The 54,682-nt window shown below is 45.4% G+C and overlaps 2 protein-coding genes across 4 annotated transcripts; both read right to left on the reverse strand.

Moving 5' to 3' along the window:
• Nucleotides 1-1,983: 1,983 nt before the first annotated feature.
• Nucleotides 1,984-38,258, reverse strand: LOC134353918 (pseudouridylate synthase RPUSD4, mitochondrial-like). 3 transcript variants are annotated; one of them, XM_063062452.1, is made up of 7 exons: nt 38,150-38,258; nt 12,874-13,069; nt 12,354-12,555; nt 6,731-6,824; nt 5,061-5,211; nt 2,615-2,712; nt 1,984-2,488 (listed from the first exon to the last, which is right to left on the reverse strand). In XM_063062452.1, exons 1-7 carry the CDS (start codon nt 38,180-38,182, stop codon nt 2,261-2,263), a joined length of 1,002 nt encoding a protein of 333 aa, XP_062918522.1. In that variant the 5' UTR covers nt 38,183-38,258; the 3' UTR covers nt 1,984-2,260. The 3 variants fall into 3 exon arrangements, with proteins under 3 accessions (XP_062918522.1, XP_062918521.1, XP_062918520.1); XM_063062451.1 differs by lacking the exon at nt 38,150-38,258 and adding an exon at nt 14,607-14,790 and having other exon boundaries at nt 12,898-13,069; XM_063062450.1 differs by lacking the exon at nt 38,150-38,258 and adding an exon at nt 14,607-14,790.
• A 1,073-nt stretch (nt 38,259-39,331) lies between these two features.
• Nucleotides 39,332-54,379, reverse strand: pus3 (pseudouridylate synthase 3). Its single transcript, XM_063062445.1, has 4 exons — nt 53,654-54,379; nt 48,666-49,192; nt 47,975-48,165; nt 39,332-39,729 (listed from the first exon to the last, which is right to left on the reverse strand). Exons 1-4 carry the CDS (start codon nt 54,116-54,118, stop codon nt 39,344-39,346), a joined length of 1,569 nt encoding a protein of 522 aa, XP_062918515.1. The 5' UTR covers nt 54,119-54,379; the 3' UTR covers nt 39,332-39,343.
• Between the last annotated feature and the right edge of the window lie 303 nt (nt 54,380-54,682).

The raw sequence follows: 54,682 nt of genomic DNA on the forward strand, positions 1-54,682 counted from the left end.
TCCCGGCTACCACTGCATTCTCCACGAATCGGTACACTCTCTGTCCGCGGCCCAAGGGTTGGGGTGGTGTGACACGGGAGTGTCATCTCATTGTCGATCAGGGCAGGCAGCTCATCTTCTCCTATGACTGCCTGCCTCGATGTCGAAGGTCGAGGTTCATCGTCTGCTGTGGCTGATATGGAAGGCTTGCTTGACTGCTGAGCCTTGAGCATTTTTCTATTGCACAGTTCTTTGTAAGGACTCAAAACATCCTGCAAATATCCCCTAAACCTACGTACCCTTTCAAAATTAAAGTCGTACTTTATCGTTGCAGCAAAAATCTCACACAGTTGCTTCACGTTCAGTTCCTGGACGACTTCACTTTCACTACTGCATTTGGTTTTGATTGTTATCCTTTCCTCTTCCAATTGCATCAGCTCTTTATCAGTTCTTGGTCATGGGATGCTAAAACCTCTTCAACATCATCTTCGTCAGCTTCCACAAGCCAAACTCACTTTGTCCTTGCTTTGTTCACCACGATCAAAATGCTTAATCATGTCTAGTTTTACGCTAAGTGTAACACCCTTACGAACTCTTTCAGGCTTTTCCGACACCTTAGAACTCATCTTGCTAATGGCTGCTCAATGCAACGTGTTTAAGCAATGCCAGCAAGAATCCGGGGGAGGGTGGCTGCTCGGGGTGCGCGCTGCCATTTATCGCGCGCCGCCTTTCTTCGTAAAAGTGAAAACACCTTCTGAAAGCGAAGAGGGTACTAATGTAGGTCTTCCGTAACAGTGAGGTTTCGTAAAGCGAACGTTGGAAAAGCGGGGGGACACCTGTATATGCAGCTTAGTGCACTAGTCACACCATGCTCAACCTTTTGATTCTTGACTTTGTCTGAGGTCTTACCAACAACTGTCTCCACAAACTGTTCTGGTACTCTGCTTCCCATCCCCTTGAAGCTCTAGTTTAAACCCCACTGTGCAGCATTAGCGAACCTTGCCGCTACGATATTAGTCCCCTTCCAGTTTAGGTACAAACTATTCCTTCTGTACAGGACCCACCTTCCCTGGAAGAGAGCCCAATGATCCAAAATAATATTCCCTCCTTCCTTTACAAACTCCTGAGCCACATGTTAAACTGTATAATTTTCCTAGTTCTGGCCTCACTAGCACATGGCACGGGTAGCAATCCTGAGATTACAACTCTGCAGGTCCTGCCCTTTAACTTAGCACCTAACTCCCTAAATGCCCTATGCAGAACTTCTGTTCCTCTGGCATTTCCCCAACTCTCCATACTGACTGTGCAAGACCTTTTCCCTCTTTCTGTCTATGTAACTGGCACCAATATGTACCACGACCTCTGGCTGCTCATCCTCCCTGTTGAGAACCTTTTGAAGCCGCTCTGAGACATCCTGGACCCTAGCACCTGGGTGGAATGCACCATCTTCCTGATGAAGGGTCTCGGCCCGAAACATCGACTGTACTCTTTTCCATAGATGCTACCTGGTCTGCTGAGTTCCTCCAGCATTTTGTGTGTGTTGCTTGGATTTCCAGCATCTGCAGATTTTCTCTGGTTTGAGGCTGACAGGTGACCTGACACAGATTTATAAAACGAGAGCTGCAGAGGATAGGTGGTACAATCTTGCTATCTATGAGGTCAAGGAGTCTTAAACTGGAGAGCAGAGGTTTAAGATGAACGGGGAAACATTTAAAGGGACAGGCTGCCTACACGGAGGTAGTGATTAGAAGGAATTGTCAGAAATGGGAGAAGCAACTACAATTAAGACATGGATTGGTATTAAGACATAAACAGGTACACAAATAGAAAAGGTTCAGAGCAATATGGGCCAAACATGGGCAAATGGGATCAGCTCAGGAAGGCATCTTGGCTGGCAGCAATGAGCTGGGTCAAAGGGCCTGTTTCTGAGCTGTGTGACTCAGTGCCACTGGTAACATACTCTCACCCAGACCCAAAGAAACAGAACCTTCAATGTATGTGAAGTTCACAGTTTTATTCAGGAGAGTGAAAAGATCAGGTGAGAAGAGGGGTTGAGGAAGGAGGGGTAGGGTGTAAGGGGAAGGGCACGGAAGGGGGAGACGGTCTGGAAAGAAGAGAGGAGAAAAGGCAGGAGGGGTGGGGAGGAAGGTAAAAAGGGATGGGTGGAGAAGAGGAGTGGGTAGGGAGAGGGGAAGAGCTGAGAGGGGGAGCTGGACAAGAGGGGAGTGAGCAGTCAAGTCCTGAGGCGAGTCCTTCTTCTTCTCTCCACACCGTCCTGCTCTCAGTCATTCACTGGTGGGACGTCCTTGCTGGTAGTGGGGAGATGGAGCCTGAGCTTGCGGAGGGAGTGCAGGATGTGGGGAGGGAGGGTGGAGAGGAGGGTAGGGGTCGGGGGGATGGAGGGGGACGATGGTGGGAGGGTGAGCTCCCGGCAGTGTAGGTGCAGACCCAGGTGACGTGAAGCTGGTTGGGTCAAGCCCAGGAGGGTGAGTACTGAGCGAGGTAGCTTCTGTGTGGAGACAAGAGAGAATGAGTTAGTGTCGTGTGAGAGGGGGAAGACCCCCAGCCCTCTAACGCCTCCCACTCCCTCCTGCCTCTTTTCCCCTCCCACCTCACTCTATCCCTCCACACATACCTGTGGCTCCAGGCTGCTCCACTTGGAATACTTGTGGTCACCGAGGACAGGGCAGCCGAGACCCAGGGCCATGTGTACCCGCACCTGGTGCTTCACAGCTAAGGAGAGAGAGGAAGTGGTCAGTGGGCAGAGACACACTGTGGAGAGGACTCACCAAGGTCCTTACTTCCACCTCGACTCCCTCCCCATAACTCTCTGCCTCCTTCCCCTGCACCCCATCTAATCCCCGCGATCCCCACCTCCGTCTCCATGACCCCGTCCCACCCATGCGCCCCTCCCCATCTCCACGAACCCATCCCTCCAATGCACCCCCCCAGTCTCCATGACCCTATCGCTTCTGAGCCCCTCCCGTCTCCATAATCCCGTCCCTCCATTGCGTCACTCCCTCTCTGCGACCCTCTCTCCCTCCTCTATACCCCTACCCATTTCTGTGACACCCTCCCTTTCCTACACCCGAAGCCGTACGTTATTTTCTCTCCCCCTCTCCTGGTCCATGAGGGTGATTGATCTAGTGACTGCTACAGCAAGGAATGAGGTCCTTTGGCTCACCTCAATCATACCAATCAAAATCTTGCCGGCTTTGCCCTTTGGAAGGGGAACACACTGACCCCAGTCTCCCTCTGTCCAAGTCTGTTTCTCCCCAGTCAACCTTTGCAGGTTCTTGTCTATCACTTTTAAAATTAGCCCTAATTGAGAACTTTAACTTTCAGGCCAAAACTCTAATTTTTCCCAAGCTATTTTTAAAGATAATCAAAATTGGATCTATGCTGTTTTGGGAAAGCAGTACTGTGCAAGACAAAATATAACTACAAGCTACAATATAAATAAATATTGATACAGAAGAGTAGTGAGATAGTGAACAACAGACACTGAATGCTGGGGGAACAGCAAGTCAGGCACCATCAAGAGAAATCAACAAAAGTCAACATTTCAGGCCAAGACCCTTCCTCAGGACTGGGATAGTGAGATAGTGTTCACAGGTTAATGGACCATCCTAAAATCTGATGGTTGAAGGGAAGGAGCTGTTCTCAAAACGTTAAGAGTGGGTCTTCAGTAACCAGGAGAGGGCATGCCCTGGATGGCAAACATCCTTCACGATGATGCTGCCTTGTTGAAGCATTGTGTCTTGAAGATGAATTCAAGATGATGGGGTAGGTTGTGCCTGGGATGTAACTGTCTGAGCCTGCAGCCTTTTGCAATCCTATGCATTAGGACCTTCCATACCACATGGTCCCAAAGTGCTCCTCCACCAACATCTTAGTCACCAGCCCCGCTTCATTTCCCAAGGGAAAGTCCAGTTTTCCTCCTCTAGTTGAGCTATCTATGCATTGTTTGGGAAACATTCCCTGGACACACTGAGCAGCTTCTGCCCTATCCATGTAGTCCCAGTTCATTACAGAGTCGCTAAACCTTCTTAATATTCATACCCCATTATTCCTACACTATCCGCAATTTCACTGCATGTGTGATCGTGCTCTCGCTCACAGAGGTGACCACAGAGCAGTTCAGCAGAGGAACAGGTCCTGCAGCAGACAACGTCCACACCGACCAGGGTGCCAAATTAAACTCTGACCTAGCTCCCTGAGCGTGGTCCATATCTCTCCGTTCCCTGACTGGTCAAGCACCTACCTAAATGCTTCTTAAATGCTGTCATACCTGCTTCTGCCACCACCGCCCCTGAAAGCCTGTTCCAGAAACCCACCACTCTGTGTTAAATATACTTACCTCACACATCTCTCTTAAACATCTACCTTAACTATATGCCCTCTCATTTTTGACATTTCTGAACCCATCTATGCCACTCATAATTCTATAAACTGAGGAAAAAAAACTTGCCCCATGCATCTTCCTTAAGCAGCTCCTCTCTTGCCTTAAACATACACTCCCTTTTATTTGACATTTCTTAACCTTTCTATGCTTCTTGTAATTTTATAAACTAATCTGTGTTTAAAAGCACATACCCCGCCCAGCTCCTTAAAGTTTTCCGTACTATTAGATATTAGACTATTAGGGAAAAAGGCTGTCTACTCTATTCCTCTCATAATCTTATAAACCTCTAATAGGGCTTCCTTCAGCTTCTACAGAAAAGAACCGAGGTGTATTCAAGCTCGTGCCCTCTAATCCAGGCAGCTCCCTGGTACCTTTGTGTGAAGTTAAAATAACTGACCTTGGAAACCTCCTTTAAAGCAGAATCAGAATCAGGTTTAATATCACCGGCATATGTTGTGAAATTTGTTAATTTAAACCCTGAATGAATCCCTTCTAATTCCCAAATCCAATCTCCGCAGCCTCACAGGACATTTCCCTTGGGAATATTATATCCAAGCCCTGTCCTGGCCTTCCTTGCCTCTCCTTCCATCCTCCTCAGGTGACAGAGATACAACAGACAGCACCCCCACTGATTAACACTACATGACGACCTGCCACGAGTGTTGTTAGGACTTACCTGTGATTGGCTGAACCTCCACCAATGCTGTGGGACCGGAGGTATCCAGCACTCGGTAGCGCGTCACTGCGCTGTGTGCCGACCGGTTCTGCCTCACCCTCACCACACTCCCTGCAGCATCACCCATTCGAAAGAGGGGAGCTAGGGCCATCTATGGGACAGAGAGAAGGAATGTCACTCTGTGTCTGACACTGGGGGAGAATGATGGGACGGTGCAGAGGGAGCTTCATTCTGTGCCTGAACCTGGGAGTGTGGAATGGGGGGGAAGGAGACAGGAAAAGGAGAGTTGGAAGGGAAGAGTTAGATGTGAGAATGACTGAGGGGGTAGAGGTATAGATAGGGAGAGGAAGAGGGGCAGAAAGAGGGAGAAGTAGGTGCAGGGGAGGGAGAGAGAGAGGATGAATGGGAGACGGGGGAGATGGGGGTGGGAGGAGAGTGGGGCAGGGTAGAAGGGAGGTTAGAATGAAGAGGAAAAGTGGGAGGGAGAAAGTTTCACAGGCTTTGAGAGAGGGAGGCAGGGGAGAAGGGGGGCAGGAGAAAGAGAAATGGGGAGGGCGAAGGAGGGACAGAGAATAGTAGGGAAAGGGAGCTGAGAGAAAGGGGAGGAAAGGAGTGGAGAAGGAAGATGGGGACCAAGAATGGATGGAGGAAGCACGAGGGCAAGGCTCGCCATTCACAGGCAGTGTGCTCTGAGGCAGGGGCAGAATACTACCAACACAGGGGGTGGGCAGACCCTCCTGTGAGGGCTTTCTGCAGACAGAGGCTCCAACAGGTCAACACGGGACAGGAACTGCTCACGGATCAGAGAATGGGAATAAACTGACCTTACTGTGGCTGGGAGAGGGTGTCCCAGGCGTCAGTGCTCGAGTCTTACCTTCCAAAGCCGCTGAGAATGCTGAACCCAATGGGAGATTTCCATAACGTTGCCCCTCCTTCTCCTACATTCCACGGACTAAGGCCCTAGCCTGGCCAACCTCTCCCTATAACTCAGGCCCTCTTGACCTTGCAACATCCCAATAAACCTTTTCTGCACGCCTCCCAGCCTAAGCAAGTCTCTCCAACAACAGGAGTGACTATAACTGAACACAATACTCCAAGTGTAGCCTCACCAATGACTTATACAATTGCAACATAACATCCCAACTCCTAAACTCACTGTCCTGACTGAAGAAGGCCCACATGCTTCACCACCCTGTCAGCCTGTGTCACTGCCTTCAACTAACTTTGCACCTATCCTCTGAGGTCCCTTCAACTCCCCCTCCCTCATGCCCTGCTGTTCACAGTACAAATGTTTTGCTGGGTTGACCTTCCAAAATGTGTCACAGAGGGTGCACAGGTCTGTTGTACTGGGCGAAAAGGCAAAGCACAGATTGGGACTCTATACCCTGGAGATCCAGGAAGGGAGAGAAGATCCCATTGGAGGACAAGGTTGGGTGCAGGGAGGGTATTTCCACAGTGTGGGGGATGAGCATTGTAAGAAAAACAGGGCAGCCTGCATGCCAGGGGTGGGGGAGAAGATTGACAATGGAAACATCAGGCGAGGGGCTGGAGGGCATCTTGGTGCTCTAAGTCCCTCGCCTGGAGATCAGGACATAATAAGACATTTTCCCGGGCCAAGTGGCAAAGTGCTGGAGAAGAGGGTGCTCATTCGAGGGCTCCCATTCTCTGACCTTGAAGTGCTTCCTGGGCCGTGATGCCTCTCGTTCCACCAGGGGGATGTCAATGACTCCTTCCGAAGGCACGGGGACTCCCACTGTGACCACCCTGAGATAGAGAGAGAGGGCAGGTCAACACTCAGAGAGGTACAGTACAGGAACAGACACAATATCAGGCTGTACTACTTAAACAAATGACACCTTATCTTCTCTGCCTACACAATGCACATATCCCTCTATCCCCTGTACATCCATGTGTGTAAGAGCCTCTTCAAACACCTCTACCACTACTACCCCTGGAAACACATTCCAGGCACCCACCACTCTGTAAAAAAAAACTTCCCCCCGCTCCCCCATACATCTCCTCTGAACTTCCTCCCTCTCCTTTCTGACATTTCATCCCTGGGTAAAGATACCAGCTTGTCTAATCTTTCTTTGCCTCTCCTAACCTTATAAACCTCCATGAGGCTTCCCCTCAGCCACTGCCGCTCCAGAGAAAATAACCCAAGCTTGTCTACGCTTTCGTTATAGTGCATGCCCTGTAATCCAGGCAGCATCCTGGTGAACCTCTTCTGCACCCTCTCCAAAGTCTCCACATCCTTCCTGTAACAGGGTGATCAGAACTGAATGCAATACTCCAGGTATAGCCTGACCAAAGTTTTATACAGGTGCAACTTCCTGATTCTTGTACTCAAGGCACCGACTAACGACGACGAGCATGCTGTACAGCACCTTTACCACTCGCTCCACTTGCATGGCCAGTTTCTGGGAGCTGTGGACTTGGATCCCAAAATCACTCTGTACATCAACAATGTTAAAGGTCTTGTCATTAACAGAGTACTGACTCCTTACGTTTGACCTCCCAAAGTGGAACACCTCACACTTACCTGGAACAAACTCCATCTGCTATTTCTCTGCTCACATCTACAACTGATGTATATCCCACTGTGTCCTCTGACAAATTTCACTGTCCATAACACCACCAATCTTTGTGTTGTCTGCAAACCTACTAACCCACTCTCTTACACTTTCATCCAGGTCATTTATATATTTCACCGACAGCAGGCCCCAACTGTGGAAGTTGCAGCAAGGCAAGGGTTAGGATAGAGTAAAGGCACAGACAGTGTGCAGACATTGTACAGTTACCTAGCCGAACGCAGCTATCAAGTTAAACTTAGACCTAGCTCTCCTTTGCACAGCTTCTTTCTTCAAACATGGGAACAGGGGACACCAGATACATCCCAGAATCAGAATCAGGTTTAATACCACTGGCACATGTTGTGAAATTTGTAGTTTTGCAGCAGCAGTACAATGCAATACATAATAATTTTAAAAATTGGAATCAAAAAATATATACATACACACACACACATATATAATTTATATATATAGAAAATAAAAGTGTGTCATGTACATGGGTTCATTGTCCATGCAGAGATCTGATGGCAGAGAAGAAGCTCTTCCTAAAACATTAAGTGTGCCTTCAAATTCCTGTACCTTCTCATTGATGGTAGCAATGAAAAGAGGGCTGGATGCTGGCTTTTTGAGACATTACCTTTTGAAGGTGTCCTTGATGCTGGGGAGGCTAGTGGCTTTGATGAAGCTGGCTGAGGTTACAACTTCCAACAGCTTTTCCTGATCCTGTGCAGAGGCCCCTCCATACCAGAAGTTGATGCAACCAATTAGAATGCTCTCCACATCTGCAGAAAGTTGAGAGACTTTGGTGACATGCCAAGTCTTCCCAAACTCCTAATGATATATATCTGCATCAGACAGTAATTGCATTAACATGCCGGGCCCAGGAAAGACCTTTAGAGATGTTTTCACCTGGGAAATTGAACTGCTCACCCTTTCCACTGCTGATCCTTCAATGAGGATTAGTGTGTATTCCCTGAAGTCCATTATCAATTCCTTGGGCTTAGTAACGTTGACTGCCAGGTTGTTGTTGCAACACCACTCAACCAGCTGACCTCGCTCCTGTACACCACCTTGTCACCATCTGGAATTCTGCCAACAACAGTTGTGTCATCAGCACATCTATAAATGGCGTTTAAGCTGCGCCCAGCCACATAGTCACGGCTGTAGATTGAGCAGTGGGCTAAGCACGCATCCTTGAGGTGTGCCAGTGCTAGGGAGAAGGAAATGTTATTACCAATCCATACTGACTGTGTTCGTCCTGTGAGGAAGTCCAGGATCCAGTTGCAGAGGGAGATACAAAGGCCCAGGTTTTGGAGCATGTTGATTAGAACTGAGGATATGATTGTGTTGAACACTGAGCTGTAACCAATAAACAACTGCCTGACATAATAATTGCTACTGTGCAGATGATCCAAGGCTAAGTGGAGAGCCAGTGAGGTTGCATCCTTTACAGCCTTATTGAGAGACAGACAAATTTCAGCAGGTCCAGTTCCTTGCTTATCCAGACAAGGATGCCAACAGTCTGTGGTGGCCAGTGTGATCATGTTTGCTGTTGTGTGCTGGGGCAGCAGGCTGAGGGTAGCAGACACCAACAGAATCAACAAACTCATTCGTAAGGCCAGTGATGTTGTGGGGATGGAACTGGACTCTCTGACGGTGGTGTTTGAAAAGAGGATGCTGTCCAAGTTGCACGCCATCTTGGACAATGTCTCCCATCCACTACATAATGTACTGGTTGGGCACAGGAGTACATTCAGCCAGAGACTCCTTCCACCGAGATGCAACACAGAGCGTCATAGGAGGTCATTCCTGCCTGTGGCCATCAAACTTTACAACTCCTCCCTTGGAGGGTCAGACACCGAGTCAATAGGCTGGTCCTGGACTTATTTCCTGGCATAATTTACATATTACTATTTAACTATTTATGGTTTTATTACTATTTAATTATTTATGGTGCAACTATAAGGAAAACCAATTTCCCCCGGGATCAATAAAGTATGACTATGACTATTTTTCACTACTGAACTGTTATTTTAGATCATAAGGAGCAGAATTAGACCATACGGCCCTTCGAGTCTGCACCAACATTTCATCATGACTGATTCATTTCCCTCTCAACTCCATTCTCCTACCTCCTCCCAATATCCTTTCACACCCTGACTAATCAGAAAACTTAGCAACCTCCACCTTAAATACACCCAATGATATGACCTCCACAACCACTCGTGGCAACAAATTCCAGTTTCACCACTCTCTGGCTAAAAAAATTCCTCATGTCTGTTTTAAATGGGCGTCCCTCTATTTTGAGGCTGTGCCCTCTGGTCCTAGACACCCCAACAAAGGAAATATCTTTTTCACATCCACCCATAGGTTTCAATGAGATTGCCCCTCCTCCTCCTTCTAAATTCCAGTGAGAACAGGCTCAGAGCCTCCGGGCCGCTGCTCATATAACTCTTTCATTCCCAGAATCATTCTCATGAACCACCTCTGAACCCTCTCCAATGTCAGCACATCCTTACTTATTTTCCGCACTGTCTTGAGGTAAATTAGGGTAGAGAAGACCAGGCCTGTCAAGGTGGCCCTGAGAACCTATCCATCCTAATTTGACCCAAGACGGCAAGCTGGATACATTCGGATTCTGTAATCTAGATACACTAGTGTTGCTATTTAGAGGTACTGTGTGAAACAGGCTCTTCTGGTCCAATATGCTGCACTCTCCAGCAACATGTTTATGTAACTTTAACCTAATCACAGGACAATTTACTATGACTGGTATGTTTTTGGAATGTGGGAGGAAACCCACATGTTCACAGCGGGGATGGGCAAATTCCTTATAGAAGGTGCCAAAACTGAACTCCAAACTCCAATACCCCCCAAGTTGTCACAGCACTGTGCTAGCCTCAACGCACCATGGAGCCCCACTACCATGGAGATCGTACAGAAATTTATGAAATTATTATTGTGTGCAGAAGGGTCAGTTTGTGTGCCACACTGTTCTGTGTGTACACTGAGACAGGTGTGTGTGTGTGTGTGTGTGTGTGTGTGTGTGTATGTGTGTGTGTGTATATACACATTGATGCTTCCCACATAAACTCACTCTGACATGCACATACACACTCTCACACACTCACGCGCAGACTTTCACACCGCATGGCGCTCCCTCTGAACAGTACCATCACACTAGGGAGTTGTCTATCCCAGCACGTGAAGACAGACTCCGACGGATTGAGCGGAAGAGACCAATGGAAGGTCCAATGGTCAAGAAGGCGGTCTCTGCAAGCATTGTGGAACGCGTAGAGCACAAGACACAGAAGACGTCCTGGTCATCCACTGCACCTCGTCCCATCTCCAGTCATCTGGACTGTTGTCTTGCCACTGGATCCAGATGGGAATTGGGGAGAGTGAGGCTGACGCTGCGCAACTCTCCCTCACCTAAATCCAAATCACGCGCTAGTCTCGACAGCATTATCATCATCATAATGGTGTCGAGGTCCTCATCGATGACGATGGACGAATAACCAACCATCATACACTCCCACCTTATCTACGCCCCTCAGCCTGCTTCACTCCAGGAAAAACGGTTCCAGCCCTGTTCAGTCTCTTCTTACAACTCAAGTGCTCCAGTTCCAAGAACGTCCTGGTGAATGTACCCTCTGGCTTAATTCCATCCTTCTGACAGGTGGGCATCCAGAAGTGCACACAATACTCCAGGTGCAGTCTCACCAATGTCTTCTTTCACAACATCTCAACTCCTGTGCTCACTGTCCTGTCCGAAGAAGGCCAGCGTGCCAAACACCACCTTCACCACCCTGTCTACCTATATCTCCTCTTTCAGGGAACCATGTAACTGTAGCAATACACACAAGGAGGAGCTCAGCAGGTCAGGCAGCACCTCCGGTTGGGAATAAACAGTCACTGTTTTGAGCCGAAACCGTTCATCGGAACCATGCAACTGGACCCGTGTTCTCCAACACTGCCCAGGCCTCCACAATTATTTAACACAGTTGTAATTGCCCCATGACAGGAAGGGCACGAGGAGACGCTTGGACTGTTTTCTTTGAAGCGACGGAGGTTCAGGGGAGACTTGATAGAGGTTTTAAGTTTATGAGAAGCATAGATAAAGTAGACAGCCAGTATCCGTTACCCATGATCGAAATCTCGAATACTAGATGAAATCCATTTATGGTATGAGGGGATAGGTTTCTTCAACACAGACAGCAGAGGGTGCCCAGAATACGCACCCAGGGGTGGTGGTGGCAGCAGCAGATATGAGAGAGGTGTTCAAGAGGATAGATAAGCAAACAAATGTACAGAGAAAAGGACACTGCAGGCTGAAAGGATTAATTGAGTTCGGTGTTTAATTACTAGTTTAATGAGTTCTGCACATCATTGTGGGCCGAAAGGTTTATGTGAACACTGACACAGACGTGTGTGACAGTGCAAGTGCGAGTGTGTGTGTGTGTGTCTGAGTGAGAGAGAGAGAGAAAGAGAGAGAAGACGTCAGAACACACATTAATGTCTCCTACAGAGACGAACACACACATTTTCAGACCCTCACTCTCATATGCACGGACACCAATATACAAACACTTAGATATACACACACACTCACACAACGACACACATGGACACAGCTGTGCAGATGCGTGCACAAACCCACACACACAAAGCAAACACAACCCCCTTGCTCAGGACAGGCACTGTGATGAGGAACACCTACCAGAACTTCCTGGTGACCTGCTGAGTCTGGAACAGCTGTTGGACCCTGAGGGCTGAGGATTGGTCACAGGCCAGAAGCAGGACGCCGCTGGTGTCCTTGTCCAACCAGTGGCAGAGGTGCAGAGGCTCCGCACGCATCCCGTGCAGCATCTTCGAGAGGACGGGCAGCACGTCATGGACACTGGGGCCCCCCCTTGGACAAGCTTCACACAGGGGAGGGGGGTGGAGAGGTAAGGAGAGGACGAGATTAAGATTGTGTCTATATAGTAAAGCTCCTTCCACACTGTCCCATCACACACTCCTGGGATCAGACACACTGTAAAGTTCCCTCATGTTGTCCTATCACACACTCCAGGGGTCAAACATACCATCCTGGGATCAGACACAGACTGAGGCTTCCTTCACACTGTCCTATCGCACGCTCCCAGGGTCAGACACAAAGTGAAGCTCACTCCACACCGTCCCACCACGCACTCCCTCTCCCATTTCCAGGACATAGGTGTGTTCGGATTCCCACCCACTTTGTGCTAGAACCCACGATGCACCTTCCATTGGGACCCCGTAGGGTTTGCTGACGACCACCAGCTCTGGGCTCTGGAAGATCAGTCCCTTCTTCAGTACCTTCGCCAGCACATTGGGATGGGCCTGTTGCAGAGAACGGGTCATACGCCTCAGCTTTTGGACCCGCTGGGAGTGCAGCGTCTGCCCCTCCCCGCCCTGTCAGAAGGAGAGTACCAGAGTCACAGATGAGCACCACACAAGAACAGCCCCTTCAGCCCAACAACTTGTGCCGACCCAATCGACACCAGTTCCAGCTACCATATTTGGTCGGTATCCCTCTACAAATAATGCCAATTAAATGCCTCACGCAGGGGCTGCCCCCTGGCAGATATTACTTTACTTTACTCTATACTTTATTGTCGCCAAACAATTGATACTAGAACGTACAATCATCACAGCGATATTTGATTCTGCGCTCCCCGGTCCCTGGATTACAAATATTAAATATTAAAAATAGTAAAAATTAGTAAATATTAAAAATTTAAACTATAAATCATAAACAGAAAATAGAAAAATGGAAAGTAAGATAGTGCAAAAAAACCCAGAGGCAGGTCCGGATATTTGGAGGGTACGGCCCAGATCCGGGTCTGGATCCGTTCAGCAGTCTTATCACAGTTGGAAAGAAGCTGTTCCCAAATTTGGCCGTACGAGTCTTCAAGCTCCTGAGCCTTCTCCTGGAGGGAAGAGGGACGAAAAGTGTGTTGGCTGGGTGGGTCGTGTCCTTGATTATCCTGGCAGCACTGCTCCGACAGCGTGCGGTGTAAAGTGAGTCCAAGGACGGAAGATTGGTTTGTGTGATGTGCTGCGCCGTGTTCACGATCTTCTGCAGCTTCTTTCGGTCTTGGACGGGACAACTTCCATACCAGGTTGTGAGGCACCCTAGAGGAATGCTTTCTATGGTGCATCTATAAAAATTAGTGAGGGTTTTAGGGGACAGGCCAAATTTCTTTAGTTTTCTCAGGAAGTAAAGGCACTGATGGGCCTTCTTGGCAGTGAACTCTGCTTGGTTGGACCAAGTCAGGTCATTTGTGATATTGACCCCGAGGAACTTAAAGCTTTTGGCCTGTTCCACTGGCGCACCACCGATGTAAATTGGGTCATGCGGTCCGCTACTCCTTCTGAAGTCAACCACCAATTCCTTCATCTTGCTGACGTTGAGGGATAGGTTATTGTCTGCGCACCATGCCACCAGGTTCTTAATTTCCTCTCTGTACTCAAACTCATCATTACCTGAGATACAGCCTAGAATTGTTATTAACCACACTTGTTATGAAATCTCCCTCCCTTCACCTCAAACCTCTCCTATCCGTGTCCTATGTAGGTGCATTTTCTAGGCAGATAGTGCTGAACAATCCCTTCTATCCCATCGACCAACCCACCAATTTAACACTAGCCTAATCACAGGCCAATTTACAATGACCAATTAACCGGTACGTCCTTGGACTGTGGGAGGCAACCGGAGCACCCGGAGGAAACCAGCGCGGTCGCGGGGAGAACGGATGGGAGGCTTGGGAGTTTAAAGATAGGAAGGACTGAGGGGTGGCAAGGAAGGCAGGAATGGGTGGATGGAGGGGGCAATGGAAGTGGACGGGGTGCCCTACGCCATTGACCCGAGCAGTGACGTCACGCAAACTCGCTTCGCAACGACGTCAGCCTTACTCCCCCCCCGCGCATGACGTCACGGCGCGGTTACCTGGGCCTCCTGCCCGGCTTCCCGCCGTACCCGGGCCGCGAGCTCCGCCGCCGTCAGCCGGCCGGCGCCCGTGCTCCCGACCGCCAACCCCCGTCGGCACACGGGTGTGTCCCCTAACCCCGCACTGACTGGCGGCAGTAACCGCGTGAGACGCCGCGCCATTGCTAACTGTCGCCAGGCGTGCGCTTCCGGAAGTCCGGAACTAGGCCCCGCCCCGTTTTCCCGGTCCCCAATCCCTGTCGCCTCATGTACGCCCCCTTACTGATCGAAAGTCTCGGGGTCTCATAACATCGGTACGACAGTCTAAGCCCCAGAACTTGAGGTGTCAATAAGTAACAGCTTATATTATAAACTTCCAATTGATACTATTGAAATATTATTCTTGCATTGCAATGGATGGAAGATGTACAGCCTAACTCTTATCTTCCTAAGGTGGGTGCCTCCAATGGTCGGACAGATGCCCTGTTGGAAGTTACACAAATATTATTATGTTGCTTATTTAGGAGTGTATGACTGCTTTTTGTGGATCCCAGCTCTGGTAGGGATGGAAATAAATGAAGCAGTCGATTGGCTGGGTGAACAATCTTAAGAAAATCAGTTCTGGTGATATTGATATTTCGCTAAGGAGGAAGCAAAGCTTTTAATTAAGGACCGTGTTCTCTCTATCTTGGATGTACTTGTGAGATACGCAATTGAAGGGGAGACATTTATATGGAATTCAGAAAAGGTTACTTCACTTCAGAGGACAGGAGAGGAGGGAGGAAGTTATAATTAGACTTGGCCATACTGGTTTAAATGCCACATTGATTGGACTTGGTAAACATACTTCAGGTGAATGTAAACAGTGTCAACTTCCAGAGACATTCCCACAGTGTTAACAGAATGTCAGGCATATTAGTGGGAGAGAAGGCAGACCCTAGGAAGTGATATTGTTAGTTTAATGGAGTATGGTCACGAAGCACAAGAGAACATAGAACAGTACAATACAGGAATGGGCCATTCGGCCCACAGTGTTGTGCCAAACCAGCTAAAAAGCAAATCAAAGACACCCAAACACTATTCCCTACCTCCTACACAATGTTTATATCCCTCCAGCTTCCTTACATCTATGTGCCTATCTAAATGTCTCTTAAAAACCTATAATGTATTTGCCTCTAACACTCTACCAGGCGGGGCATTTCAGGCATCTCTAACTCTTTGAGGAAAAAAATACCCCTCACGTCCCCCTTGAACCTACCCCCTCACACCTTCAATGCATGCCCTCTGGTATTTGACATTTCAACCCTGGGAGACAGATACTCTCTATCTATGCCTCTCATAATCCTCTATCAGATCTCCCCTCAGCCTATGACTCTCCAGAGGAAACAAGGCACATTTGTCCAGTCTCTCATGATAGCACACACCCTCTAAACAGGTAGCATCCTGATAAACCTCTTCTGCACCCTCTCTCCAAAGTCTCAACATCCTTCCCGTAGCAGGGCGACCAGAACTTAATGCAATACTTCAGATGTGGCCTCACCAGAGTCTTATGAAGTTGTAACGTAATCTCTTGACTTTTGAACTCAATGCCTCAACTAATAAAAGTAAGTATTCCATAAGCCTTCTTAACCACCTTATCAACCTCTGTAGCCACTTTCAAGGAGCTTTGAACTTGAATCTGAAGATCTCTCTGCTCAGCAATACTGTTCAGGACCTTGCCCTTAACAGTGTACTGTCTCCTTGCATTTGCCCGGCCAAGGTACAACACCTCACATTTATCTGGGTCTAACTCCATCTGCCATTTCTCAGTCCATATCTGCACAGGACCGAAAGAAGCTGCAGAAGGTTGTAAATCTAGTCAGCTCCATCTTGGGCACTAGCCTACAAAGTACCCAGGACATCTTTAGGGAGCAGTGTCGCAGAAAGGCAGTGTCCATTATTAAAGACCTCCAGCACCCAGGGCATGCCCTTTCCTCACTGTTACCATCAGGTAGGAGGTACAGAAGCCTGAAGGCACACACTCAGCGATTCAGGAACAGCTTCTTCCCCTCTGCCATCCGATTCCTGAATGGACTTTGAAGCTTTGGACTCTACCTCACTTTTTTAATATAGTATTTCTGTTTTTGCACATTTTTAATAATCTATTCAATATACATAATTGATTTACTTGTTTATTTATTATGTTTTATTTTTTTTTTCTCTCTCTCTCTGCTAGATTATGCATTGCATTGAACTGCTGCCGCTAAGTTAACAAATTTCACGTCACATGCCGGTGATAATAAACCTGATTCTGATCTGCAACTGATCTATATTGTGCTGTATTCTTTGCCAGTTTTCTACTCTATCCTTATCTCCACCAATCTTGCTATCATCCACAAATTTACTAACCATCCCATTTACATTTTCATCCAGGTCATTTATATACATCACAAACAGCAGAGGTCCAAGCACAAATCCCTGTGGAACACCACTAATTACAGACCTCCAGCTCAAATAAGTCCCTTCAACTACTACCCTCTGCCTTCTATGCACACGGCAATTCTGAATCCAAACAGCCAATTCACCATGGTCCCCATGCATCTTAACCTCCTGGATGAACCTGGAAGGGACTTTGTCAAACACCTTACTAAAATCCATATAGACAACATCTACTGCCTACTTCTTTGGTCTCTCTCTCTCTCTCTCTCTTCACTTTGTCAAAAAGCACGATCAATTTGGTGAAACACATGTTTACCGCACAGAAAGCTATGCTGACTCTCCTTACTTAGGCTACCAGTTTCCAAATGCTCATATAACCTATCCCTAAGAATTTTCTTAACCAATTTCCCTACGACTGACTTGAGATTGACTAGTCTATAGTTCCCAGGATTTTCCCTTGATCCCATCTTAAACAGAGGTACATTAGCCATTGGCCAGACCTCTGGGACCTTGCCTGTACCTACAGAGCACACAAAGATACTGGTCAAGGGACCAGCATTCTCGTCTCTTGCCTCCTATAATAACCCGGTGGAAATCCCACCTTAATACTCATTCAGAGACCCAACACCTCCTCCTCCTTGAACTTGAAATGCCCTAATGTATTTATACACTCAGCACTGATCTCCTGGTCCTCCATATCCTTTTCCTTGGTAAATACTGAAGCAAAGTACTCATTAAGTACCTCACTCACATTCTCCACATCCGAGCAAATGTTCCCCCTTTATCCTTGAATGGTCTCACCTTCTCCCTAGTTATCCTCTTGCTCTTGATATCTGTATAGAATGCTTTGGGATTCGCTGTAATCCTACTTGCCAAGGACTTTCCATGGCCACTCTTGGCTTTAGTTCCCTTTAGTTCTTTTCTGGCTCCTTTATACACATGTGCTTCATTGGTCACAACTTCTGAAGCTTTACATACTTTTCCTTTTTGACTAAATTCATCACTTTTCTGGACATCAAAGGTTCTCGTATCTTTCCATCCCTGTCCTTCCTTCTAACAGGAACATATCTTTCCTGTACTCTGCAATTGATCTTAAAACACCCTCCACATATCTGAAAACACACATAAAAGTTACTGGTGAACACAGCAGGCCAGGCAGCATCTCGAGGAAGAGGTACATTTGACGTTTCGGGCCGAGACCCTTCATCAGGACTAACTGAAAGAAGAGCTAGTAAGAGATTTGAAGGTGGGAGGGGGAGGGGGAGATCCAAAATGATAGGAGAAGACAGGAGGGGGAGGGATGGAGCCAAGAGCTGGACAGGTGATTGGCAAAAGGGATATGAGAGGATCATGGGACAGGAGGCCCAGGGAGAAAGACAAAGGGGGGGGAGCCCAGAGTATGGGCAAGGGGTATAGTGAGAGGGACAAAGGGAGAAAAAGGAGAGAGAGAAAAAATATTCCTGGATTTCAGTGCTTTAAAAGGGATTGGGGGGGGAAAGGGGATGAGGGGTGGCATTACTGGTCATGGATACTATTACAGCTACAGAAAGGGTGGGTAATGTAGCAGGATCCTCTTTTGAGTCAATATGGGTGGAAGTCAGGAACAGGAAAGGGGCAGTTACTCTATTGGGAGTATTCTATAGGCCCCCTGGTAGCAGCAGAGATACCGAGGAGCAGATTGGGAGGCAGATTTTGGAAAGGTGCAAAAATAACAGGGTTGTTATCATGGGTGACTTTAATTTCCCTAATATTGATTGGCACCTGATTAGTTCCAAGGGTTTAGATGGGGCAGTTTGTTAAGTGCGTCCAGGATGGATTCCTGTCACAGTATGTGGACAGGCCAACTATGGGAATGCCATACTAGATCTAGTACTAGGTAATGAACCGGGTCAGGTCACAGATCTCTCAGTGGGTGAGCATCTGGGGGACAGTGACCACCGCTCCCTGGCCTTTAGCATCATCATGGAAAAGGATAGAATCAGAGAGGACAGGAAAATGTTTAATTGGGGAAGGGCAAATTATGAGGCTATAAGGCTAGAACTTGCGGGTGTGAATTGGGATGACGTTTTTGCAGGAAATGTACTATGGACATCTCTCACAGGATGTTAGGGATAAATTTGTTTGGGTGAGGAAGATAAAGAATGGTAGGGTGAAGGAACCATGGGTGACAAGTGAGGTGGAAAATCTAGTCAGGTGGAAGAAGGTAGCATACACGAGGTTTAGTAAGCAAGGATCAGATGTGTCTATTGAGGAATGTAGGGAAGCAAGAAGGGAGATTCAGAAGGGGCTGAGAAGATCAAGAAGGGGGCATGAGAAGGCCTTGGCGAGTAGGGTAAAGGAAAACCCCAAGGCATTCTTCAATTATGTGAAGAACAAAAGGATGACAGGAGTGAAGGTAGGACAGATCAGAGATAAAGGTGGGAAGATGTGCCTGGAGGCTGCCGCGAAGTGAGCGAGGTCCTCAATGAATACTTCTGTTCAGTATTCACCAATGAGAGGGAACTTGATGATGGTGAGGACAATATGAGTGAGGTTGATGTTCTGGAGCATGTTGAGAATAAGGGAGATGAGGTGTTGGAGTTGTTAAAATACATTAGGATGGATAAGTCCCCGGGGCCTGACGGAATATTACCCAGGCTGTTCCACGAGGCGAGGGAAGAGATTGCTGAGCCTCTGGCTAGGATCTTTATGTCCTCTTTGTCCATGGGAATAGTACCGGAGGATTGGAGGGAGGCGAATGTTGTCCCCTTGTTCAAAAAAGGTAGTAGGGATAGTCTGGGTAATTATAGACCAGTGAACCTTACGTCTGTGGTGGGAAAGCTGCTGGAAAAGATTCTTAGAGATAGAATCTATGGGCATTTAGAGAATCATGGTCTGATCAGGGACGGTCAGCATGGCTTTGTGAAGGGCAGATCACGTCTAACAAGCCTGATCGAGTTCTTTGAGAAGGTGACCAGGCATATAGATGAGGGTAGTGCAGTGGATGTGATCTGTATGGATTTTAATAAGGCATTTGACAAGGTTCCACACGGTAGGCTTATTCAGAAAGTCAGAAGGCATGGGATCCAGGGAAGTTTGGCCAGGTGGATTCAGAATTGGCTTGCCTACAGAAGGCAGAGGGTCGTGGTGGAGGGAGTACATTCAGATTGGAGGGTTGTGACTAGTGGTGTCCCATCTGATCTGGGACCTCTACTTTTCGTGATTTTTATTAACGACCTGGATGTGGGGGTAGAAGGGTGGGTTGGCAAGTTTGCAGACGACACAAAGGTTGGTGGTGTTGTAGATAGTGTAGAGGATTGTCGAAGATTGTAAAGAGACATTGATAGGATGCAGAAGTGGGCTGAGAAGTGGCAGATGGAGTTCAACCCGGAGAAGTGTGAGAGTGTGAGGTGGTACACTTTGGAAGGACAAACTCCAAGGTAGAGTACAAAATAAATGGCAGGGTACTTAGTAGTGTGGAGGAGCAGAGGGATCTGGGGGTACATGTCCACAGATCCCTGAAAGTTGCCTCACAGGTAGATAGGGTAGTTAAGAAAGCTTATGGGGTGTTAGCTTTCATAAGTCGAGGGATAGAGTTTAAGAGTCGTGATGTAAGGATGCAGCTCTATAAAACTCCGGTTAGGCCACACTTGGAGTACTGTGTCCATTTCTGGTCGCCTCACTATAGGAAGGATGTGGAAGCATTGGAAAGGGTACAGAGGAGATTTACCAGGATGCTGCCTGGTTTAGAGAGTATGCATTATGTTCAGAGATTAAGGGAGCTAGGGCTTTACTCTTTGGAGAGAAGGAGGATGAGAGGAGATGTGATAGAGGTGTACAAGATAATAAGAGGAATAGATAGAGTGGATAGCCAGCACCTCTTCCCCAGGGCACCACTGCTCAATACGAGAGGACATGGCTTTAAGGTAAGGGGTGGGAAGTTCAAGGGGGATATTAGAGGAAGGTATTTTACTCAGAGACTGGTTGGTGTGTGGAATGCACTGCCTGTGTCAGTGGTGGAGGCAGATACACTCTTGAAGTTCAAAAGACTACTAGACAGGTATGTGGAGGAATTTAAGTTGGGGGGTTATATGGGAGGCAGGGTTTGAGGGTCAGCACATTGTGGGCCGAAGGGCCTTTAATGTGCTGTACTGTTCTATGTTCTAAAAAGTGTGTGTGTATATAAATAAATAACGGATGGCGTACGTGGGAGAGGTGAGGTATTAGCGGAAGTTTGAGAAGTCAATGTTCATGCCATCAGGTTGGAGGCTACCCAGACAGAATATAAGGTGTTGTTCCTCCAACCTGAGAGTGGCTTCATCTTTACAGTAGAGGAGGCCATGGATAGACATATCAGAATGGGAATGGGATGGGGAATTAAAATGTGTGGCCACTGGGAGATCCTGCTTTCTTTGGCGGACAGAGCGTAGGTGCTCCACATATCTGATGTGGATTTGCCAGAGAAAGGGTGTTCCCAATAAACTTTTAGTTCCTGCCTAATGTCCTTGTAATTTGCCTTACTCCTGTTAAACAATCTCCCTCAATGGACTCTCTACTCAATGGACTCAGTGTGTGACCCTGTGACCCCTCCATTATGTCTGCTGTGAGTGCAGCTGTTATATTGTCCCTGAGTAATAGTGCAATCCCACCCCTTACCCCCTCCTCTATCTTTTTTAAAACTTCAAACACCTGGTACATTAATCACCCATTCCTGCCTCTCTCTCAACCAAGTTTTTGTAATGGCTACATCATAGTCCCATGTACTAATCCATGCTCTGTTCATTACCCTTACCCATAATACTCCAAGCATTAAAATATAGACACACTTCAAACTATCCAACCCATCATAACTGTTATTTTGATTTTGCTTTTCAACACTTTTCCCTGACATCTACCTTCCGGTCCAAACCTTCCCTCACCGATCTGGGCTCTAATTCTCAGCCCAAAGCAAAACTAGTTTAAACTCTCCTGGGTCACATCCGCAAACCTCCCGGGCAGGATACTGGTTGCCCTCCAAATCAAGTGCAACCCGTCCCTCTTATACCGGTCACCCCTTCCCACAAAATGTTCCGATGATCCAAAGCACTTGAAACCCTGCCATGCTAACACCCCATTCCTACCTGCACTAGCCCATAGCACAGGGAGTAATCCAGAGATTATAACCTTGGAGGTCCTTTTTTTCAGCCTCTTTCCTAACCCTATATACTTACTGCCTAGCACCTCTTCCCCTTTATGCCTATGTCATTGGTTCTGATATGCACCATGACCTCTGGCTGTTTCCCCTCCTCTTTGAGAATATTTTTGGGGCTTTGACCAGTGATCAATCAGCGTTTGGGATTGAGTAGCAGGAACAAATTAAAGGAAGGCAGGGACAAGCACAGCTGCCTTTGTTGGAGTGGATACAGTTAGTGATCTTCAGCCTTTAGCTCTTCAAGGCTTCAGTCAGAGACAGCAAAAAAGAAATGCTTTCCGAAAAGTTTTTACTCCCCCCCCCCCCCCGCCTTTTGTTTTATCTGCTCAGTTAGGACAGTAGAGATGCCAGGCAGGACAGTTGAATTCTCCTCTTGTGGGATATGGGAAGGCAGGGTGACGTCCAGTGTCCCTGACAACTACACCTGCGAGAAGTGCATCCAGCTGCAGCCTCTAACAATGGGCATTAAGGAGCTGGATGAACTCTTGATCATTTGGCAAGCTGAAGGGGTGATAGGTAGTAGAAAGGTAGTTACACCCAAGCTGCAGAACACAGGAAGGGTGACAGTCAGGAAGGGAAAGGGGTTAAGGAGCCAGTGCAGAATACTCCTGTGGCGATCCCACTCAACAGGTATACCACTTTGGATGCTGTTGAGGAGGGATGACCTAGCAGTGGATAGTCACAGCAGTCAGGTCTCTGGCACTGATTTCTGGCTCTGTGACTCAGAAGTGAAGGGGAGGTGGGTGAGAAGAGGCATGCAGTGGTGATAGGGGGTCCAGGACATCTCGGATCAAGTTCTATGTGTTCTCAAGAGGGAGGGTGAACAGCCAAAGGTCGTGGTCCATGGGTGGGACGAGAATGAGGTTCTGCATAGGGAGTTCAGGGAATTAGGTGCTAAGTAAAAGGGCAGGACCTCCAGGGTTGTGATCTCAGGATTACTACCCCGTGCCACGTGCTAAAGTAGAACTAGGAAGATTTACAGTTTAACACGTGGCTAAGGGATTAAATCTAGAGTTGCATGGGGATGGGAAACAGAGTGCCAGAACAATTAGTGGAGACGTTGTGGAAACCTCATACAAAGTCAGGAATCCAAAGGCTGAGCATAGTGGGACTAATATTCTGAACTGCGTATATTTCAATGCAAGAAGCATCGTAGGAAAAACAGACGAGTTCAGGGCATGGAGCAACACCTGGAATTATGATATTGTAGCCATTAGTGAGACTTGGTTGCAGGAGAGGCAGGACTGGCAGCTCAATATTATGGGATTCAATTGTTTTAGACGTGACAGAGCGGGAGGGATTAGAGAAGGGATGGCATTACTAATAACGGAAAATGTCATGCCATCAGAACAGACGGGAGAACTCATCCAGTGAGATGTCATGGGTGGAAGTGAGAAATAAGAAAGGTATGACCATGTTAATGGGGTTATATTCCAGACCACCAAATAGTCCGAGCGATTTAGAAGAATAAGTTTGTAAAGAGGTCGCAGACTGTTGCACAAAGAATAAGGTTGTTATAGTAAGTCATTTTAACTTTCCACATGTTGACTGGGAATCCCATACTGTAAAAGAATTAAACGCAAACAACAGGAATTCTGCAGATGCTGGAAATTCAAGCAACATACATCAAAGTTGCTGGTGAACGCAGCAGGCCAAGCAGCATCTATAGGAAGAGGCGCAGTCGACGTTTCAGGCCGAGACCAGGGTCTCGGCCTGAAACGTCGACTGCGCCTCTTCCTATAGATGCTGCTTGGCCTGCTGTGTTCACCAGCAACTTTGATGTATGTTGCTGTAAAAGAATTAGATGGGGTAGAGTTTGTCAAATGTATTCAGGAAAGTTTCCTCCATCAGTACATAGAAGTCCCAGTGAGAGAGAGTGCGATACTTGATCTTCTATTAGGAAATGAGACAGGGCAGGTGACAGAAGTTTGTGTAGGGGAACAATTTGCATCCAGTAACCACAATGCCATTAGTTTCAAAGTCAATATGCAAAAAGCTAGGTCTGGTCGACAGGTTAAGACTCTAAATTGGAGAAAGGCCAATTTTGATGGTATCAGAAATGATATGGCAAGTGTGGGTTGGGACAGACTATTTCCTGGCAAAGGTATACTTTGTAAGTGGGAGGCCATCAAAATTGAAACTTTTTATCTTCAGTAGAGGAAGCGCCTCTACTTCCTCAAGAGTCTGTGGAGGTTTGGCATGTCATTGAAAACCTTGGCAAACTTTTATAGATTTGTGGTGGAAAAGAGTTGGCTGGCTGCATTATAGCTGGTATGGGAACACCAATACCTTTGAGTGGAAAATCCTACAGAAGGTAGTGGATTTGGCTGAGTGTATCACAGGTAAAACCCTTCCAAACATTGAGCACATCTACATGAAACGTTACTGTAGATGTAACAGCATCCATCCTCAAAGATCCTCACCACCCAGGCCATGCTCTTTTCTCACTGCTGCCATTAGGTACAAGGTACAGGACTTAGGACTCGCACCACTAGGTTCAAGAACAGTTACTACCCCTCAACCGTCAGGCTCTTGAACAAAAAGGATAGCTACATTCATTTAGGGCCTGTGCTATATCGTTAGTTCATGTTCTTTATTTGTTGCCATGTATTTATACCCGCATGTACAGTTTGTTTAGTTACTGTTCTATAAATCTATTAAGTATGTCCGCAGAAAAAGAATCTTGGGGTTGTATGTGATGACATCTATATACTCTGATAATAAACTTTACTTTGAAGTTTGTTGGAATAAAAGGTAAAGGTAACAAGTGTGGGGAACCTTGATTTTCAAGAGATATCAAGGTCCTGGTTAAGAGAGAAAAAGAGGAGCATAGTAGGTACAGGCAGGTAGGAACAAATGAGGTGCTAATGGAGTATAAGAAATGCAAGAGAACAAATTAAGAAATAAATCAGGAAGGATAAAAGAAGGCACGAAGTTTCTCTGGCAGAGAACATGAAGGAGTATCCTAAGGATTCTATAGGTATAATGAGCAAAAGGATTGCTAGGGACAAAATTAGTCCTCTGGAAGACCAGAATGGTAATCCAAGTGTGAACCCAAAACAGATGATGGAGATATTGATTTTTTTTTTGCATTTGTATTTACTCAGGAGATGGATACAGAGTCTATAGAAGTGAGGCAAAGCAGCATCAATTCATGGATTCTGTACAGATTACAGAGGATGCAGTGTTTGCTATCCTGAGGCAAATCAGAGTGGATACATCTCCAGGGCTTGAAAAGGCATTCCCTTGGACCTTCCAGGAGGCAAGTGCAGACATTACTGGGGCCCTAGTAGAGATATTTTAATCATCCTTAGCGACAGGAGAAGTACCAGAGGATTGGAGGATAGCCAATGTTGTTCCACTGTTTAAAAAAGGTTCTAAAAATAAACCAGGTGATAACACTAGAAATCAAATTGACTTTATTACTATAAACCAAAGATTTAGAAACTCAATGACTCAATGCAAAACATATCCAGGTATAGACTGTAATAGTGACCATAACCCAGTAGTACGTCATGTAAAAATAAAACTTAAAAAACTAAAGAAGCAAAAATCTGAACTATCCCTTGACTACTTGCAATTAATTAAATAAAACTTAAGACAAAAATTTACAATTGAAGTAAGGAATAGATTTCAAAGTTTAGAAATAGAATCTGTTGAAGATGATAGCAATAATGTAGAAATGAAGTTTAACTCTCTTAAGGATGTCTTGGTAGCATCAGCAAAGTCAGTGAGTCCTAAAAAAAGAAAAAAGCACAAAGAATAAATGCATGATAGATGAAATCAAAAATCTAATGGAAGAAAGGAGACAGAAGAAAGCAAATCCTATAGAATATAAATCCTTAGATAAAAAAGTTAAAAGCTTATGTCAAAAAGCCAAAGAAGAATGGTTAAACCAGGAATGTGAGCAAATAGAAAGAATCCCTATTACTGATCCAAAAAGGCTACATCAACAAATCAAAATTATCTCTGGTAAAAAGCTCCTCTGTTCTGCAGGTGGATGTTTGAAAGCAAAGGACGGTACCATTATCATGGAAAAAGATGAGATTATGAACAGATGGACAGAGTATATTCAGGAATTGTTTGAAGACGATCGAGGTGAAAAACCAGAAATTAAGAAAAACACTGAAGGTCCAAGTATTTTAAAATCTGAAGTTCGTAATGCAATAAATAAGATGAAGAAAGGAAAGGCAGCAGGTCCTGATGAATTAGTAATAGAACAAATTATCGCCCTTGAAGATTATGGAACTGTAAAACTTACTGATATAATCAATGGCATTTACGAGACTGGAATAATACCAGAAGAGATGAAAAAAATCAGTATTTATTACTCTTCCAAAGAAACTCAGAGCAATAGAATGTGAATTACATAGGACCATAAGTTTAATGAGTCATATCACCAAGATACTTTTAAGAATTTTGATGACAAGAGCTAAAAGTAAGATACAAGCTGAAATAGGTAAAGAACAATGTGGTTTTGTAAAAGACAAAGGTAGAAGAAATGCAATATTGATGTTAAGAATACTATCAGAACGAACTATTCAAGTGCAAAAAGATTTGTTTGTTTTATCAACTACACAAAAGCATTTGATAAAGTGAAGCACAATAAGTTATTTGAAATATTACAGAAAACTCTAGATCTAGATTCGAGAGACCTCTGCCTAATCAGAAATCTGTACTGGGAACAAACTGCCGCTGTAAGAATAGATGGAGAAGTGAGTCAGTTTACGAAAATCAAGAGAAGCGTTAGACAAAGGTGTGTTTTCTCCCCTAATTTGTTTAATGTGTACAGTGAAACAATATTACAAATAATAAGAGACATCTTAGGAATCAAAGTTGGCGGTGAAAACATCAATAATTTCAGATATGCGGATGACACTGTGTTAATTGCAAGTACGGAGGAAGAACTACAAAACTTAATTGATACAGTTGTTGAAGAAAGTGCAAAAATGGGTCTATCTATCAATTGCAAAAAGACAGAATGTATGGTGGTATCCAAAAAGGAGAATCTTATGTGCAGGCTGACATAAGCCAACGGGGAAGACATAAAACAATTACATAACTTATTCTACTTAGGAAGCTGGGTGACATCAGATGGCAGGTGCGACACGGGCATCAAAAGAAGAATAGGAATGGCGAAAGACACCTTTACGAGAATGAAGAGTATACTGACCAATACTAAACTAGGCATGACAACCCGCCTCAGAGTACTGAAATGTTACGTTTATCCAGCTATGTTATATGGCTCAGAATGTTGGACAATATCCAGTAACATGAGGAAACAAATTGAAGCAGCAGAGATTGGTTTTTGAGGAGGATGCAAAGAATATCATGGACAAAACAAATATCTAACAAGGATGTCATGAACAGAGCAAACACAAAAAGAGAAATAATGTATGAGATTACGAAAAGGCAACATAACTTCATTGGACATGTGATAAGGAAAGAGGAGTTAGAATGCACAGTAATTATCGGAAAGATTGAAGGGAAGAAAGGAAGAGGAAGACAAAGACAAATGATCATGGACACAGCAGCCAGAGAACTGGAAATGAATACCAATGAATTGATCCACTTGACCCTAAACAGGAGTGTGTGGAGTGTGGCAGTCAAAGCTCAAACTGGGCATGGCACCTGATGATGGTGATGATGAAACATAAACCAGGAAACAATAGGCCAGTGAGTCTGACATCTGTGGGAAAGTCACCAGGAAAATGGATGAAGGCAAGGCAGTAGATGTCTGTATGGACAAGGCATTTGACAAGGTCCTGCATGGGAGGTTGGTCAAAAAGGTTCAGTCACTCAGTATTCAAGATGAGGTAGTAAATTAGATTAGACATTGGCTTTGTGGGAGATGCCAGAGAGTGGTAGTAGATGGTTGCCTCTCTGGCTGGAGCCCTGTGACCAGTGGTGTTCTGCAGGGATCAGTGCTGGGTCCTTTGATGTTTGTCATTTATATCACTGATCTGGATGATAGTGTGATCAACTGTATCAGCAAATTTGCAGTTGACACCAAGAGTTGGGGTGTAGTGGACTGCGAGGAGGGCTATCATAGCTTGCAGAGGGATCTGCATCAGCTGGGAAAATGGAAGATGAAATTTAATGCAGACAACTGCGAGGTTTTGTATTTCGGTAGGACCAACCAAGGTAGGTCTTAGACAGTGAATGATAGGACACTGAGGAGTGTGGTAGAACAAAGAGATCTGGGAACACAGGTAGATTATGCATTGAAAGAGGTGTCACAGGTAGAAGGGGTGTAAAGAAAGCTTTTGGCACATTGATCTTCATAAATCAATATATTGAATTCAGGTGATGGAATGTTATGTTAAAGTTGTACAAGACATTGGTGAGGCCTATTTTGGAGTACTGTGTGCAGTCTTGGTCATCTACCTGCAGGAAAGATGTAAACAGGGATGAAAGAGCACAGAAAATTTACAAGGATGTTGCCAGATCTGGAGGACCTGAATTATAAGGAAAGGTTGAATAGTTTCATCTGTATTCCTTAAAACATAAAAGATTGAGAGGATATTTGAGACAGGTATATATAATTATGAGGGGATTAGATAGGGTTAATGAAAGGATTTTTTTTTCCCATTGAGGTTGGGTGGGACTACAACCAGAGGTCATGGATTGAGGGTGAAAGATACAAAGTTCAAGGGGAATATGAAGGGAAACTTCTTCACTCAGAGGGTCATGAGAGTGTGGAATGAGCTGCCAGCACAAGTGGTGCATGTGAGCTCGATTTCAATGTTTAAGAGAAGTTTGCATTGATGCATGGATAGTAGGAGTATTTTGGGCTATGGTTCCAGTGCAGATCGATGGGAGTAAGCAGTTTACATGGTTTCAACATGGACTAGATGGGCTGAAAGACCTGTTTCTGTGTTGTACCTCTCTATGGGGGCCAATAGTGGCCTCTGGCTGTTTCCCTTTCCCCTTGAGCTACTCTGATACATCCTGGACCCAAGTATTGGAGATGCAACACACCATCCTAGAGTCTCTTTTGTGGCCACAGAATCTCCTTTCTGACCCCCCAACTGTCGAATCCCCTATAAATACTGGACTGCCTGACTTTACCCTTCTTAAATTCTAAAAACTTGTTGGGTTACTCAATACAATTTAACTCAATAGGGCTGGGTGTATATAAATAAATTTTTAAAACACTCCAGTTCAGTAGGTGGCATTAATACATCTACTTGGTTGGTCTGCCATACACAAGTAAAAACCAGTACAAGAAGTGCACAACCTTGTATCCTGCCCCACGTCACCAAACCCTGACCTCGGCCTACCAGATCCCTCTTCCCATTCACCAGACCTTGCCCACCACCCCTATCCCCAGATCTCCCCCTCTGCCCCCTCCTGATGCACCACTTTTCCTATGATTCTGTCAGCCAGACTCAGTACCCTTGGTACCTCTGACCCCTTGGACCTTGTCCCAAGGCACTAGACCCCCCACCCCCAGTTCCCCAGACCCCCTTCCCTGTCCACTAGATTTCATCCCATCTCCTACAGCCCACACTGCACATAGGTTCAACAAGGCCCTCCATGTATCTGGAGGTTCCCCGTCACAGGGCATTAGGGCTATGGTGTTGGGGAGAGGGAAACCAGTCCATGGTGATAGTTTAGGGAGAGAGGGAGGGGATTTAAGTTTCACCAAAACTCCTCTGGGTCCCAGACTTCTCAAGAATGGGACGGTGGGGAGTGAGCGCTCCAATACAGGATGTGGAACATCAGGAAGGATAAACCTCAAGAACACACACCTGCCCTTATTTAGGCATCAGCAGTGGAAAGGGTGCACCACTTCAAATTCTCACATCAACACCTCTAAGGATGTCTCCAGGGCCCAGCACATGGATGCAATCATGAAGAAAGCATGGTAGCATTTATATTTCAGTAGGGGTTTGAGGGGATTTGGTATGTTACCAATTGCAAATTTCTACAAGTGTACCATGGAGAGTATTGCGACTGGTTGCTTCATGGCTTGGTATGAAGGCTCCAATGCACAGGACCACAACAGGCTGTAGAAGGTTGTAGAGTTACTGCAGTATCACGGGCACAACCATCCCCACCGTTCAAGACGTCTTCAAGCGGTGATGCCTCAAGAAAGTGGTATCCATCACTGAGGTCCTTCACCATCCGGACTTCTTCTCTTTACTACTATCCGGATGGAGGCACTGCAGAACCTCCGTGTTGGTGATTCTGTCCTGCCAGATGTGCCTTTTCTCCTGGCTGATGTATGGTGTCCAAACCTCACTGGCATAGAGGAATGTGCTGAGCACACGTGCAGCTTGGTCTTCTTTGTCAGCTGTCTGTTGTTCCACACTCCGTTGTTCAGTCTGGCCATGGCAGCTGCAGTTTTGGCAATCCTGCTGTTCACCTCTGCTTTGAGAGATAGAGAACTGGTGATGGTTGACCCAAGATAGGTGAAGGAGTCGACTACATCAAGAGCAACCATCAGTGAAGTTTGAAGGAGATTCTACACCTAGGGTCTTCTTCAGACAATGGTTAACCCAAACTCCTTGCAGGCATGGGCGAAGTGGTTAATCAGTTGTTGGAGTCCCTCTTGTGTGTGATGTCAACACTGCATCATCTGCAAACAGCATCTCGTGGATGAGGGCTGTCCTAACTTAGGTCTTGGAGCACAAGCAAGCGATGTTGAACAGCTTGCCATCAGTTCTTGTGTGAAAGTAGATGCCGTAATTGCAGTCTGTGAAAGCATAGTGAAGGAGCATGGTGAAGAAGATTCTAAGGAGCATCGGTGCTGGGACACAACCTTGTTTCACCCCACTGCTCACTGGAAAGGCATCAAAAGTTGCTCCATTGAAGCAGATAGTGCCATGCATGTCCTTGTGGAAGGATGGTATAATGCTGTGCAATCTTGACGGGGCGGTGGGGTGGGAGTCATACTTCAGTATGAGTTTGAAGAGTCCAGTTCTGCTGGGGAGGTTGAACGCCTTGGTCAAGTCAATGAAGGCCGTGTACAGTGGCTTCTGCCGCTCTCAACACTTCTGCAGCTGGAGCAGTGAGATCATGTCCACTGTAGACCTGTCTGCTCTGAACCCTCACTGGGATTCTGGACGCAAGGCTCTGAAGTCATGCCAAAACGATGCAGGTGGACACTTCCACACAATACTAAGGAGAGATATGCCATGGTACTTGTTATAATCACTATGTTTGCCCTTGTTTTTGACAATATTGGCATATCACGTCTCAAGGGATGTGGTCTTTCTCCCAGTAAAGACACAGATGCTTGTGTAGATGATACAGCAAGGCAGGCTTCCCGCTTTTTAGACGGGGGGGGGACGAAATTCCATCTTTCCCGGGGGGGGGGGGGGTCCCACTGATGATACAGTCAATGGCTTTGCTGAGCTCTTCCACAGATAGCAATCCATCAAGCTCTTCCATGACACGCAAGTCAGAGAGCGCCTCCAGGGCAGCATTGGTCACCACGTTCCGGTTTGCATACAGCTCATGGTAATGTTGTATACCATTGCACAATCACACTGTCCTTATCAAAATGTATCTGTAAAATTTTTGCATTATGAGAAAACTTGTGGAGACCTTACCTTTCATTCCCTCCTACCTCATTCTAAAGTACAAAGTAAATTTATTATCAAAGTACAGTGCCTATAGAAAGTATTCAACCCCCGCCCCCCATGAATTTTCTTGTTTTAGTTTTACAATATTGAATCACAGTGGATTTAATTTTGCTTTTTTTGACACTGATCAACATAAAAAGACTTTCGTATCAAAGTGAAAACAGATCTCCACAGTGATCTAAATTACATATAATACCCAAAATAATTTATTGCATAAATATTCACTCCCCTTTAATATGACATACCAAATAATCACTGGTGCAGCAGCCAATTGGTTTTAGAAGTCACACAATTCGTTAGATGGAGATCTGTGTGCAGTCAATGTGTTTCAATTGACTGTAGTAACTGTATCTGTAAGGTCCAATTGCTGGTGAGTCAGTATCCTGGCAAAAACAACACCATGAAGACAAGCAACTCCGCCAAAAGGTTACTGAAAAGCACAAGTCAGGAGATGGATATAAGAAAATTTCCAAGTTACTGAATATTCCTTGGAATAAAGTTAAGTCAATCATCAAGAAATGGAAAGAGTATGGGACAGCTGTAAATCTGCCGAAAGCAGGCCATCCTCAAAAACCGAGTGACCGTGCAAGAAGCAGACTAGTGTGGGCGACCTACAACAACTCTGGAGGAGTTATAAGCTTCAGTGGCTGAGATGGGAGATACCGTGCATACAACTGTTACCTGGGTGCTTCAACAGTTGGAGCTTTATGATAGAGTGGCAAAGAGAAAGCCACTGTTGAAAAAAACTTAAATGAAATCTCGGCTAGCGTTTCCAGAAGGCATGTGGGAGACTATGAAGTAAGCTGGAAAAGGTTCTATGGTCTGATGAAACCAAAATTGAGCTTTTCAGCCATCAGACTAAATGCTATGTTTGATGTAAGCCAAGTACTGCACATCATCGCTACTCTGAAGCCTGGTGGTGGCTGCATCACATTGTGGGGATGCTTCATTGCAGCAGGCCCTGGAAGGCTTGTGAAGGTAGAGGGTAAAATGAATACAGCAAAATACAGAGAAATCCTGGAGGAAAACCTGATGCAGTCAGCAAGAGAACTGTAACTTGGGAGATTTGTTTTCCAGCAAGACAATGACCCTACGCATAAAGTCAAAACTACATAGGAATGGCTTAAAAACAACAAAGTTAATGTCCAAGAGTGACTAAGTCAGAGACCAGACCTCAATTCAATTGAGAATTTGCGATTGGACTTGAAAAAGGCTGTTTACTCTCAATCCCCATGCAATCTGACAGAACTCGAGTGGTTTTATAAAGAATGGGAAAAATTAGTGTCCAGATGTGCAAAGCTGATAGACCTATCAACACAGACTCAAGGCTGGAATTGCTGCCAACAGTGTACCTAATAAAAACTGACTTGAAGGGGATGAATACTTGTGCAATAAATTATTTAGTTTTATATTTGTAATTAATTGTAAGATCTGTAGAGGTGTTTTTTTCTGTTGATCAGTGTCAAAAAAGCTAAATAAATTCCTCTTCCCTCTGGGAGAAGACTCAGGAGCATGAAGACTTGTACGGTCAGATTTGGGAACAGCTTCTTTCCAACTGTGATAAGACTGCTAAATGGATCCTGACCCGTATCTGGGCCGTACCCTCCAAATATCCGGACCTGCCTGTCGGTTTTTTTGCACTACCTCACTTTCCATTTTCTATTTAAATTTTTAATATTTACTATCGATTTGTACTCCAGGGAGCGGGAAGCGCAGAATCAATTGTGATGATTGTACATTCTAGTATCAATTGTTTGGCGACAATAAAGTACAAAGTATAAATCCACCATTATAAAACAATAAAACATGAAAACTCCCAAGGGTGGTGGTGGTCGTGAAATACTTTTTATTGGCACTGTATATATGTCACCATATACAACCCTGCAATCAGACACAATAAAACCAAGAAACAATAGAATCATTGAAAGACTGCAACCAAATGAGCAAAAGGGTACAAACTGTGCAAACACAGAGGAAATAATTCAGTAGTAAGAACATGAGATGAAGAGTCCTTGAAAGTTGAGTGCATACATTGTGGGAACAGTTCAGTGACGTAGCGAGGGAAATTATCCCCTTTGGTTCAAGAGCCTTATGGTTGTGGGGTGATAACTATTCCTGAACATGGTGGTGCAAGTCCCAAGGCTCCTGTAACTTCTTCCTGATGGCAGCAGCGTGGAGAGAATGGCCTGCGTGTTGGGGGTCCTTGATGACAGATGTTACTTTCCTGCATCAACACTCCATGTAGATATGCTCAATAGAGGGAAGGGCTTTACCCATGGACTGGACTGGGCCATATTCACTACTTTCTGTTCAGGGGCATTGCTGTCTCCAAATCAGGCCATGATGCAATCAGGCAATAGGAACTCCACCATACATCTATAGAAGTTTGTCAAAGTTTTAGATGCCATGCTTAATCTTCACAAACCTCTAAGTACAGCAGCTGCTATGCTTTCTTCATACTGTAGGCCCAGAACAGATCCTCTGAAACAATAACGCTGAAGAATTTGAAGTTGATGCCCCTCTCCACCTCTGATCTACCAAAGTGGACTAGCTCCGGTTTCCTCCCCTTGAAGCTGATAATCAGCTCTTTGGTCTTGCTGACATTCAGTGAGATTGTTATGGTGGCACCAATCAGCCACATTTTCTTGCTCCCTCCTATATGCTGATTTGTCACCATTTGTGGTTCAGGCGATGTTATATGACATTGGACACTATGATGGGCACTAACCTCTGTACTATCGGGGACATTTTCAAGGAGTAGTGCCTTAGCAAGGCAGTGTGCATTTAGGACCCTCACCAGGACATGCCCTCTTGTCATTGCTACCATCAAGAGTGAGGTACAGAAACCCGAAGGCACACACTCAGCAATGGTTTCTTCCCCTCTGCGATCCAATTTCTGAATGAACATTGAACCCATGAACACCATCTCATTGTTTTTATTTCCCTTTTCTTGCACTACTTATTTAAAACCATGATATATATATATTTTTTGTGTTTACTGTAATTCAGTTCTTCGTTATCATGCATTCCCTTGTACTGCTGCCACAGTTAACAAATTTCACAACATGTGCCAGTGATATTAAACCTGACTCTGATTTGAACTGTGCATAGCCTCAGTCAAGTATAAAGCGAGTAGAGCACACCTTTGTGGTGCACCTATGCTGACGGAGATTGTGGAGATGTTTTTACCTATCCAAACTGAACACTGATTAATGTAAATTGTAACCGAGAAACCACAGTTGTGAGCACAGCTTAGCACTTCACAGAAACCATCCTCCCTCCATTGTCTATTCTTCTCACTGTCTCAGTAACGCAATCAGCACAATTGATTACACCCCTCCCCACCCCAGTCATTCTCTCTTCTCCCACCAGACAGATTATAAAAGTCTGAAAGCACATACCACCTGGCTGAAGGACAGCTTCTACCTGTTATCAGACTTTTGAATGGACCTCGTGCGATTAAAATAAAATCTTGATTGCACAGTCTACTTCGCTTTGATCTTGCACCTTATTGTTTGCTTTGCACTGCACTTTCTCTGCAGCTGATACACTTTATTCTGCATTGTTTGGTGATTTGATCTGCATGAACAGTTTTTAGCTGTATCTTGGTACACGTGACAATAATAAACCAATACCAACATGTTTTGTTATCTGTACAATAACTCAAAATTCCAAATTAAAAGCTTGTAAAACAACACAACAGAGGAGGAAGGAGGTGGAGCAGTGGAAGGTGTCAGAAAGTTAAACTGTAATATAGAGGCAGTGGACTGTGATGTGAAATCCATTTGGATTGAAGTTATAAACAGCAGGGACACAGTTAGAAATATCTAGTCTCCCAAATGTGCCCAGCAGCCAGATGCAATCATGATAAAGGCTCAGCAAAACCTCTACTTTCTGATAAGCCTGTGGGGATTTGGCATGTAACTGAACTTCTGCAAATGTTTTATGTAGAAAGGTTCAGCGAGCTGGGACTTTGCTCTGTGGAGCAAAGGAGGATGAGAGACAAACTGGTAGAGCTGTACAAGATCATGAGAGGCATAAAGTGGACAGCTGGTGCTTTTTTCCCCCAAGATGGCAATGGGCAATATCAGATGACATCTGTTTAAAGTGAATGGAGGAAAGTGTTAAGTGCATGGTACACACTGTCAGGGATGGCAGTACAGGCAGACATATTAGAGATATTTAAGGCACTCTTAGAAGGAGGGTTAGGTAGACCATGGTGTACAGTAAAAGGCTGGCATTACATTGTAGGCCACAAGGCCCACAGTGTGCTGTACTGCTGTGTGTTTTATGTTCTAGAGTCATAAAACATTACAGTACAATAGGCCCTTCAGCCCATTTAGCCCAAGCTGACCCGTTCTTTCTGCCTAGACCCTTCTACACATTCCCAGACCATCACTCTCCCATACCTCTCACCCACATACCTATCTAAACGTCTCTTAAATGTAACAACGGAACCTGCATCCATCACTTTCAGTGGCAGCTTATTCCACTCACACCACCCCAAATGAAACCCCCCCCGTACTCCCCGTAAATATTTCACCTTTCACCCTAAACCCACAACCTCTAGTTTGTCTCACTCGAACTGAGGGGGAAAACCTTGCACACATTTACCCTATTTATTGGCCTCATAAATTTGAATATCTCTCTTCCTTCTATGCCATAGAAATTATGACCCCACATAGGTAACGACAATCACAGAATTATACATAACTGAAATGCGAGACTGCTTGTGCTAATAAAAGAACACAATCAAAGATGTGAAAAATAGAAACAAGTCCATGACAGTGCAAAAGGCAGTCAATAATGTTCTGTTGCTGAGACGGTGATTAGGGCGTACAGATCAGATCAAGAAATGAATGGTGGAAGGGAAGTAGCTGCCTGAATGGTGGGGAAGGACGTTCCCGTAAAGTATTGGCACAAATCCAGTACTTTCTACAACTCGTTACGTATCGTGCATTCAAATTGCCATACAGGCATAAAGGTTACTGTTTATGTTGAAGCATTATACACCCCAGCTCAGGCCCCATCGTCTGGAGCATTACGTTCAATTCTGATCACCCTTTTACAGGAAAGATGTGGAGTCTTGGAGAAGGTGCAGAAAAAAGTTACAAGAATGCTGCCCGGGTTATAAGGAGAGGATGGGTATACGTAGGTTGCTTTCTCTGAAATGGAAGAGGTTGAGGGGAGACCTGATAGAGACTTGTATGATTATGAGGCACAGAGACGCAGCAGTATCTTTTATTGCCCAGGATGCAAATACCTAAACGAGAGGGCATGCACTTGAGGTGAGAGCAGTTAAGTTCAAAGGAGATGTGCAGAACAAATTTTTCCACATAGAAAGTGGTGGGCGCTGGAATGTGCATCCAGAGGTGGCAGATATGATAGTCATTTAAAAGGCTCTTGGATCGGCACATGGATATGCAGGGAATGGAGGGATATGAACCACATGCAGGCAGAAGGGATGAGGTGTCCTCAGTTTCGTTTGGCACATTGTGGGCCAAAGGGCCTGCTCTGTGCTGTTCTATGTTCCAAGTTTGCCAGAGAAAACCTAAAAACACACAAGACCTCCACCAGCTTCTAGGAAAGTAGTCGCTGCCAAGCCTTCATCATGAATACATCTGTTTGCTGAGCCCAGGACAACACACAAGAGGTATTTACGTATTTACATCCAAGAATCGGAAACTGGTTTCACACCAGCTGCTGGCAATACAATAGAGTCAATAATGAAAGCTGAAGTAACTATTTGGAATCAAACCAAACCAAATGTGCTTTACCTTTGGTTTTATCAAAGGTAAAGCACATAGAGGACGAGGGGCTGGACAGATTGGGTTTGTTTTGCTTGAAGCTGAGGGGTGACCTGACAAAGGTTTATAAAACTCTGAAGGGTGTACACAAGGTGGGTAGTCACGGTTGTTCTTCCCCTGGGGAAGGGGAGTCTCAAACTAGAGGGCACAGGTTTATCACGAGAGGGAAAGGTTAAAGGATCATGTTTTCCTCACACACAGGTCAGTGGGGATATGGAACGACTGCCGGCTACAATTAAATGGCACCTCAACAACTTCTCACTCAATGTCAGCAAAACCAAACAGCTGATTATTGAAACCAGGCAGGAAGAGAAAGCCAGAGGTCCATGAACCAGACTTCATCAGGGGATCCTTGCCAGAGGGTCTGTCCTGGGACCAGCACATTACAAAGAAAGCACGGCAACACCTTTCTTAGAAGTTTGGCAAGATTCGGCATGTCATCTAAAGCTTTGACAAACTTCCATAGATGCACAGTCGTTGGCCTGATTGCCATGGAAACACCTATGTCCAAGTACAAAAAAGCATACCAGACGTGGTGGATACAGCCCACTCCATCGCAGGAGAAGCCCTCCCTACCATTGAGCACATCCAGAAGACACCAGCATCCATCTTCGAGGAACTCCACCATGTAGGCCATGCGCTCTTCTCGCTGCTCTCATTACCTTCGGGAAGGAGGTACAGGAGCTTCAGGTCCTATATCACCAGGTTCAGGAACAGTTATTACCCTTCAACCATCCTAAACTAGCGTGGATAACTTCACACACCTCACACTGAAGTGATTCCACAACCTATGAACTCAGCTTCCAGGACTCTACTACTGATGTTCTCAGCATTAATCAATCAACCATTTTGTTTTTATTGCAGAGTTTGTATTCTTTTGAGCACTGGTTGTTTGTCGATCTATGTGTGTAGTTCTTCATTGTTTCTAAAACATTTCTTTGATTTTTTTGTATTTCTGTGAATGGCTGCAAGAAAATGAATCTCAAGGTAGTATACGGGATACATATTTTGATGATAAATTTATTTTGGACTTTGAGTTTTCTTTCATCTATGTATCTACTAAGAGTCCCTTAAATATCCCTGCTCGAACTTGTGGGAGAGTCATGATCAAGGGGATACAGTGACAAAGTAAAGGTGTCAGTAGCTTAAAACTGAGATATGCAAAAATTCCTTCTGAGGTTGCTGAGTCTCTGAAATTCCCTGCTCCCCCCAGCCCCCAAGCAGGATGGAGATTGGAGCATTGTGAATATAGTTATGGCGGAGAAACAGAAATAATTGCAAGATTGAGGAATAGAGGGTAATGGAGAACACACACAGAAGAGGAGATTCACAGTTAGAGTGAGGGATGTATCAGAATTCATCTAATGTATTAGGTGCTCTGCCTTTACAACCCCAGCCCCTCTTTTCCAACCCTCCCATCGCTCCTTGACCCTCTCCCTCCCTTCTCCCTGGATGAGTTTCCCATTAATTCTCCCCATACATCTCCAGTGTTGCTCCTCACCCCTGGGCATCTGCGGGTCCCTGGGATGCTGCTACCCAGCACCTCCCCTGCCTCTGCCTGTGCCCCTGCTTCTCTCCATCCCTCCCCCTGGGTCCTGCTGTCCCTCTGGGCCCATCAGCTGCAAAGGATCCTGCAGCCCCTCCAGTTCATGGGCCATAACACGGTCCTGCTGCCTTTCCTGTTCTTGGGGACTCTCGAGAGTCCTGCCACACCTATAATTTCTTGTACATGCCGGCACCCTACAGTTCATGGTCCCTGTGCTCCTGTGGCTACAGCATCTCCATATTGTCCTGCTGTCCTTCCATCTCTGGCACCTCCACTGAGTCCTGCTGCTTTTCCTTCAGCTCTCGGTTCTTTACAGAGTCCTGTTTTCCCTTCAGCTCTTGGCGCTCCGCAGAGCCCTGCTGCTTTACCAGCTCCTGGCAATCCTCAGGGTCCCTCTGCCCCTCTGCCTCCCTCATCCCTTCAGGCAGCTGGATGCGGCCCTTCTTGGCATAGTGCCTGATCCGGGACTCGAGCTCCTCGCAGGTCGGCCGCTCCATCAGCCGCTTGTAGATCCTGGGCTTCACTCCATCTAGCAGCACGTCAGAGAGGTTGGTGACAGGTGACTGAGTCCGGGCCCAGGTAGTCAGAGCGCTCTCCTCTTCCTCTGGCTCTGCAGGAGCATAAGCAAAGGAATGGCAGTTATCCTCAGTGCCCAATTCAATTCCCCTCCCGCTCACTCTCCACCCATCTTCCCCACAGCTCCCTCCCCCCAGTGTCTGGTGCTCCCAAAGCTCCCACTACCCCTCCAGCTAGTGGAAAGCGCTGAGACTTCCGGTAGCGCTCATGGAGTGAAGTCGCGTTCTTGACTCGCTCCATTACCTCTGAGTTTTTTCTCTCTATGGTCAGCTATACTTTAATTAACTATTAAGGCATCAATTTTTACAATACTTTGAATTAAACTGAATTCTCTGACAATTGGATGGAACTTAGATCTGCTATGTCTAAGAACGGGAAAGACGGCAAGGATGGTAAACCTCCGGTTAAACCGAAAGCTACGGATCTCCCTCCGACTGAATCACCGGTGACTTTGGAAGCTATATCGGAGTTAATTCAGAGGGAAATTTCAACCTCTGTTAGGGAGATGATTCGTACAGAAATTATGGGCTTTGTTAAAGACCTGATTCATATGGAAATCTCAACTAAGTTCCAGAAAATTGCCGATTTAATTGATAAGATGCAAACATGTATTGCGGAACATCAGTCGGCTATATCTGGTCTTCAAAAATCCGCGCAACAAAGTGAGCTTAAGATGGGGAAAGTCGAAGAAACAATTAATGTAATGAAGAAGAAACTTGACTTTTTGACTTTTAAAAACTCTGACTTGGAATCTAGAATGCGACGGCAGAATTTACGAATGATTGGCGTCAGGGAAGCCGTGGAAGCTAACAACCCTATGAAATATTTCTCCCAACTTTTAAAAGATGCATTCCCTACTGTATTTCCTGACCAACCACCGCTACTGGATCGTGTTCACAGAATCCCATCATACTCGTCTAGGTCAGATAGACCTAGGCATGTTATCTTACGTTTTCATTACTTTCAAGATAAGGAGAGACTGTTTCGATTCGCTCGATCTAAAGGTTTCATTGATTTTTCGGATCTTAAGTTCCGATTCGTGGAAGATTTCAGTAAACCAATCTGGGACCAACGGGTCCGTTACAGATCCGTGATGTCGGAATTCTATAAGATGGATTTAAGACCAGCGCTGCTGTACCCTGCACGTCTAAGGATTCGCATGTTAGATGGAGCTCTTCGTTTTTTTGATTCTCCATCGGATGCCCAGAGTTATCTGGATCAACTTTCATCTTCAACATCTTAATTGCCTTTTTTTAATTTTCTCCGTTGATCGGAGGCTGTGAATTGGTTGGTTTTAACTTTTCTGTGCCCTATTTGGGCAGAAAAGTTTACTTTCGATTTCTTAATATGGCTGCTAAACTTTCTTTTTAACTGCGTCATTTCTTTCTTTTTCCAGGGGATTCTGGGTGGTTACTTCCCTTTTGTCATCTTACGTATTTCCTGTGCGGCCTTAAATTTTGTAGTTTTTTTTTTTAAATTTTATTCTGTTTTGCTTTTTATAATCATTTTATGTTAATAATCCTATTTTTTTTGTTGCTGTGTCTATTCATGAGTTTGAGGTTTATTGTGGTTTTTTTTAATATATACTTTCCGGCTTTTGTTCTGTTCTGTGTGTATTTTAATTGAGCTAACTTTTTTTTACTTATTTTTTACTGTTTTACAATTAGCTGATCCTTTTCATATTTATACCTTTTTTTTAGGGAGCGTATACCGGAAGTCATGGGGGTAGTTTTAGCGCTTGCTTCTTTCTGGCGGGTCTGCTTTAGATTTCGCCTTGGGGTCCTGGGGTGGGGGGGGGTGGGTGGGGCTTCACGTTTTAGTTTGTTTCTCTTTGGGCTATATACATTATTGAAGTATTGGTTACGTCCTTTTCCCCGGTATCTTTTGTATGTTCTGTTTCCTCTCCGGGTCTGTGGGTCGCGCCTATTGTCAATCCTCCTTGTTATGGGTTGACTTTAGGATTTATGGAGTCTATTATTAATTTTGTCTCCTGGAATACTAATGGTCTTAATCATCCTATTAAAAGGAAAAAAGTTTTTAAAGTGTTCCGGAGACTTAAAGCACAAATTTTATTTTTACAAGAGACCCATGTACGGAGGGGGGACAGACTACGTTTTTTCAAATTTTGGAAGGGACAACAATTTCATTCGAACTCCAATGCTAAGATTCGAGGCGTCTCTATCTTTATAGACTCCTCAGTTACTTTTATACAACAGGATATTATCTCTGATCCGAATGGTAGATTTTTATTGGTTAGTGGTTTATTATTTAATAAAAAAGTAGTTTTGGTTAATGTTTATGCTCCTAATATGGATTGTCCGGAATTTTATAAATCATTGTTTGATCAGTTTCCGAATTTGAACGAGTTTTCATTGATTTGGGGCGGAGATCTTAATACCTGTTTATCTCCAGCTTTGGACCGTTCGGCTCCTTTACGGACTTTACCTAATAAATCTGCAAATTTGATTAATTTTTTCCTTTCTGATTCTGGGTCGACGGACATTTGGCGTTTTCTGCATCCTCAGGAAAAAGATTTTTCCTTCTTTTCACATGTTCATCATTCCTATTCAAGAATTGATTATTTTTTCATTGATTCTCGTCTCATTTCTTCAGTGATTAAATGTGATTATGATTCTATAACCATTTCGGATCATGCTCCACTTAAGCTTTCTATTAAAATTATGGCCAATATACCAAACAATAGACAATGGCGTTTTAATTCGCTGTTGCTTCAGGACTCGGACTTTGTTAATTTTATGAATGAACAGATTGAGCTTTTTTTTACAATTAACCATACAGAAGATATTTCGGTTAACACTCTTTGGGACACTTTTAAAGCCTATATTCGGGGTCAGATTATTTCGTATTCCGTTGCTTTGAGGAAGAAACAGAAGCAGGAGGAGATGGTAATTGTGGACAAGATTAAAGAAATTGATAAGAAATATGTTATGGCTCCTTCTGAGGAGCTATACAAACAAAGAACTGAACTTCAAATGGAACACAGTTTACTACTCTCGTCCTCGATTGTAAACCAATTAAAGAAAACAAGAAGTGATTTTTATGTTCACAGTGATAAAATTGGCAAGCTGCTGGCTAATCAATTGAAATCTAATTATGTTAAATCTCAAATCAATCAGATTTATAACCAAAATGATCGATTGATATTGGATCATGTGGGGATTAATCAAACCTTTTGTGATTTTTATTCTTCTTTATACCAATCAGAGTCTCCTCGAGATTCTAAATATATGAATGATTTTTTAGATAAGTTAGACTTCCCTCTGATTTCACAGGATATGTCTTCTTTATTAGATACTTCCATTACAATGGATGAGATTAAGAATGTTATTTTTTCTATGAATCTGGGGAAAGCTCCTGGCCCTGATGGGTTTACCGTTGAATTTTATAAATGTTTTGCTTCTTTATTGATTCCTTGGCTCTATAAGGTTTTTGAGGCTTCTTTGAAACTTGGTAAACTTCCGGAATCTTTTAATAGAGCATCAATTTCTTTAATACTAAAGAAGGATAAAGACCCTGCTCAATGTGCATCTTATAGACCAATATCTTTATTAAATGTTGATTCTAAAGTTTTTTCTAAGTTATTAGCAAATAGACTAGAAAAAGTACTTCCTTCTATTATTTCGGAAGACCAAACGGGTTTTATTAAAGGTCGTTACTCTTTTTATAATATTCGTACATTGTTAAATATCGTTTATACTCCCTCACAAAATGTTCCTGAGTGTGTTATTTCTTTAGATGCCGAGAAAGCTTTTGATAGAGTAGAATGGCCTTATTTATTTAAGGTGCTTGAAATGTTTAATTTTAGCTTGAAATTTATATCCTGGATTAAACTGTTATATTATTCCCCTGTAGCCTCGGTTCGTACTAACTCCTTAAACTCACCTTTTTTTCCTCTCTTTCGTGGTACTCGACAAGGCTGTCCTCTTAGTCCCCTATTATTTGATATTGCATTAGAACCTCTTGCAATTGCTATTCGAGAATCTTTAAATATTACTGGGATAACTCGGGGATTAAAGTCCCATAAATTATCACTCTATGCTGATGATTTACTTTTATATATTTCTAATCCTGAGAGATCCATTCCTGCTGTTTTAGAGTTATTAGCACAATTTGGTCTTTTCTCAGGTTATAAATTAAATCTTAGTAAGAGTGAACTTTTTCCGATTAATAAACATCTTCCCTTATATTATAAATTTCCATTTAAATTGATTAATAATTACTTTTCATATCTTGGGATTAAAATTACTTGTAAACATAAAGATTTATTTAAGACTAACTTTTTACCATTAATAGACCATATTACTCAACTTTCATCTAAATGGTTTCCCTTATATTTAACTTTGATTGGTCGTATTAATGCAGTTAAGATGTTTTTTTTGCCAAAATTTTTATATGTGTTTCAGGCATTACCAATTTTCGTTCCTAAATCTTTTTTTGATAAAGTTGACTCTAAAATTTCTTCATTTATTTGGCAGAACAAGAATCCGAGACTGGGTAAAATACATTTACAGAAAGCTAAGAGAGATGGAGGTTTAGCATTACCTAACTTTAGATTTTATTATTGGGCTATTAATATTCGACATATGAAATTTTGGTTACTTGATCGGGACATACTATTTATTCCTAAATGGGTAGCATTGGAATTACAATCTGTTCAGGGTTATACACTTGGTTCTATTTTAGGTTCCTCTCTTCCTTTTGATTCGAAACGTCTTAAGCAGGTCTCTAACCCGATAGTTAAATATGCTTTGCGCATTTGGTTTCAATTCAGAAAATTTTTTGATCTTAATCAATTCGGGTTAGCGATTCCTATTTTAGGTAACATATTTTTTCCTCCCTCTTTTACGGATCGCGCTTTTCAAACTTGGAAGACTAAGGGTATTTTACGGTTTTTGGATTTATTTTTAGATGGTTCCCTTATGTCTTTTGAACAATTATCTAACAAATATAACTTATCAAGAATACATTTTTTTAGATATTTACAAGTTAGAAATTTCCTAAGTACTATACTTACTTCCTTTCCAATGCTTCCTCCTATATATATTTTAGATTCGATAATTAACCTTAATCCATGTCAGAAAGGTGCATCGGCTATGATTTATAATATTATTATGAAACTTAGGAAAGCTCCATTTGATAAGATTAGGGTAGATTGGGAACAGGAATTGGGGCTTACCATTTCTGTGGATGATTGGGGGCAGATTTTACAATTAGTTAATACTTCCTCTATTTGTGCTAAACATTCCCTAATTCAATTTAAAGTGGTTCATAGAGCACATATGTCCAAAGATAAGTTAGCGCGTTTTTACTCGCATATTAATCCTTTCTGTGATAGATGTTCGGGGCAGATAGCCTCTTTAACTCATATGTTTTGGTCTTGCCCTACTTTGGAAACTTTTTGGAGAGATATTTTCAATATTATTTCTAAGGTATTAAATATAGATATCTCTCCTCACCCTATTACTGCTATCTTTGGACTACCTAAAATTTCTAGTAATCTTTCCCCTTCAGCCCGTAGAATGATTGCATTTCTTACTTTAATGCCGAAAAGATGTATTTTACAACATTGGAAAGAGCTTAATGCTCCAACTACCTTTTTTTGGTTTTCTCAGACGATTTTATGTTTGAATCTGGAGAAAATTAGAAGTAACCTTTATGATTCTTCATTTAAATTTGAACAGATTTGGGGACCTTTTATTCGATATTTTCATTTAATGTAATATTTACCCTTCTTGTTTTCTCTTCACTGTTTTAATGGAGGTCGGGATTGAGGACGTGATTTTAAGTTTAACTCTGTTTGGTTTCAAGTTAGCCCATTGCTTTGCTTTGCTTTTAGTTAGTTGCACGGTGGGTTTTTTTTTGGGGTTTTTTTTTTCTTTTTTTCCATTGATATATATAAAATCTAGTATACTATTATGTTATCTTGGTTTCTTATGCTTAAATTACATTGTTTGTAGTATTTTCTTTTTGGTATTGTTATCTTTTGGAATTTTATTATACTTTAACATTGTATTAATGTTTATATGGCTTACCTTTTTTGTATACTTACTCAATAAAAAGATTTAAAAAGAAAGGAAAGCGCTAGGGTCTCACTGCCCCTCTAGTTCCAGCATCTCCTACAAGGTCAGAGTTACAGAGCACTACAACATGAAGCAGGCCTTTCAGCCCATCTATTCTGTGCCAGCCAGGTCTTCTGCCCACTCCCAATTATCTGCATCCAGACCATATCCCTCCATACACCTTTTATCCACATAACTATCCAAACTTCTCTACATGTCGCAATTGAACCCTCATCCACTTCAACTGGCAACTCTTTCCACACTCGTACCACCAACTGAGTGAAGAAAATCGCCCTCAAGTTCCTCTTAAATATTTCACCTTTCACCATAAACCTAAGACCTCTAGTTCTAGTCTCATGCCACCTGAAGGGAAAAAGTCTACATTCATTCACCTGTCTATACTCCTCAATATTTTGCATTGCCCTATAAGATTTCCTCTCATTCTCCTAACTCTGCGGAATAAAGTCCTAACCAATTCAACCTTTCCCGATAACTCAGGTCTTCCAGCAGCATCCTTGTAAATTCTCTCCGTACGCTTTCAAGTTTATTGCTATCTTTCCTGTAGGTAGGTGACCAGAACTATACAATACCCCAAATTTGCCCCAACCAGTGTCTTGTACACCTTCAGCAGAACATCACAACTCCTGTATTCATTGCCCTGATTTTGGTAAGCCTATGTACCAAAATTTCTCCTTACAAATTCATTTACTTGTTGAATTATGGATCTGTATTCCCAGATCATTTTGTTCTACCCCTCCCTAGTGCCCTACTACTCTATGTGCAAATCTTACCATGCTTTGTCCTACCAAAGTGCAAATCCTGTAGGATGGTAGGGACCGACCCTTTGCCCTGCACCAGAGGACAGTCTAATACAGAAGGCATTGGGCACACTTGCCATCATGTCAAGAACTGGGACCTCGTGTTGCACACCTGGAGTACAAGAACAGGTCTTCACCAACTACCATGTCAATCTAACTGATCCCATCTCCCTCACATGATCCACACCCCTCCGTTCTCTGCCTGTTCGTGCAGCTGCCTCCTGAACTTCTTATACAGTCAGCCCTCTGTATCCGTGGGGGTTTGGTTCCAGGACCCCCCCCCCCGCCCATGGATACCAAATTCCACGGATGCTCAAGTCCCATATATAAAATGGCATAAATATTTGCACATAACCTACACACATCCTCCAGTATACTTTAAATCATATCTAGATCGCCCACCCCCATTCCCCGCACCTCACCCGCGCCCCCGTTCCCCATACATTGCCCGCGCTCCCGTTCCCCGCACATCCATGTTCCTATCTAAAAGCCTCAAGAGGCTCTATCATACCTGTCTCCATCACCACCCTGGCAGCACAGTTCACACTGCTCTTTATGTAAAAAATATTTACCTCTTCACCTTCTTTGAACTTCCCCCTCCTATCTTAGAATCATTCTCTCTGGTATTAGGTGTTTCCACCCTGGGGGAAAATAAACTGGCTGTCACCCTATCTGTGCCTCTGATCATCTTATAAACCTCTATCGGAACTCCCCTCAGTCTCAACTGCTCCAGACAGAATAACCCAAGGTTGTCCAACGTGTCCTTACAGCAACAGGCCTACAAATCCAGACAGCATCTTGCTGGAACTCTTCTGCAACCTAACCCACACTCCTCCTATAACAGACATATCCAAACATGTGTGGCCTGACCAGAGTTTTACACCCTTGACTTTTCCTGATACTCAACTACACTTACCAAAGCTTTCCCAAACCAATTAACTAGTAATTAACAACAAAACCCATCTCCCTGCACAATGTTCAGGTATGTCCTGTTCCAGAACATCCACGCACCCATCTAACAGACTAAAACACTCCCCTTTCCCAACCTCTTCACCACCTCAAACATGCACTCTCCTTTCCCACTCACACTCCTCCACCCACAAACTCACCCTCCCGCACATGCACCCCTCCTCTCCCCCTTCCTCTCGTGCACCTCCTCCCCCACATGCACTCTCTTCCTCCCCCACACACACTCCCACCCCTCACTCACCCTCACACACACACCCACATCCTCCCCCATTCATACTTGTCCTTCCTTTCACACCTACCCCGTCCGTTGCTCACAGACTGCTCCCAGTCTCCCACACACACGTACCCCTCCCAGTCTCATAAATATGGGAGGGGAGAACGAACACACACACCTCCCCCCAGCCGCCCCTACCTGGCTCCTGGGGAATGGGTGGCTGTCCCAGTCCGCTCAGCATGGTGTGCAGGATCCGAGTTTTGATGGTGTGACTTGCCCACAGAGCCTGGAGATGCTGCACATTGAAGGCGTGTACCTCCGGGTCGAAGATCCACTTCACGTTTTCATAAGCACAGTCGTACAGAATGAGGGGGTAGTCCACAGCCATACTGCAGAGAGGGGTGGAGAGGGTAACATCAGTGAACACATGCCAAATCCCCACTGTTAAAAAAAGGGGAATGGGAGTCGGGGGTCCCAGGACGAGCCAAGAAACAGAGGATGGATAGGACACTAACTGGGATTGGTGAGTAATAGAGTAACAGAGGAGCCTAGGTGTACAAGGGTAAAGCAGACAACTGACATAGGTCAGAATGCCCTGGGGGGGCAGTTGGGGCTGGGGAGGTCGGAGACCAGGGGTTAGAGGACCTAACTGGTTGGGGTCAGAAACCTGAGTGGTTGACTGTCAGGAGTCAGGAAGGCCAGGGTCACGGGTGCACTGGGGAGGTTGAGAGTCAGAGGGGCCAGGGAGGCCAGAGCTTAGGAGTTGGAAGTTGGCCGGCTGGAGAGATCATGGATCAGGGGTTGGCAGTCTTGCATCAGAATGTCGGTGAGGTTGGAGCCCAGAGGTTAGAGGGCCCAGAGAAGTCACAGGCCAGGCCGGAGGGCTCACCTGTACTGCGGCTTTCGGGGGTGGCGATGGACGTCGAGCAGCTGGTCGATGACATCGGGCTCCTCCAGGCCACGGCCCACCAGCAGCAGCACGGCAGCCATGCAGCGCACCTGGTGGTAGAGAAAGGCACGCGCCCGCACCTCCAGGCAGCCGAGGCCAGGCCCGGCCCCCAGCACTCTCACTCGCATCACTGTGCGTTGGTACTCCAGCACACCTCCCGCCACGTCTGGCCGGCACAGGTTGCGGAAATCGTGGGTGCCCTCCAGTCGGCGGCCCGCCTCCCGCATGGCGTCCAGTCGCAGTCCAGCCAGCGGGAACAGGTAGCGGTAGGTACGGTGTAGGCAGCTGAAACGGGCACTGAAGTCTGTGGGCACCGGTGCCCAGGCTAGCGCCCGTATGTCACCCGGTAGCACACGGTTCAGCAGCCGGGTGTAGGGCAGCTCCCCCTCTGCCCCCTCCCTAGCACCTGGCACTAGCTCTGTCCCGTCCGGAGACAGCGTCTGTGAGCGAAGGTCCAGGGAGATCACCTGGGTGGGTGGGGGGGGGGAGTGGGTGAGGAGTGAAAGAAAGGGAGAGAAAACAAGAGAAAGAGAGAGATAAGTCAAGTCACAGTGTTAGGGTTACACCACACAGAAGTAGGACCCTCAGATCCCAACTCAGTACCAATCCTCCACTCTTTTACTCCAACCATACATCACTCCTAATTACATCTCCCCTCCCCACATCGCCACCCACTCCTCACCATCCCTCACACCCCCCTCCCTTATCCTGCAAAGTTGGGATGTGGGAGGAACCCAGAGCTCCTCGAGTGAATAGATAGAGAGAGAGAGAGACACACACACACGAGGGATACAGATGGGCAGACACTGAGCGAGAGTGAAAGGGAGAAAGAGAGTAAGAGACATGGGGGCAAAGAGAATCAAAATCAGGTTTACTGTCATTCACATATGTCATACAGCACAACACATAAAAACTACAAGTTCCAAAAAGTGAATAGATGGAGGACGGTGAAGTCACTTTCATGACTGTTCAGAAATCTGATGGTAGAAGGGAAGAACATGCTCCTAAAGTATTGACACAGAGACACATGTAAAGGCAGAGGTCCGGTTTGAAGCCAGGTCTCGGGGACCGAGTGATTCTGTCTCTACCTGCTGAGATACGATAGATGCCTACAGCTGGAGCAAATTGTGACACACGTGTGCTGAAACCCTTGGAGCAGAAGGTTCAACATTTACCCTCCCAAACTTCAAGCTCTGGACATCTGAAGCTTCACACTCCCGTAACTCCAGAGGCCATTCCCTCAGATAACCGACCAGAAGGGAAATGAAAACCTTCGCGGAGCCCCTGGAGACCCAGATTCAATACTGAACTCCTCCACTCAGTGCGTGTAGGTGTCTGAACTTGTCCATGTGTGTGTGTCCCTCTGAGCATCTCTCTGTTACTATTCACTTCTCTCCCACTCTCCATCCCTTCTCCCGTTCTCCCTCTCTCCCTGCAGCTGCATGTCTATACTTCTCTGTGTTTGTATACCAATACAAGCATCTTTCTCATCAAAGTTGCTGGTGAACGCAGCAGGCCAGGCAGCATCTCTGGGAAGAGGTGCAGTCGACGTTTCAGGCCGAGACCCTTCGTCAGGACTAACTGAAGGAAGAGTGAGTAAGAGATTTGAAAGTGGGAGGGGGAGGGGGAGATGCAAAATGATAGGAGAAGACAGGAGGGGGAGGGACGTTGCCAAGAGCTGGACAGGTGATTGGCAAAAGGGGATACGAGAGGATCATGGGACAGGAGGTCCGGGAAGAAAGACAAGGGGGGGCGGGACCCAGAGGATGGGCAAGGGGTATATTCAGAAGGACAGAGGGAGAAAAAGAATGTGTGTATAAAAATAAGCAACAGATGGGGCACGAGGGGGAGGTGGGGTATTAGCGGAAGTTAGAGAAGTCGATGTTCATGCCATCAGGTTGGAGGCTACCCAGACGGAATATAAGGTGTTGTTCCTCCAACCTGAGTGTGGCTTCATCTTTACAGTAGAGGAGGCCGTGGATAGACATGTCAGAATGGGAATGGGATGTGGAATTAAAATGTGTGGCCACTGGGAGATCCTGCTTTCTCTGGCGGACAGAGTGTAGATGTTCAGCAAAGCGGTCTCCCAGTCTGCGTCGGGTCTCGCCAATATATAAAAGGCCACATCGGGAGCACCGGACGCAGTATATCACCCCAGCCGACTCACAGGTGAAGTGTTGCCTCACCTGGAAGGACTGTTTGGGGCCCTGAATGGTGGTAAGGGAGGAAGTGTAAGGGCATGTGTAGCACTTGTTCCGCTTACACGGATAAGTGCCAGGAGGGAGATCAGTGGGGAGGGATGGGGGGGACGAATGGACAAGGGAGTTGCGTAGGGAGCGATCCCTGCGGAATGCAGAGGGGGGGGGAGGGAAAGATGTGCTTAGTGGTGGGGTCCCGTTGGAGGTCACCAGCAACTTTTATGTGTGTTGCTTGAATTTCCAGCATCTGCAGAATTCCTGTTTGTTGCAAGCATCTTTCTCTCCTGCTGTCTCATTGTACGTTTCCTTCTCTCTCTGTTCAGCTGTGTCTTGCACCCACTCTGTCTGTCACCCCCCTTTCAATCTGTCCAACTGCCTCTCTCTCCGTCCATTTCAATCTTTCTGTTTGCAGGACACAGCGAAGCACCTCACGGTGGCCCCTCAGCTGCGGAACTGAGTACCTCTCCCAGCAAGGATGAGGGCAGCAAAAACCCCCCAAAGCTGAACTCCAAACCCACAGACCATCGGCTCTGTGAAATACAGAACAGACACAGTACATCCTTTGACCCATGACGTTGTGCAACATTAATTAAGGTAATGACTTTTCATCACTTCTGCCCACAGAGGCAACCCCCTAATCCCAACACATCCCCTTGCCAATCTAAAAGCCTCTTAAACACCTCTACTGTATCTTCCTCCTCCACCAGCAGCCCTGGCAACACATTCCAGGCACCACCCTGTGTAAAAAAAAATCTAGCCCCACACATCTCCTTTGAACTTAAATGCATTCGACACTGGGGGTGGGGGAAGATCCTGCTATTTACTCCATCTGTGCCTCTCTTAATCTTCTAAGTCTCTATCAGGTCTCCTCTCAGGCTCCCCCACTCCAGCAGCTCTGCTTCATTAGGAGTTGGAGGGAGGTGGTATGTCACCAAAGACAAGCACATTTCTACAAATGTTTGGTGGAGAGCGTTCTGACCGGTTGTATCACTGCCTGGTATGGAGGCTTCAACACATGGCATCACAAGATGCTGCAGGGGGTTATAGATTCAGATGTACCACAAGCTCCCCACCAGCAAGGATATCTTCAAAGCTTTATAATATTAAACAGTTAAAACTTATTAGTTATATTGTAACATATAGTAATTTTTGTTTCGCATTGTACTGCTGCCATAACAAATTTCACAATGTGTCAGTGAAAATAAACATAATCCTGGTTGAAGACAACAATCGAGTTTGTCCAACCTCTCATTATAGCTCATAATCGAGGCAGATTCCTGGTGAAACTCTTCTGCACCCTCTCCAAAACCTCCAGATCCATCCTGTAATGGGGTGACTGGAACTAAACCCAACACTCCAACTGCAATCTGAGCGAAGTTTTATACAACTACAATACAACTTCCTGCCTACACTCAGCACCCTGACTGATGAATGCAACCAAGCCATAAATCTTCTTTACCACCCTTTCATACTGTGTGTGGCCAATCTCAGGGCAGCCTCCATTACTGAGGACCTCCAGCAACCAGGGCACACCCTTTTCTCACTGTTACCATCAGGTAGGAGGTATAGAAGCCTGAAGGCACACACTCAGCGATTCAGGAACAGCTTCTTCCTCTCCACCAATTCCTAAATGGACATTGAACCCTTGGACACTACCTCACCTTTTAAAATATTTCTGTTTCTTTGCACATTTTAAAAAATCTATTCAATATACATAATTGATTGACTTATTTATTATTATCCCTTCTAGATTATGTATTGCATTGAACTGCTGCTGCTAAGTTAACAAATTTCACGTCACATGCTGATGATAACAAACCTGATTCGGATTGAAACCCAAGATTCCTTCATACATTGATGCCATTTTGTGTCCTGTCATTGATTGTGGAATTCAGGAAGGGGAGGTCAGGAGAACACACACCAGTCCTCATCAAGGATTTAACCGTGGGAAGGGTGAGCAGCTTCAAGCTCCTGGGTGACAATATCTGAGAGGATCTATCCTGGGCCCACATTAATATAACCATGAAGGCAGCACAGCAATGGCTCTACTTCATTAGCAGTTTGATGAAACTTGCTACGGCACCAAACACTTGCAAGTTTCTACAGTGGGGAGCATTCTGACTGGTTGCATCACTGCCCGGTATGAGGGAAGGAGCAGGATTGGAAGGAGCTATGGAGGCTTGCAGACTGGGACACCTCCAGCTCAGGCACAACTCTTCCCACCATCAAGTGCATTTTCAAAACGGTGTCTCAAGGAGACAGCATCCACCACTTAAGGCTCCTCATCATAGGTACGGGCCCTGTCTCATTACTACCATCAGGGAGGTGGAACAGGATCATGAAGAACTTTTTAGGAACAGATTCTTTCCCACTGGCATCAGATTTCTGAACAGTCCATGAACACTGCCTCGATGTAAGACACTATTTATTTATTTTTGTGTCTTATAGTAATTTAAAACGCTTTTCTTTGCACTGCTGCTGCAAGACAAGAAAAATCATGGCATATGTCTGTGATAATAAACGTGATTGTGATTAACTGTGTACTGTCCCTTTATATTTAATCTCCCAAAGGTGGTCGGACAGACGTTGAAGTTCAACATCGGAGGAAGAATGAGAGGGAGAGGGTAGGGGGGATGGAGAAGGGGCGAAGGGGAAGGAGTGGGGTTCGTGCGGCTCACCCCAGATACCAACCGGTTGCCCCGCCAGGGTCCAACTGCACCCCTCCCCCACCTGTCCAAAGGCGCTGACTCCCTTGTCGGTGCGGCCGCTACGATGGTAGTTGGCCGTCTGTCTGCTCTCCACCAGCCGGGTCTTGGTCAGCGCCTCGAACAGCTTAGCCTCCACCGTGTTGCTGGTGTTCTCCTGGCTGGCAAAGCCCTGGTAGCCCCAGCCCAGGTAGGCCAGCCGTAGCGCTACGTGGCGGCGTCCATGCCGGCTAAAATCGAAGGGGCGCTGGGCCCGGCGGCGGCGAGGGATATGGGGTCCGGGTTCGGCATGGGCAGCCAGCCCCAGGGGCCGGTCTACTTCACCCAGGGGACCTCCACACTTACGACACTGAGGCTCTCCGCCTGGAGCACCTCTGCTCTGGGGACACTGGGCAGCTCCGCCCGGAGGACCTCCAGCGTGGGGACACAAGGACCCACCACCCAGGGGCGGTAGGGTCGCTACATCATTCTGGGGACAAGGAGGGTCCATCACAACCCACACTCCACGCGGACCGCGGGCTCATTACGACTTCCGCTCCGGCCCAACTGCCGGTAGTGACGACAAAAAATTATCTCCGCGCTAGCTGGGAGTTGTAGTTTAGGATCTAACTCCTCATTTAACATCGTGGGAGGGGATTTGGGTCCCCAGACAGAGATCGGTACATGGGAGATCCTGGAGTCGCGGGGATAAAATTCGGATCCCGGAGGTGGAGAAACCCGTAGCCCAGGAGCCAGAACTTTCGCTGCCGGAGGGAAGGAGAGCCGGCAGTGGGGCGGGGAGACGGCAGTACGCCTGCGCACTGGGGAGTGGGTGGAGCAGCGCCTCGACAGAGCGCATGCGCGAAGGGAGCCGTAGTGCGGTCTGCGTCAGCGAGGACGGTCCCGTTACGCTTTTGACGTGTAAATCGGGTGGGAGCGGAGGAGGTACAGTAATGCTAAAAGTAAAATTATTATCAAAGTACGGTGAATTCCGGTTAACTGAGAGATCGAGACCATTGCATTTTGGCCCAATTAAGTGCTGCCCCAGTATCATGGAAATAGTTAAAAAGGTATA

This window comes from Mobula hypostoma, chromosome 11 (assembly GCF_963921235.1).
Source record: "Mobula hypostoma chromosome 11, sMobHyp1.1, whole genome shotgun sequence".
Classification (NCBI taxonomy): domain Eukaryota; kingdom Metazoa; phylum Chordata; class Chondrichthyes; order Myliobatiformes; family Myliobatidae; genus Mobula; species Mobula hypostoma.

What these genes read in the sequence shown, in the direction of transcription:
- pus3 (XM_063062445.1), bottom strand. Translation starts at nt 54,118, where the DNA reads ATGGACCCTCCTTGTCCCCAGAATGATGTAGCGACCCTACCGCCCCTG. An exon ending in GAGTCAGCGCCTTTGGACAG is followed by an intron (nt 49,193 to 53,653) that starts GTGGGGGAGGGG and finishes CCACCCACCCAG; the next exon opens with GTGATCTCCCTGGACCTTCG. An exon ending in ACCCATTCCCCAGGAGCCAG is followed by an intron (nt 39,730 to 47,974) that starts GTAGGGGCGGCT and finishes ATGCTCCTGCAG; the next exon opens with AGCCAGAGGAAGAGGAGAGC.
- LOC134353918 (XM_063062450.1), bottom strand. Translation starts at nt 14,768, where the DNA reads ATGGCGCGGCGTCTCACGCGGTTACTGCCGCCAGTCAGTGCGGGGTTA. An exon ending in ATCGTGGGTTCTAGCACAAA is followed by an intron (nt 12,556 to 12,873) that starts GTGGGTGGGAAT and finishes CCCTGTGTGAAG; the next exon opens with CTTGTCCAAGGGGGGGCCCC. An exon ending in GGCCCAGGAAGCACTTCAAG is followed by an intron (nt 5,212 to 6,730) that starts GTCAGAGAATGG and finishes TCTGTCCCATAG; the next exon opens with ATGGCCCTAGCTCCCCTCTT.